The sequence below is a fragment of the Gymnodraco acuticeps genome, unplaced genomic scaffold (genome assembly GCF_902827175.1).
Source record: "Gymnodraco acuticeps unplaced genomic scaffold, fGymAcu1.1, whole genome shotgun sequence".
NCBI lineage: Eukaryota > Metazoa > Chordata > Actinopteri > Perciformes > Bathydraconidae > Gymnodraco > Gymnodraco acuticeps.
In genome coordinates, this window is record NW_022990720.1 from 191643 (window position 1) to 262978 (window position 71336).

General features: G+C 41.3%; 4 protein-coding genes and 1 long non-coding RNA gene across 17 annotated transcripts; 4 read left to right on the forward strand and 1 right to left on the reverse strand.

Annotated features, from left to right (window-relative positions):
• Positions 1-22657: 22657 nt before the first annotated feature.
• On the forward strand, positions 22658-30049 carry pck1 (phosphoenolpyruvate carboxykinase 1 (soluble)). 2 transcript variants are annotated; one of them, XM_034231667.1, is made up of 10 exons: positions 22658-22809; positions 23408-23689; positions 24750-24934; positions 25228-25431; positions 25759-25946; positions 26031-26193; positions 26555-26779; positions 27134-27265; positions 27385-27480; positions 28776-30049. In XM_034231667.1, exons 2-10 carry the CDS (start codon positions 23466-23468, stop codon positions 29231-29233), a joined length of 1875 nt encoding a protein of 624 aa, XP_034087558.1. In that variant the 5' UTR covers positions 22658-22809; positions 23408-23465; the 3' UTR covers positions 29234-30049. The 2 variants fall into 2 exon arrangements, with proteins under 2 accessions (XP_034087558.1, XP_034087559.1); XM_034231668.1 differs by having other exon boundaries at positions 22734-22882.
• Positions 30050-39802: 9753 nt separating this feature from the next.
• On the forward strand, positions 39803-41413 carry LOC117556370 (putative nuclease HARBI1). Of its 2 annotated transcripts, none has more exons than XR_004570551.1 (2): positions 39803-39942; positions 41070-41413. XR_004570551.1 is itself a non-coding variant. In XM_034231670.1 (2 exons), exons 1-2 carry the CDS (start codon positions 39805-39807, stop codon positions 41321-41323), a joined length of 1194 nt encoding a protein of 397 aa, XP_034087561.1. In that variant the 5' UTR covers positions 39803-39804; the 3' UTR covers positions 41324-41413. The 2 variants fall into 2 exon arrangements, 1 of the variants encoding a protein (XP_034087561.1); XM_034231670.1 differs by having other exon boundaries at positions 40268-41413.
• Positions 41414-43566: 2153 nt separating this feature from the next.
• Positions 43567-45554, forward strand: LOC117556367. The gene is made up of 3 exons (XR_004570550.1): positions 43567-43633; positions 44299-44404; positions 44742-45554. It is a non-coding gene; the product is annotated as an uncharacterized LOC117556367 (long non-coding RNA).
• LOC117556366 (G2/M phase-specific E3 ubiquitin-protein ligase-like) lies at positions 44195-46320 on the reverse strand. Of its 4 annotated transcripts, none has more exons than XR_004570548.1 (6): positions 46215-46320; positions 45850-45910; positions 45717-45750; positions 45565-45605; positions 45093-45164; positions 44195-44988 (listed from the first exon to the last, which is right to left on the reverse strand). XR_004570548.1 is itself a non-coding variant. In XM_034231664.1 (6 exons), the coding sequence occupies exons 2-6, from the start codon at positions 45914-45916 to the stop codon at positions 44975-44977; spliced, it is 228 nt and encodes a 75-aa protein (XP_034087555.1). In that variant the 5' UTR covers positions 45917-45932; positions 46215-46312; the 3' UTR covers positions 44195-44974. The 4 variants fall into 4 exon arrangements, 2 of the variants coding, with proteins under 2 accessions (XP_034087555.1, XP_034087556.1); XR_004570549.1 differs by having other exon boundaries at positions 45850-45928; positions 46215-46292; XM_034231664.1 differs by having other exon boundaries at positions 45850-45932; positions 46215-46312.
• A 43-nt stretch (positions 46321-46363) lies between these two features.
• On the forward strand, positions 46364-53036 carry LOC117556364. 8 transcript variants are annotated; one of them, XM_034231663.1, is made up of 13 exons: positions 46483-47840; positions 47964-48050; positions 48266-48655; positions 48879-48991; positions 49150-49382; positions 49505-49683; positions 49805-50344; positions 50447-50565; positions 50778-50869; positions 50981-51095; positions 51274-51543; positions 51681-51839; positions 51934-53036. In XM_034231663.1, the coding sequence occupies exons 8-13, from the start codon at positions 50553-50555 to the stop codon at positions 52188-52190; spliced, it is 906 nt and encodes a 301-aa protein (XP_034087554.1). In that variant the 5' UTR covers positions 46483-47840; positions 47964-48050; positions 48266-48655; positions 48879-48991; positions 49150-49382; positions 49505-49683; positions 49805-50344; positions 50447-50552; the 3' UTR covers positions 52191-53036. The 8 variants fall into 8 exon arrangements, 2 of the variants coding, with proteins under 2 accessions (XP_034087554.1, XP_034087553.1); XM_034231662.1 differs by having other exon boundaries at positions 48879-49382; XR_004570546.1 differs by lacking the exons at positions 48879-48991; positions 50447-50565; positions 50778-50869; ... (2 more) ...; positions 51681-51839; positions 51934-53036 and having other exon boundaries at positions 46476-46821; positions 47403-47418; positions 47571-47840; positions 49805-50339.
• The last annotated feature ends 18300 nt before the right edge of the window (positions 53037-71336 follow it).

Consider the following 71336-nt stretch of genomic DNA (forward strand, 5'->3'; position numbering starts at 1 on the left):
TGTACAATGATACCGGGTAACTCATCTGGTTACATTATTACATTGACCACCACACCCCCGACCCAAAAGAAAGGAGGTATTATTGGCTTCCCCTAATTTTTTCCCCACGCCACGCTACTGATTTTAGCCATGGCTCATTTCGCTCTATTGGCTCTTTCCAGCACTGTTTTTGCAGGGGGCTGATTCTGTGAGCTGCAACTGACCACACCCCCCTGCAGGAAAGGGGAGTTGGCAGTTACATTGGCATTAGGGCAGGGATATCTAGATACTTTCCAAGGTTTGACATAATGAATTGTGCTACTTTTAAAGCAAGCAATGATGTTTTCAAATCTGCAATCAAAAAGCTCCTCAAAAACACTATCGAAGCAGTTCCTGCCGTTGCTACGTTAGTTCAAACAGTAACAACGGACTACTTTTCTTAGCGGATGCATGTCAATTTAAATCAATACAACTATTTTTTAAATCAATAAAATCATTTTCTAAATCCATAAAAGCATTTCAATTAATATTGGGAGTCATATCGTTACTTTGTTGAGAATGTGGCCATGTTGCAGCCCCTTTTTTTAGAGATTTGGGTATGGAGGAAAATAGAGAGGGTTGTATTTTCTGACACTTGGTGAGTTCCCTGGAACACCGGGGACACATATTCATGGATAAAAGACGTACAAAAGTGCATTTTGCATGATAGGTCCCCTTTAAGTTGTTTAATTCACAGTCTAACTTTCATTTAATTTGGTTCAGTAATTGATATTGAATCTAATCAAAATGTCTGTGTCTCTACAGGGCTGAGCGCTGTCTCCTCACATGCTGAACGTCAGTACCATTTTGTTTATCAACCAAAGACCATGGCTGAAGCACAGAGATACTGCAGAGAGAAACACACAGACCTGGCCACTGTAGACAGTGATGAGGTTGTGAAGCTCCTGAACAACATGGCAGGCCAATACAACCAAGTGAGGTCACTTTTCTCTGTCTTTCGATTGATAGCTATTATGAATATTAGGTAGTTTTAATAGTATAGGCTATAGGTTCAAACGTTTTTAAAGCTTTGCCTACATAAAACACTTATAACTTAACTGTAGTGCAAAAATGTCCATCTTATATGTAGTTGAGTAGATGAAGTGTTTTTAGTATAAACCTCCCCCATTGTGTTTCACCAGACAGAGTTTTACTCTGATGAGTGAGGGTAACAAAAGGAGGACATGTTGTATTACAAAGACCTTAATACATCAGGATTAATTCTTTATTAACCCAATTCATGTTGCTTTCAGTCAGCCTGGATAGGGCTGCATGATGAGCGGTACACCTGGAAGTGGTCGATGTCAGACCCAAGTTACTACAAACCGAGGGAGATCGAGTTCAGACAATGGGGCATTGGACAGCCTGGCAAATATAATTCTGAACACTGCACATGTATCGGTTCTCCTGATGGACTATGGCATGATTATAATTGTATCAGCATTTTTAGGCCAGTCTGCTTTAATAGCACAGGTAAGAATATTAACTTAAGATGAATACTATACATTTACATTGTTTTAATTCTGAGTCAAAGACTGCTCCAGAATGTCTTTCCTAACAAGAAAAATATGTGTCTTATTGTCTTTTTGTGTGTAAAAATAATGGATATTTTTATTCAGAGAGGGAGACTGTAGAGAGATATGTTTTGAGATGATATTATTTACATATTTATTTATACATGTATTAATTAATTGATGTCATTCCTTATATCCCGGGGGATTTAAATTATATATAATAATAAAAATAATAATAATAATGATAATGGGAATACACTTTATTTATATAGCACCTTTCATGCAAGATCCAGCCCAAAGTGCTTTAGGAACATAATGAATAACAAGTTATAAACAAACAGAAAGAGCTATATCACAGAGCCATAAAACAATAAAACATGAACAGTGATACCCCAAATAAAAAAAAACATTAAAAAGATAGGCCTTTTTTATTTTTTATAATAAAGACGTAAATACCATGCCTGTATGTCGTGGTGCCTCTACTCAGCACTTCTCTGTGGTCCATTTTCAGGGCCGAATGCAACATTTGTCCTCATTGACAGCAAGATGAACTGGACTGAGGCCCAGAGCTACTGCAGAGAACACCACACAGACCTGGCCAGTGTGAGAAACCAGACGGAGAACCAGCACATTGTTGAGCTGTTACCTGCAGGGACATATTGGATCGGCCTTTACAGAGACTCCTGGAAGTGGTCCGATGGGAGCAACTCCTCCTTCAAGTACTGGGCAGAAAATGAACCTAACTACAGAGCTTTTAAGGTTTGTGTGGCTGCAGCTTTCAACAACTCTGGAAAATGGGAGGACTTGGACTGTGGAGTGAAGAAACCATTCATTTGCTACGGACGTGAGTCAAATTCACAGCTACGTCAAAGCAAGTGATGATGTTGAGTATGTTGAAAAAGAAGACACCATAAACGATGTGACTGATGAAGTTTGTTTGTGTTTTTAGCTGTGCCTGTTTCAATGCAAGTGATAAAGGTGAGGGTGGAGAAACCAAACGGTGTGGATCTGAACGACCCCGCTTTTCTGGATGCGATGTTGGTGGAGGTAAATCATGTTTTCTACTTTTATGCAAAAACATCAATCACCAGAAAGGAAATTCACATGACATGAGAACAAGAGACAAAAGAGGTAGGAAACAAATAAATATATATTAAAGAATAATGAATTCAACGAAAGAAAATGTAGTAAATTAATTTCAATATGAATGAAATGGACCAATGAACATGAATGAAATTCTATATCCAAGCAACCAGACGAAATTCTATATCCATTACTTATATATCCAATACTTTGGCCACAAATAACAGGACCCAAGCATTTATTGTAAATAGCAGAAACTTAGCCACATGCCACCAAATGCATTAGGAAAATGTACAAATACTATTTCATAACCTGAGGTAAGCCTTTACACTGGAATAAATAAGGGGAAAAACTACCATTTCAGATGAGTGAACTAAAGATAAATCATCCGTTTTTATTGGAACGATAATGATAATGAGTGTTTGTGTCTCAGGCGAAAAAGAACCTAAGGGCCCAGGGATTGGACGACAACGTCCAACTGGCCTGGAGGACCCAGCCGGATGGACAAGTCTTCCATAAGGAGGAGGAGGAGGAGGAGGAGGAGAAGAAGAAGAAGAAGAAGAAGAAGAGGGATGAGCTCTAAAGCTGAATTGCTGTGTCGGCTTTTATCAGAGAAAAGTGTATTTCTTTCCTCAAAGTCCTCGTGTTACAGAATTCAGCTGCAACAATGATCTGAATAATCAATTAGTTACGATCATTTTGATAGAAGATAGAGAATGTGATGCTTTTCCTTGTTATATATGGTTATGAATTTAATATGTTTAGGGTTTTTACTATTGAATGTATTTGTTTGGCCGGTGGGAGATAATAATAAAATGTTTGGCTTTTGTTGACTTTTTATCAAAATTAAATTACCAATAAAAAAAATGACCTTTAATGAGATTTCATACAAAAATGTGTTTATTTATTTGCATCCTAATTATTGTTTTTTTGTCTCAAAATATCTTCAAATGAGTTGTGTTGAAAACAGTAACAGGCCGTGCATTTCACACCTAGGCCTTCAGTAGTGTCTACCTGAATGAATCCACCTCCTAATACCATTATTATGACGTCACGGCTATAGAAACCATTAATATGATACATTAACGCAGTATAACAGGGCGCTGCATCACAGACAGGTTTCTAATGTAGCGAGAATGAATGCCATTACTAAAGCAAGAACACAATTCAACAAGCCTCCTTTCACTGCTGCGCCACACATCATCTCTAGCATATATGCAAGATCCTGGATGACAAGACGCTTTTTTTTTGAAAATATAGGTAATGCCTTTTAGACTATAAAGTGATTTTTGAAAAGTGAGGTTTTGAAATATAAAGCTTTTTTAATTGTAAAGCAGCTCTAAACATTCTGAATGTGTCTCAGTTCATTTAGTTTGCAGTAAATGCCATCAGAGGGTGAACATTAGTGCGCTATCGCGCACAGAGCTGGAAATTTGGAGGAGTACAGGAAATCTAAATATGATCTCCGGAGAGCAATTAGCAGCGCAAAGAGACAGTACAAAGACAAGGAAGAGTCTGTTTTTTGCACGTTTTGACAGCAGCCAGGCTGTGGAGGCACAGAAAGACCAGGAGCCCTGCCCTTTTGTTTTAGACAGGGCAGATGTGTGCAAATCCTTTAAAAGGGTTAACCCACACAAGGCTCCTGGACCTGATGGCATCCCTGGCCGTGTTCTCAGGGTGTGTGCAGTTCAGCTGGCAGAGGTGTTCACAGATATCTTCAACAGGTCCCTGCTGTAGTCTGTAGTCCCCACATGTTTGAAACACTCCACCATCGTTCCTGTCCCCAAAAAGACAAAAATCACCAGCCTCAACGACTATCGCCCAGTAGCACTCACCTTCATTATCATGAAGTGCTTTGAGCAGTTAGTCAAAACCTTCATCACCTCCTCCCTCCCTGACTCTCTGGACCCCCTGCAGTTTGCCTACAGAGCAAACAGGTCCACAGACGACGCCATAGCCCTCACCATCCACACTGCCCTCTCACACCTGGACCAGAGAAACACATTATGTGAGAATGCTGTTCATTGACTACAGTTCAGCCTTCAATACCATTGTGCCCTCCAAGCTGGTCATCAAGCTCAGAGACCTCGGGCTCAACAGCGCCCTCTGTGACTGGATCCTGAACTTCCTGACGGGCAGACCCCAGGCAGTGCGGGTTTGAACTGGGAAACATCACATCCTCCACCCTGATCCTCAACACCGGAGCCCCTCAAGGCTGCGTGCTCAGCCCTCTCCTCTACTCCCTGTTCACTCACGACTGCGTGGCCATACACAGCTCCAACACCATTGTGAAGTTTGTTGACGACACGACCGTCATCGGCCAGATCACAGACGGCGACGAGACAGCGTACAGAGAGGAGGTCGAACACCTGACATCTTGGTGCCAGGATAACAACCTCCATCTCAACGTCAGCAAAACCAAGGAGCTGATTGTGGATTACAGGAAGCAGCAGAGAGAGGGACACGCCCCCATCGCCACCAATGGGACTAGGTGGAGAGTCAGCAGCTTGAGGTTCCTTGGTGTCAGCATCACTGAGGACCTGACATGGACTCTTCACACTACCACCATCACCAAGAAAGCTCGACAGCGGCTCTTCTTCCTCCACAGGCTGAGGAGGTTCAACATGGACTCCAGGATACTCTGCAACTTCTACAGGTGCACCATAGAGAGTGTCCTGACTGGCTGCATCACGGCCTGGTACGGCAGCTGCACCGCCCTCAACCGTAAGGCTTTACAAAGGGTGGTGAAAACTGCACAGCACATCACCAGGACGGAGCTGCCATCCATGGAGGACCTTTACTCCCAGCGGCTCAGGAAGAAAGCCCTTAGGATTATAAAAGACCCCCATCACCCCAGCCACAAACTGTTCAGTCTGCTGCCGTCTGGCCAGGCGTTACCGCAGCATCCTGACTAAAACCATCAGATTCAGAGACAGCTTCATCCCACAGGCAATAAGACTGTTAAACACCTGAACTGCTGAAACAATTTCATAACATCTGCTACTTAGTAATTATTTATCTATTATCTAATATATCATTCCAATAACTTGTATATAGACTCGTATTGCACTATTCCACTTTTTTTTTTCTCACTTTTTTAAACTATTTTTCTTTTTGTATTACTTTTAATATAGTATATGTTAATGTTGTTTTAATATTGTCTGCTTATCTGTATTATTGTGTTGCATTGTTGGAGAAGCCTGTGACCTAAGATTTTCAACGACATAATTACTCTGTAGCTATGTTAGTTTGACAATAAAGAACCTTGAACCCTTGAACCTTGAACCTTGAACATGGACTTAAGCCTTTGCCATAAAAGTAAAATCCCTTTGAGCAGCTAAAACAAAGCGTTTGAAACAGGTATTCAGACACAAAGAAAAACTGTTTGAACTGCTATTACATTAACACAAAAACCATTAATCATCACCAAATTTCATTTAACACCCTTTAAAACTGTACATATTGTATCAGACTACTGGTATACATGAAGAACTGCAGTAAATATACAAAGAACAGACACTGAACATGTATTGCGTGTGCCAGGTGTGATCCATGTGGGGGGATGGGCACATAAGGGGGGAACACATCTAGAGTATTTGTTTGTGTGTGTGTGTGTGTGTGTGTGTGTGTGTGTGTGTGTGTGTGTGTGTGTGTGTGTGTGTGTGTGTGTGTGTGTGTGTGTGTGTGTGTGTGTGTGTGTGTGTGTGTGTGTGTGTGGGTGATTTATCTGATCTGGATGGTTACTAATTCCTTTTCTTTATGGCGGGAACACCATGGGTGTTACAAAGTTGACTAAATCATCCAAAATTCAATGACAGTGGTGATCAGCAATTGTACATGTTCAAATGTCTACTGTGAAGGATATCATAAAGCAGGGTTCCCCAATTATATATACAAGCTAAGGGCCAAAATGTTATGTGTCACTAAAAGTTGTTTTACACTATGTGCAGATGTTACCTCTATTATAATTGTTGTAGTAGTGGCAGTAGTAATTAAACAAACCCTGTGTTGAGAGTAAAGGAAAAATGCATCCTTGAAACAAAATTAGACAGAAATCAAACATTTATTATAATAATTAATAATTTAATAATAAATAAATGCTTTAACAAATACAAATGATTTTGCTGTGGTCTGATGGGGCATAACAATAAAACAAAAATAAAAAACAACAGAGTGAACTCTGATCAAATAGTCAGACAGGTCCACATCCAATTCAGCAAACACTGTAACACCCACACACTGGGAAAGACAGGAAGACAGAAAGAGTTTCAGTTAGTTACTTTTATAATGTCATACCAAAATACACCGCATTATTAGTTTTAACATTTTTAAATATGTGTACCAAATGATATCAGGCTGTAAATAACAAATAGTATTGGGAAATTTAGGAAATTAATGTATATATAAAATATAACTATAAAATGGTTATTTTTGTCTTAATAATTATTATACCACAATAGAATTGACAAATTGCAAACATAAATTGATGTTCACTCACCAATCAGTGAGAGAAGTGAGAGCGGCGGGATGAGGCAACCTGTGTGATGTTGGGCTTGTATTCTGTTGTGGCAATCCTGAGGCACTGTCCAAGATGTGCACTGGAGAGTCTGTTCCTGTCCTGGCTTTTGATAGCATTCATTGAAGAAAATCCTGATTCGCAGATGTATGTTATGGGGAACATTGTGAGTAGGAACATAGCAATAGCTCTGGTGTTTTTGAAACGAGCTTGGGGAACCACGCTGATCCAAAAGTCACACACTGGTGCATCCTTGTGTTGAGCTTTCAGCAACTCAGAGCTTCCCATCTCTAAGACCTCCATCTGAAGAGCTCCCTCTTCTATGGAAGGCACCAGCCTTTTGGCCTCTCCAGTCCACTGCCCATCTGCTGACACAGAGAACGGCTGTCTGAGGAAGAGGAGGATGTCACCTGAGATTTTAGGGGAGCTTTCAAATCGCTCCTTGAAGTTTTCTGCCAGGTTTGACACAAAATCCTTCATTACTGGATCTTTCGGCATTTCATTCTTCTCGCAGTGTTCACGCAGACGTGGAAAGTGCAGCTTCCTCCCATGAATGTCTCTCTCCAAAAGGTGCAGCTTTGACCGAAAAGCTTCAACCGCCTCGTACATCTCAGCAACAGTGTGGTTCTTGCCTTGCAGCTGCAGGTTAAGGTGATTTAGATGAGACATGACATCACACAGAAAATTAACATCTGCTATCACCTTGGTGTCAGTTAAAAAGCTAAAAAACTCATGGGCTTTTTGGCTCTGCAGGCTTGATAAGAACGACACCAGTTCATCACGCAGGTCGCACACCCTCTCCAACACACGGCCCTTGCTCAGCCAGCGAACATCGTTGTGTAGTAAGAGATCCTTGTGTTCAGATGACATTTCCTCTAGCAACGATCTAAAAAGGCGATGCTGCAGACTAGAGCTCTCACGCACAAAGTTAACCAGTCTCGTCACAGTATCCATCGTTTCTTTCATTTTTCCACACAGTTTTGCGCACAACACTGATTTGTGAATGATGCAGTGAAATGTCAGGAGCGCCGAGTTAACGGCGGAAAGCCTGCTTACCAAGCCTTTGTGCTTTCCAACCATCGACGGAACCCCGTCGGTTACAACAGAGACGATTTGACTCACATTCAAACCATTCTTTTCGAAGAACTGTGTAAGCTCGTGGAAGATTATTTCCTCGGTCGTGCGCCCGGGCAGAGTAAGCAAACACAGCAGCTCTTCCCGGAATATCTTCCCATCAAAAAATCGTACGAACACAGACAGCTGTTCCATGTCGGTTCGGTCACAAGACGAGTCTATGGCTAGGGATAGAGCCTCTGTTTTTTTCAAATCCGTGAGTAGACTGGAAAAACACTCGCTAAAACCTCTACTCTTCTGGTTGCCGTGTTAGCCGACAGCGGCACCTGCTTTAGTAGCTCTACAACCTTTTTTTGTTGTTTTTCATCAGGATTTAAAACTTCACGAGCCATGTCTATCGCACACCGTTTAATTAGGCTAACTCAGGATCAGCAAACGCCTTCTTGGCTCTAGCGAGCGTCCAAGAGACGTGCAATGAGGCAGCTGTTGCGCTCATTTGTGTCGATGTTGTTTTCGACATTGTGGAAACAGAGTGCTTGTATGATGCAAGCAATCTTTTGTGTGCGCTGGTCGGATTTCTCTGCATAGTTAGCATTAAAACTGGCAGCATGAATAGAGGTGAAGTGCCGCTTCAGGTTGTCTGATTTGATTACAGCTACACTCTGCATGCAAATCAAACAAGTCGGTTTAGCATTGGTGTGGTCCGGTAAAAAAAAACAATACTTCTCAGTCCAGTCAGTTTTGAACTGACGGTTCTCCTGGTCTACCTTCCTCTTCTTAGCGAATTCCATCCTGGGTTTGAGTTATCCACGGCCCGTTAGTGTCATGTTGGTCAATCGCTGGGCTGGGATGACAGGCGGCTAGCTGGCGAGCTATTGTTTATCTGTGTTTGCCGCTATTCCAGGTGGTGACGAGTAAGTCAAGCGCGCGAAGCACGTCTTGCATATGAACGCGATAAGGTCAAGGGTCAGGTTTACGAGTGTCGACGGAGGTCAAAATAAAGCGAAACCGCGGACATTTTATTTTATGTTTTTATGTTATAACAAGTGAATGCCAGTAGATCAGCGCGGGCCATGCATTTGCCTCTCGCGGGCCGGATCTGGCCCGCGGGCCGCTAATTGGGGTTGGCTGTCATAAAGCCTTAATGCAATCGAATGTAAAACTAAAAAGTTATGATTGATGAAAGTAGTAAATCGGTCAGATTTGACCCGAAGACAACAGGAGGGTTAATGCACTCATTGTATAGACATATTATGTTCAGGAAAACAATTTATAGCAGACAGAATGTGCTCATGCACACAGTATGTTTGTCTAATAAAAACATTTGAGTCATGGAAATAATTCTACGAACAGGTGCATACTGTCAAGTCAATGAAGAAGTCAATAATAACTCAATCTGTCCTTTAAGGTTCTTTTTGAGTTCCTTCATGAATGCAGTTCATTTACCAATGACTTCAATCATCTTACTGGCTGATGGTTCAATAATTCACTTGCTTTCCTGGAATACTGATATCATTTTTTTCTACATGGATGTGTACTGATTTGATTGTATTAACGCATGATAGGCTTTTTATGTAATATGTTAGTCTACTCATTGTTATTTTTAACTTTGAACTAATATGTTAATTTTCCCGCTTGTGGACAAATACTGGATTCCTGGTTCTGATAAAGCTTTTAAAGGTGCCTCTCCTGTTTCAGTCCACTAACTGTCACTGTTGTGCTTTCTATGTTTATTTAATATCATCCACAGCAGAATCACATGAGAGAAACTCTAGGTTCTCAGGCTCCTCATTAATAGACATTCATACATCTAAAGAAATATATTGCCCCAGCATCAAAATACTACAGTACAGAATAACTGTAATATTATTATTCATATAACATTAAGATTAATATAGTCATAAGTATATTGTGTGTACACATTTGTGTACATTGGCAAAAATGACATGATAAAGAGAGTTGAAGTTGTTTGTACGCTGCATTATTATGATTTCCTTCTACAATTTTTACTTAACTTATTTTCACTACCTTTTCGCATACAAAAAATGCCCAAAAATATTGTAGTCCTGTAAAATTAAATGATATATATCAAGAAAACACCTGACACGAGAACTTCGTATAAAGTCATAGAAATAACAATATTTTAAGTAATATTTACTATCAATCAATCAATGTTTATTTATATAGCTCAATATCACAAATGTTACATTTGTCTCAGTGGACTTCACAGTTTGTACAGAATATCAGTATGACAATACGACACCCTCTGTCCTTAGACCCTCACATCGTACAAGGAAAAACCTCCGGAGAAAACCCAGAGTTTAAAGGGGAACATGGGAGAAACCTCAGGGAGAGCAACAGAGGAGGGATCCCTCTCCCAGGACGGACAGACGTGCAATAGATGCCGTGTGTAAATTGAAAAGATAATACATTTACAACGTAGGTAGTCCAAATGTTTGGAAATGCATGTGTGTATAATAGGAAGATGAATCCACGAGGATATCCATCCAGGACCTATGATCCAGGACCACAGCCACGACTCAAGATCCAGGGCTCGCGATCCAGGACAGAGGAGCGCAGGATCATCCATGACTCCGGATCCCGGCGTATATAGACACCAAAAAGAAAGACATTTGGGGAAGCTGGGTTAATCGGAACATGAGAGTACACAGGTATAGACAGAGAGAAGGAAGAAGTAAGATGTCCCCTGACAAATTAAGCCTATATCAGCAAAACTAGGGGCTGAATCTAATCAGCCCTAACTATAAGCTTTATCAAAAAGGAAGGTCTTAAGCGCACTCTTAAAAACGGATAGGGTGTCTGCCACCCGAACACAAACTGGAAGCTGATTCCACAAATGTGGAGCTTGATAAGAAAAGGCTCTGGCTCCCATTGTACTTTTAGAGACTCTAGGAACAACCAACAACCCTGCATTCTTGGAACGCAATGCCCTAGTAGGACAGTAGGGTATAATGAGTTCTTTAAGGTAAGATGGCGCCTGCCCATTAAGGGCTTTGTAGGCGTGAAGAAGAATTTTAAATTATATCCTGTGTTCTATAGGGAGCCAGTGTAAGGCAGCCAGAACAGGAGTAATGTGGTCCCTTTTCCTAACTCTGGTTAGTACACGAGCTGCAGCATTTTGAATCAGCTGAAGCGACTTAACTAACTTCTTGGTACACCCTGATAATAAAGAGTTGATTGATTGATTGATTGAAAAGTGTATTAACAGCTTGTATATTGGGTACAGTACAGTACAGCTCAAAACATACAATTGTTAAGGGGATGCAGACCAGAGAAAGACTTTCGTCTTGTTTACATCAGGGTCCCCCATTTCCAATTCATCATGTCATTTAAGACATATAAGACATATTTTACATACAGATGGCTTATTTACAATTTACATACAGGTGGTTTTTTACATACAGATTGCTTATTTACAATTTTCATTTTAGAGTTACAATAATCCAGCCTTGAAGTAACAAATGCATGGACTAGTTTCTCTGCATCGTTTTGAGGCAAGATATGCCTGATTTTTGCAATGTTACGTAGATGGAAGTAGGCGGTCCTTGAAATTGATTTTATGTGGGCGTTAAAGGATAAATCCTGATCAAATATAACACCAAGATTCCTTACAGTCTCACTGGAGGCCAAATTAATGCCATCCATAGTTAGTATATCCTTAGATAATTTGTTTCGTAGATTCTTCGGGCCAAGTACAATAACGTTTTGGTCGTGTTTAACATCAAAAAGTTTAAGGTCATCCACGTTTTAAGTCCTTGAGGCAGTCTTGAATTTTATTTAGATGATTAATTTCATCAGGCTTGATTGATAAATATAGTTGAGTATCATCCGCATAACAATGAAAATGTACAGAATGATTCCTTATAATATTGCCTAACGGAGGCATATATAATGTGAACAAAATACAAAATAGTAACTTCTTCTTCTGTAATTCATGGGGGCCTGATCACTGTCACATAAAATACAAAAAATATATAGTGTTTTTTTCAAAAATGTAGAGATCATGTTCAGCGCTCTTGAAGATGAATTTTTTATATATAAAAAAAAAACCTTCAATATCTGCGTGATTTTCTACTTTTGATGTCCATGCTAAAGTCCAGCTTGTCATTATCACTGTTACGACAATTGTTATCAGGTTTTACGTCATTGCACTTGGAACTTTAACCTCTCTGTGGCGGCTGTTTACTTCAGGCTGTGAATCACACTTTGACCTGACGCCAAAGGTCAGACTTCACTCTGTTCTACTTGCTGCTCACGTCAATCCAGGAAACATTTCACAAGGAGAGTTCACTAAACCTGAAAGTGTCGCAAACACTGCATTACCATTTTCTCAGAGATTTCAATTTGTTATATTTCAATAATGGTGGATTCTAAATAGTTGTTTTTTTGTATCCTTATTTGCACTGACACATTTATTTGTATCCTTCACAAACTGTAGAAACACACATTGTTCAAGAAATATTTTATTTGTAAAAGAAATCTGCAAAACACTTTTCATAATCAATTAATCATGCAGGTAATTTCAGTAGGAATGCCCCAAAACCTGACGATTGCTGATGAGGATGTCGATATGCATACATTTCTTCCCCTTTAATTGCAGAGAACATCAAATCTAAAATAAAATGCCAGAAACGGGAACTTTATACGATTCACCAAAGTGACACGGCTAATATTATGCCAGTGGTGCAGGATCCTAAAACCTGGAAATGAGTCACCATTTTACAATTTCCAGTTCCCTTGTCTCTAAGTTATAATACCAAAGTGATTATTTAAATTCATTTTTAGTTAGATGACTGAAATAAGGTAGGCAATGTGGTTAACATGAGCTGAATACATGTGTACCTTTTGTTCTTCAACATAAAACACGTCAATAAAACATTTCTAAAGCTTCCATTATGAAACATGGTTTCTAAAAAATGACTAAATGAGACGACCAAACGTCATCACACTGAGCACCGTCCACCGATAGCTTAGCTGTGGTGAATCCAGCAGTGCGACGCGGATGTAGTTTGTTGGTAACCGATGATGATAGGATTTACTTCAAGCGATCTAAGGCCCCATTTACACGAGAACGAAATGGGTTGTATCCGCTACTTTTCCCTCGCGTACACGAGGCCGTAACGGAACCGCGGAAACGGACCCCGCAAGCGATAACGGGTCCCAAGGGCTAGATCTGCAACGCTCTGGAGGGCCAAACGGCTCCGTGTGTACGCCCTATACAATCATTTCCTGATAACGATGAAGCCATAGCCCCACCTCTTCTGCTCACTGCTGTAGCATGGTCAGTACTGTCAGTAGCTACTGCTATTACTCCTGACCATGCTACAGATGTTAGTGCAAAATCTACATCACCTCTACCACAACCATCAGCAACAACTGGACATGGAGAATTACATGAACTACATGTTGCTAAATCGCGGGGCATAAACAGAGGGGCAACCATGCTCGGGGGTCTTCTTCGCTGCTTTTGGTGTATTTTGTGACGAAAGTACAGTGCCACTTACAGGCTCGACATATGTACTACAGCGTCTCCAGTGGTATCGTGTGAACGGACACGTTAAATGAGCCGAATGCGTGTGAACCATAGACTGTATATATAAATGGAAGACTTTTTTGAAAACGAATTCGGTGCGAAAACGCAAACGTTCCCGTGTAAATGGGGTCTAACCTATTTAATGCAACAGCTTCCTTCTCTCGCCGTGAACTGTTGTTGCTCACGTAAATCTCCCCGACGGCTTGGTGCCAGATGAAAAACCGGTTCACAATTTACAAATTAAGGTTCGCAATCGAACACCAGCGCAGAACTGGCCTTGGAACCACCTCAGAGGAAAATGTTTGTATTATTTTATGGACTCACTGTGTTGTACTGAGAGGCTTCACTGCCTGTCTGTCAAAATCCGGGAATATTAGGACTCAAATGCAGTTAAAAAGAAAGCGGGTTTCAAAACAAAAAGCGAGCTTTATTTAAATAAAGCTGTTGGCATGAAAAAAAACAAGACAAAAAAGCGTGAATCATAAACAAGTAGCATGAGGTAAGTGACAAACATGGAGAGTGAGAAAATACAACGAACCGACATGGAGCACAGGGGAAGACAAGACTAAATACACAGAAGGGTAATCACAGGACAAGACACAGCTGGGAAGGGGAGGCAGAAACACAAGGGCAACAGGTGAACACAATGAGACAATCAGACACAGGAGGAAAAACACAGGAAGGAAGACAAGAGACAGGGAGAAAAAGAATAGCTAAATAAAACCCATTACCAGACAGACAAAACTAAAACCGTGACATAACACTAAGATCATGACACTGTCTGTAGGGAGACCAGGGACAGTAACAATAAGTAAAAAAAACATTTACACTTGGATAGCCATTTTGCTATATTATACATTCTCAATGTGTCAACTACTGAAACAATGTATTTAAGTGTTTTTATGAAATAAGTACAGGTTGGAAAATGCATTTAAATACAGTCACTCAACTGTTAAAACCATCCCAGTGTACAGGGACGGTTGTAACACATGCCAGGGACGGTTGTAACATGTTAATAACGGTTACCTTTTTTCACACTACATGACAAAAAAGAGGGAAAGCTGTCAAATTCTAAGGCAACAAGATTTGAATGGGGTTTCACACATCCTCCAACAAACAATGAACAATGAACAGAACTTAAAACAGAACATCAGATGGAATTTATCTGATTCACAGTTGGCAGGTGTAAAAGTCACTTCCATCTGTGCAGTCCTTGTGTGCCCAGGCTTTACAGGACCAACACTGCAGCCAGATCTCCTTGGACCTGGAGTAGCTTTCCAGGCACACAATGCAGTATTGAGCTTCATCAGATGAGTCCTGAATCTTCTGCTTCTTGTTGGGTTTGGGTTTTTTGCAGAAATTAATTTCTCTTCGCTTTAGACTTGTTTGCGTTAGACTTTTTCTCAGCCTCGAGTATTTGTTATAGGAGTGTCTGTGATGACAGCGGTTTCTCTTCTTTTCTCCCCTTTTTGGTCTGCTTCCTTAGTCCAGCTTTTGGATGTGGACAGATGTGAACTTCAAATCATGTATATTCTCCTTGGATATAAAAAACAATTTCACTATAAATATATACCTTTTTTTATTGTATTCAAAGTGCTAACCTGACCTCTACAAGTCTCTCTTGAATGTAAAGACAAACGCTAGAAAAACAGGAGAGTGTTTACAGTTTAGCGGCGGGGTTAAAGATCCTTGAGCTGTTTTATGACTGCTGACTGTTGAGCATTGTCTTTACAGTATATTGTTCATAAACACTTGAGCGGGGCGTTATGTAACTGGGTGCCACAACAGAACCATGCAGGCTGCTTTGTGTTGAGCAGCGTTGAGTCTGGATCCAGATCCTGATTGGCTGCTGTATCGGAGGTCGAGTTCAGGCGCAACGAGGAACTTAAACATCACCTGATCAGTGTTTCAAAGCATATAGAAAAGGGAAAACAAAAACGTCTTCTATTCAGGTGAAATGCATCATCTTTCAAGGCCATCATTATGATTCATATTTCCTAATTTTGGTTTTGACAAGATATTTTGACTTCTTTCCTTTCAGACAGAAAAAAAAAATCTTAATTGAAGTTTTCGTTAGAACACACATTATTTCTCTTGATATTAGCCACAGAAAACATACATTATTTTAAACTACAGTTAGCATTAGTCCTACTACTTTTAAAACTGAATTCAATAATACTGTACATTTTAGCACACACATACACACACACACACACACGTTCCCCTGCATGACCTTAGTCACAAGGCGAGCCCCCGTCTATCAGCCTATCAGAGCGAGGCGCTGCCCACGTCACACACCAACCCTGACCTTACATCAGAGAGTGATGAGGGTCAAAGTTCATAGAGAGAGAGACAGAGAGAGAGAGAATTCATAGAACTATTAATTCATATTTCATAATTGATGGTCAGAGATTATATAACATGAATTCATCAACTGTACAATACTCAGAATCAGATTCAGAATACTTCATTTGATTAGTAAATACTTAATGTATCCACGAGGGAAATTGGGTTTCATGATCATTTAAACTAAAACAAAAAAGATAAGATACATTTAAAAAAAAAAATTAGAGACCACTCCAAATTGTTCTTAAATCTCAATCTTTAGGTGTATGGCAGCCATTCCATTCCAGTGTCTGATGAATTCAAACAAAGACAAATGCTGTCAGTAGTTTATAGAATCAAATATATATGTTTTCATTTGACTCAAACACAAACCTATAAATAGTAAAACCAGAGAAACTGATAATACTGCAGTGGTCTCTTAAGACCAACTATCAGTTGTGTATTGATACTCAATAGGATTATTACTGTACATTTTAAGCAATGATCTAGTTTGCAGCATTGACAACACAATAAGGAGTTTTTGCTCTACCTGGTCTCATCACAAATTCAGTGTATAAATCAACAAGTCCTCCAACTCACACGACCAAACAGGTCGATTGTTCAGGCCCTTATTACGACCAAATAGGTTGTTTGTTCAAGCGCTTAATACGACCTATAATCACGTTTTAAAGTTTTCGACCTCTAGTGCTCCCGTTGATTGCAAACGTTACAGAGGGTCGTTTATTCACAAATAACCCTCTCTGGAAAATCCTAAATTGTAGGATAGTTTGACAATTAAAATGCTTTATGATTAGATTTATAGCGAGAAGTGTATATTGTACTTTTAGAATCCACTTCCAGTATCCACTGGACGTGTAGGATCTATAGTTTGATAGATATTACGAAGATGATTTGAGGTTTCGCCAGGAGAATGTGTATGCAGCTTCCATGTAAAGTTGGCCAACCCTCACGGGTTGAAAACAGTATTTCTGGTCTCGAAGTTTTCATAATAAAACCAATGATCAAATGATTTAACAGTGATATCTGCAGTACTCCTCCACTAAAAAACATCAGTTTATCCTAGTTAATTACACGACATTAATTGGTTTAAATTGTGTACACTGCTTTTGTGTTTTTCCCATAGGTTTTTCTCTTTCGATTCTGAGAGACACATTTCTTTTTTCAGAGGTTTTGATAGGCTAAAACATCGATTGTTTTAGCCGCAATGCATTTTGGGATATGGTGTTTATGCGATATGAAATCCGAAAACATTTAAAAAAAATAAAATAATACTTTATTCCCGAGTGTTCTTGCTTTTCTCTTTGAAAGTCATCACATAACGGCATTGTAATACATGGTTCGGCTGCATTAAATATTACATATCTGCCGTAGTTCTCTATTTATAGAGCCCTGATGAGAAGACTTCTGGACAAACTTGAAGAACTGCAGCCGAAACTGAATACGTGATGTGGATCATAAATATATCAACAATTAAACAATTTCTTTTCACACAATACGTCTCCTTGCAGTATCAACACTAATTCGGCTGACTTTTATATTTGATCCAATTAGTAGATAGGCTGTATTTACACCATAAAGGTGCACAGCTGATATAAAGGGATTTTTTTGTAGTTTTTAAAGATATTATTTACTACCTTTCCAACTCCTCATGCAGTTGACTGTTACAGGTCTATACACAGGGGTGCACATAACTTTTTTGCCCTGGTTCTCAAAGGAGCACCTGGAGATGTTGCTTGGTGCTCATCCTTAAAATGAAATAAACTGTAACTTTTGAGGGGGTCTTGACTTTATTTGCCAGACACACGGCACTGAACACACAGAGGTGAACACAGAACACACGTGCAGAGGTGAACACAGGACAACATTAGCACAACCAGTAATCCTACAAGCTGTCATCACTACCCTCCTGACTGTTCTCCTCACTGTCTTCCTCTCTGTCAGACATGGTAGCTGATGATGTAGGCCTACTTCTTTCTCTCTGGTTGAGTCTGTGATTAGCTGCTTGCATCCACAAGTCAACAGCTGGTTTTGGGTCGAAAGTCTCTGTTGTCATCTTAGACAAGTGGATGTAATCAAATAAGTATGTGAACATAACCAATAACCTACCATAGCCAATAACAAATGAATGTAACTTATTTTATTTGTGTTGTTCATTCATATCTTATTTTACCTTAACATTTATTTATGCATTTTTTTTTATATCTCCAGTTTTAAAGGATATTTTTGGTTACTGTCCTATAGTATACATTGGAATGATTTCAAACCTGTTTATCCCAATAATTATAAAGGAGTGCCTTGGAAATATGTGTTTACATCAATTGTGACCAAACTGTTTGAACTTAGACTAAAGTGAACTATCTAAACACTCAGAGTCCGTTACCTCACTGAGCTGTAGTTATCAGCCTCTCAGTCTGACTGGAGAGGACTCTCCCTCCACATTATTGTAGAAACATCTTCTTCTTATATCCGTTAGAGCAGCTAGCAACAGATTCTAATAACAACAGCACCGGTACCGGTGCGCCCTTCTCTCTCTCCCTCGCTCACTCGCATTTTGGCTGTGAGCTGCGGGTGCCAGATAAGCCAACATCCCCCACTTTCATCACTTACAGCGCCCATCGTACAGGGCAAATGAAAAGTGTAACCGGGGTGAAAAGGGTGTTACATTTACTTAATTATGAATATTGTTACATCAAGGCCGAAAATTAGGATGAGCCCCAACGGTCAAAATGTTTTTTTCCCTCCCAGAGCTGCCAGCGCAGCGCCTCCACAGATCTGGCGCCCTAGGCGAACATCTATTACGCCAGTGCTACGGGCCGACACTGAGTTCATATGTATCATAGGTTCATATGCAACTCAGTTTTGAATTTGCTATTCTTAAGAAGCATTGCCAGATGTGAACCATGCCTCGCACAAAAGAGCTCTCAGAAGACCTACGATTAAGAATTGTTGACTTGCATAAAGCTGGAAAGGGTTACAAAAGTATCTCTAAAAGCCTTGATGTTCATCAGTCCACGGTAAGACAAATGGTCTATAAATGGAGAAAGTTCAGCACTGTTGCTACTCTCCCTAGGAGTGGCCGTCCTGTAGAGATGACTGCAAGAGCACAGCGCAGAATGCTCAATGAGGTGAAGAAGAATCCTAGAGTGTCAGCTAGAGATTTAAAGAAATCTCTGGCACATGCTAACATCTCTGTTGAGGAATCTACCATACGTAAAACACTGAACAAGAATGGAGTTCATGGGAGGACACCACGGAGGAAGCCACTGCTGTCCAGAAAAAACATTGCTGCACGTTTGAAGTTTGCAAAAGAGCACCTGGATGTTCCACAGCACTACTGGCTAAATATTCTGTGGACAGATGAAACCAAAGTTGAGTTGTTTGGAAGGAACACACAACGCTATGTGTGGAGAATCCAAAGGGTTCACATACTTTTTCTTGCAACTGTATATGTTTTAAATTTGATAACACCACTGTGTTTCATATCCCCTAAACTTCCAGGGTGTACACAGTTTAATACTGGCAACTTCTAATTGTGGGAAATACGAAAACGTCTTTTAAAACTACAATTCCCAGTAGAGACGTGCCATAGAGGGGTTCCCAAACTAGACCCGTCCGAGTCCAGTTTTGGATAGTCTGCCGTGGTTCCATTCCATTTCAAAGAGCTGTTTGGCGCTCAGCGTAACCTTGTCGCACTGCCACTCCAACATCCAATCACAGAGCTTGAGGACTAATCACGGGGTTTGTAAAGCAAGGCGGTATCGTAGTCCCAAATGATAGCTGGGGATTCTGGGTAGTGTAGTGTCTTCGGAAACTGTAGTGTCTAAACTCCTAAAAAACGATTTGTTTCTCTGAATCGAAGGTTAAAAACACAAAAGCATTGTACACAATTGAAACCAATCAATATTGTGTAATTAACAAGGATAAACTGATGTTTTTTAGTGGATGAGTAATGGAGATATCACTGTGTAATCATTTGACAGTGAGGGGAATACTTCTGGTTTTATTATGAAAACTTCGAGACCGGAAATACTGTTTTCACCCACGCTAACTTTACATGGAAGCTGCCCCATATACACTTCTCCTGGCGAGACCTCAAATCATCTTCGTAATATCTATCAAACTATAGATCCTACACATCCACTGGACGTGGATTCTAAAAGTACAATATACACTTCTCGCTAGAAATCTAATCAAAGAGCATTTTAATGGCCAAACTATTATACAATTTAGGATTTTCCAGAGGGTTATTTGTGAATAAACGACCCTCCGGAGCGTTTGCGATCGACAGGAGCATGTTGTTTCTTACACGACCACTAGAGGTGCTACACTTTAAAACGTGACTGGGTCGTATTTAGCTGCTGAACAATCAACCTATTTGGTCGTCTTTTGTAGGAGGGCAGGCCAGACCCGGCGCCAGAACAAATCTAAAGGGAGGGTCTATGATTTTCATGGGAGGGCCCACAAAACCGTCACGTGCTGCGGGCCTGCGGCACAATATATATCAAACAGCAAGGCCAACGGCATTGCGCAAAGACGCACACTTATCGCAAACATACACAAATAAAGGGCAACGTAGAAACCACTTTGAAACATTGTGTGCGTGGCAGCACAGACACTGGTAAATCACGAGCAAGGCACACTGGTTAAGGATGGCAGCTTCCTCATCGCTGCACTCGGAGAGAAATAGTAGAGACTGAGTCGATGAGCTGTTTAGCCCGCCTTGGGCATGGTTTATGTTCCGATGCACTGCACTCGGACATGCTGTGGAGTGAATCGAGTCACCTCTGAGAGGGAGTTGGTTGACAGCTAAAAAAGCTATAATATCAACGACAGCTAACACGTAATAACGGCTCCGTGCCAGCTGATCTGCACCAAAGTTATAATTTCCTTATTTGTTTCCTCGCGTATCTGTCTCTCTCTCCACAAACTCTCACATGAAATGTGTTCTTTTGATGCGGCATGCCTTAGCAGTCCTTTATCAGTCTGTAATGCGTGTTTCCAGTCGCAAAAACCTTTGACAGTAAAAGCCGCATCAGATGAAGACACAAGGCTGCGTCTGCTTTTAACGAATCTTCAACAGACCGGCAAAAGTGCGGTTCTTTCCTGAAAACAATCTCCCTGGATAACGATCCAGCTTCACCTGCTTGGGTTTATTAACCCCAGATCATCGCTAACTCAGCCCGGGGTTTGCCGAGGTCAAGCTTGTGACATTAAGGCGTGCTGCTGCAACGGCAGGTGCAGGGTCGCCAGCAGCACCATCGGCTGCAGTTCTTTCATCGCTATTTCGTTTTAATAAATTCTTAGACCTTTTAAGCCAATTTTTTATGTCCATTTTGTAATTCAAACAGAAATGGGAGTCTACAGAATGTACAATAAACAAATCCAGAATAGGCGGCAGAGTGTGACGCTGTGATTGGTCTAAATGGGGACGAATCACAAATCACAACAGACACATGCATTTATTTGACGTAGCCTGGCGCCTGCGATTTTTTTTTAGTTCTGACATCACATACATCGTAGCATAAAAGTTCACAGTTTATTTATAATTAAAAAAATAAAATAAATATATTTTTTAATTTGTATAAATAATAAAAAAACGTGTTTATTCGGGGAGGGCAGGAATGTCAAATGGGAGGGCCTGGCCCTCCCTGGCCCTCCCACGGCGCCGGGCATGGGGCAGGCTGGTATAAATTCAACTTTTTACTGGCGTTTTAACTTCAATCGGGTTGCTTTCACATCAAAAAGGAAGCATGAGGATTTTGGTGAAAAACACACGCACACACACACACACACACACACACACACACACACACACACACACACACACACACACACACACACACACACACACACACCACACACACACACACACACGTTATCACTGGCTTTTCCTTCATGACTAAAAGTGTCTTATGGAGGAACGTAGTGGCATTAGTGCTGAGGTCAAATCTGTCTGTCTTGAACAAGTACTCGGATCTAAAGCAAAGTACAAATACCACAACATAGAAATACTCTGATATAAAAATGTGTCTTGATGGTATGCTGCTTATTAGGGATACAATAAGTAAGAACATAGTAATACAGTTCCAGAACAGGGATACAGTTCTGCAAATTAATATTTTTTATTTATATTAAGGTGTCCTCTATTTTATTTAATAAATATGTTACTTATGTTTATACAAATATTTGTATTTAATTTAATTATTCAAATATTGATTGAAAATGTCACTTACATTTTTATGTCAATATAATTATCTCTAATCAATTTTATTTTTACATTATGTTTTAATTGCACATCTTACTTTAACTTCTTATATAAATATTTTTTATTATCCTAATTTTAGTTTTAGTTTCTAAAGAGCAACTCTCCTAAAACTCCATTTCCCCAGGGACAGTAAAGTATTCTGATGGGCTGACTGACTGGTTTCTCTGTAGCCGGGCAGAGGGAACCGGTTCTGTGATGAAGACGTTACGTCACGCTGATAAATGATTAATTGCGACACTGTGTTTTTTAGATCAGCATGGAACAACAGGTTCATGCAAATAGCTCAGAGGACAAGCCTCCTCCCCCCCCTCTTGTGGGACATCCCGGGTATAAAGAGAGAAACTCTGTCAGCAGACACAACTCACTCAGGAGAAACAGTCCTCAGCTCTTCATCTGATGAGGCTCCGCTGAAGAGTCTCTGCTGCACACACTCCTGAAGGTAACCTGACGCTTCTGTTTCCACTGTGTAATGTGAGGAGGGTATCTGATGAGGACGGGGGTTCTGTTGGACAGTAAGGCTGCAGCAGTTTTTTACTTATTTAACATTTAATTCAACTTTTAGTGAAGCAGTCATTTCCAATGTTACGCTCAGATCTCAGGCTTCTTTTTATCTGTATTTTCTTTTTAATGATATTGTTGACCTGTAAATACAAATATTGAGTACATTGAAGTTTGCTCTATAGATAACATTTATTATTTATTTATTTTTGTATTTATTTTATTCCAACAATGATCATTATACAAAAATAATATATCACGTTATTGTTAACAGGACTGTAGTAAAGTGCACTATGTATACAAAGTGTATAATACTCAAAAAGCACTTTTTAATTGTATTTATGTGCTAAACTTTATTCCTCTTTTTCTCTTTTAAATCTTCTCTCTGTTCCTTTTATTTTTCTATATCCATATTTATTATTCCATCCTCCATCCTCCATCACCTCTCCTCTCTTTTCTTCTCCTTGTCCCATCTTGCTAACTTTTCTCTGACCCTTTCTATGTCTACTCTTCCTCTCCCCCCTGAATCTTCTCCCCAGACTCCACTCTTCCTCCCGTCTCTTCTCTCTACCCTCCAGCCTTCCAGCCCCCAGCAGCATGCCTCCTCAGCTCCCCTCTCAGAACCAGGGCAGCCCGAGGGTCCTGCAGGGCGACCTGAGCGCCCTCAGCCCGGCCCTGAAGGAGTTTGTGGATCTGAACGTGACTCTGTGCCAGCCCGAGGCCCTACACATCTGTGACGGCTCCGAGGAGGAGAACCGGGCCGTCCTGACTCAGCTGGAGGAGCAGGGCCTGATCAAGAAGCTCCGCAAATATGAGAACTGGTGGGTGGGATTCAATTCAGAGGATTCTAGAGATAGGGGCCACAAAGCAAATACTCTAAACATCAGCAGACTTGAACCCTTTCAGTTGTCTAAAATGTCATTTTTCTGTGGGATTTATTTTTCAAAATGATTTCACAAAACAACAAGTATTTACAACAGGAATAATACGTATACATGATAAATAAGTTAAACGAAGCTGCCACTACAACAATGTAACTCATATATTACGTTTTTTTATCCAGATCAATCAGGAATACTCATTTAAAAATTATAAATAATATTTCAAACAAATATCTACAGAAAAATAAGAACAACAGCTAGTATGTGGCTGTGGTGGCTTTTGTAACAAAGTCAGAGGAAACCCAAAGCAGTTGGCAGAGAGCACGGTCTTGTTGTTCCTAGAGACAGTGTGCAAGAGTAAGTCGTCATCAGCTGTTTAAATAAACAACACACGTGTGAAAGGTCGGCATTCTGAAGAACCAGAAAGTCCAGCTCCTTCAGGACGAGCAGCCGCTGTCGCACAAACATTCAGGTGAACAGGAGGCAGGTTACTGTAACTAGCAATTCTGCTTCATCCTACTGCAAAAAACTAAAAATCCCAAATCTGATAAATCTGAAATAGTAATCCTTTCGAGGAAGGAATAAAAAAACTCATGGTTTAAGTAGATGAAAGGCAAACTAAAATAATGAATAAAGAGGCAAGCACACGGTAATTAACATCAAATAACTACACCTTTTTTTTTTATTGTTCAAATAAATAAGTAGCAGCATAAAAAATCAAAGGTAAATAGACGTAAAGCTTTTCAAGTCTTTGCGACTACACAAAGTGCTTTTGAAGTTTCAAGTTAGCATTCACACACATTCAGCCAAGACTCTTCCACATGTTGACTGTTGGGGCTGGGGCTCCAACCTCCGAGCCACTGGTGGACGATAACTCCACCTCCTGAGCTACAACTTCTTGTTGCAAACACAGGGACAAAATTCAATGTGCCAATCTTGCGAACGTATGAAAGAAAGTTAAAAGACAAAAAGTCTCACCCTTCTCTTCCTCTTCCTGCAGCTGGTTGGCCAGGACCGACCCGAGGGACGTGGCTCGTGTGGAGAGTAAGACGGTGATTGTGACCCGGGAGCAGAGGGACACAGTGCCCACCCCTCTGGACGGAGGGGTCAGCCAGCTGGGACGCTGGATGTCCCCTGAAGAGTTCGACAAGGCCGTGGCCCAAAGGTTCCCCGGCTGCATGAAAGGTAACACAGAGAACAAAATTACACATCAGGATGAACAAGTGAATAGAGGCACAGATCTCTCCAAAAAGTCTAAAATGCTTAAGATTCCCCTTCCCAAGGTAGAACAAAGCAGAACCATGTTTCCTTAATACTTGAATCGGTGTGTAGATTTGGAAATGGATGGTTGTATAAGGGTATTTCACTGCAAAATGTGTTCATTTGGTTCCTGAAAGTCAATATTTTACATTTCCTCTGTAGTGAAGCACACAGCCTCATTGAAACTAAGGTATCATTTAAATGTTCTCTCTCCTCAGGTCGTACCATGTATGTGATCCCGTTCAGCATGGGTCCAGTGGGGTCCCCCCTCTCTAAGATTGGGGTGGAGCTGACCGACTCCCCCTACGTGGTCGCCAGTATGAGAGTGATGACCCGCATGGGGAAGTCTGTGCTGTCCGCTCTGGGGACGGGAGAGTTCGTCCGCTGTCTGCACTCCGTCGGCTGTCCTCTGCCGCTGAAGAGTACGTCCACAACATCAAAACAACATCCAGCTAACTACATGCATGCATCCGTACTAAGGCTCGAAAAAATAACTAGTAATTTTTGGGTTATTTTGATAAATTATAGATACTAGTAGCACTAGTACTACTTATAATATATTTGCTAACGGTAAAAGCATGACGTTACAACATATTTTGCCAATTTTGCATGAATTGACATTAACGATGAATCGATTGAATAGACAAATTTGTCTTATCGTTGAAGTTCTACCAGGACACAAAATTAAGTAAAACATTCCTCCTCCACTGATGCTATCCACTGATTAAAGTAAACCCTTTGTCTTGCAGAGCCCTTGGTGAACAGCTGGCCCTGTAACCCGGAGCAGACGCTGATCGCTCACGTCCCGGACCGCAGGCAGATCGTCTCGTTCGGCAGCGGATACGGAGGAAACTCCCTTCTGGGGAAGAAATGCTTCGCTCTGCGCATCGCATCATGCATCGCCAAGGAAGAAGGCTGGCTGGCCGAGCACATGCTGGTAAGATCTGAAGAAAACCTCACAATATATCATTATAAGTACTTCCCACAACAACTTGTTAAACCGAATGTTTCTCCTCCTCAGATCCTGGGTGTCACCAACCCTGCAGGGCAGAAAAAGTACATGGCAGCAGCCTTCCCCAGCGCCTGTGGGAAGACCAACCTGGCCATGCTCTGCCCCACGCTGCCCGGCTGGAAGGTGGAGTGTGTGGGAGACGACATTGCCTGGATGAAGTTTGACGACCAAGGTGAGGGACTCAAGACTTTGAGAAGCTCATTTAATCCCATTTGGGATGATAGGATTACAGTTAAAACTGAAAAGGTACTCTTGGAGCGCGGACCTCCTCTAAGGCCGATTATATAAGTGAATCCATGATGTATGTAGACATCCTGTCATTTGGATCCACTTCGCAATGTAATGGGTTCTTTGTTGGACAATGTTGTACCATTCGTTGGGACCAATGTTGGGCTAGTAGTTTTCTCCTAATCCTGCCTGAGATACAAACAAACCAACTAATTGAACCAGAAAGATAACCTCCTTGGCAAATATAATAATAATACAAACTATCAATTCTAACACTCATTATTTCCATTGTTCCCTGTCTCTAGGAAACCTACGTGCCATCAACCCTGAGAATGGCTTTTTCGGAGTTGCCCCCGGCACCTCAGTCAAAACCAACCCCAACGCCATGGAGACCATCATTAAGAACACAGTGTTCACCAATGTTGCGGAAACCAGCGATGGCGGCGTGTACTGGGAGGGAATGGACCAGGCACTTCCTGAAGGAGTCACCATCACTTCCTGGAAGAACAAGCCCTGGAGCTCAGAGGATGGTAAGAGTTTTTAACTTTATTATTATTTCTTCTGTGCTTGCAGAAAACAGAGGGCATTGCAAAGACTGTAGGTGGGATAAGGAAAGTCAACATAGGCTGGAAACACCAGGAAGTTCATTAGAAGGGCCAATTGTTTAGATGATCCAATCTGTAGAAGTGCCATCCTGTGGACCAAAGGTCTGAGATAGCTTTTGTGTTTTTCAAAGAAATCACTGAAGAGATACAGGAGTAGTTATCAAACTGGTGTTTCAAAGAGCAACAAGACAAGCTAGAGGACATCACACACATTAGGGGTAAGGAGATAAGAATGTTGGGAAATAAAGTTTACCCTCATGTCTCTCTTTCTCTTTCCAGGCGAACCTTGCGCTCATCCCAACTCTCGGTTCTGCACTCCGGCCGGGCAGTGTCCCATTATCGACCCAATGTGGGAATCCCCGGAGGGAGTCCCCATTGAGGCCATCATTTTCGGAGGACGAAGGCCAGAAGGTGAGCAAAGATAGAAACAGTATGCAGTGGGATCAATGAATTAACAAAAGGAAAGGACTGAAAGATGTGAGAAAATGATGACAAAATATTAATCTAATAAATGACCATTCTCCTCTCAGGTGTCCCTTTGGTATACGAGGCTTTCAGCTGGCAGCATGGTGTGTTTGTTGGAGCAGCCATGAGGTCAGAGTCCACCGCTGCAGCCGAACACAAAGGTCAGTATCTAATCATTCTCATGACAAGAGAGCTTTTTTTATTTATCTCACCTCCATTCAATGCATTTTAGGGAGTTTACTCACCATGAGGACATTAAAGGCTGCTTGATTGGACATTGACTAGCCTTCAAAGGCCGAGAAGTTGATTAAATCCATGCTTGAGCAACGTGCATAGAAACTGCATACTCTAGATGAATTGATGTGCCTGGTGATACGCAGAGGTGGGGAGTAGTGGAGTACAAATACTTTGTTACTTTATTTAAGTACATGTTTCTGGTATCAGTACTCTACTCCACTACTTATTTGTTCTGACGAGTTTTTACTTCTACTTCTTACATGTTGAACTCAAATACCTGTACTTTCTACTTCTTACATGTTGAATACAAACACCTGTACTTTCTACTTCTCACATGTTGAACACAAATACCTGTACTTTCTACTTCTCACATGTTGAACACAAATACCTGTACTTTCTACTTCTCACATGTTGAACACAAATACCTGTACTTTCTACTTCTTACATGTTGAACTCAAATACCTGTACTTTCTACTTCTCACATGTTGAACACAAATACCTGTACTTTCTACTTCTCACATGTTGAACACAAATACCTGTACTTTCTACTTCTTACATGTTGAACACAAATACCTGTACTTTCTACTTCTTACATGTTGAACACAAATACCTGTACTTTCTACTTCTCACATGTTGAACTCAAATACCTGTACTTTCTACTTCTTACATGTTGAACTCAAATACCTGTACTTTCTACTTCTTACATGTTGAACTCAAATACCTGTACTTTCTACTTCTCTCATTTTCCAAACAGCTGGTTCCTTTAGTCTGAATGTGTGTTTGATGCGTGATCATTATTCTTTAGAGTCATTGCGTGCCTATTGATTTGAACACGATCCGTGTATCCATCATTTCCTGGTCTTCTCTAAAGAAGAGGGACCAATGGAAACGTTGTCATGTTGCCGTTGTTCAGCATGGAAACATTCATTAGCTAACAATGACATTATTGTTCTATTAATATAAAGGGAGGTCAGGTACTCTTTAAAACAGATGGTAGTTATGGGTACTTTTTACTGAAGTACATTTCAAAGCCCATACTTCTTTACTTTTACTTGAGTAAAGAAGTTTAGTCAGTACTTCTACTTTTACCAGAGTATTTTTAAACATGAGTATCTGTACTTCTACTTGAGTAAAGGATGTGTGTACTTTTGCAATATCTGGTGATACATATTTAAGACATGTACCAATCTCTGCTCCTTGTCCCCCTTCCTTTCTGCAGGCAAGATGATTATGCACGACCCCTTCGCCATGCGCCCCTTCTTCGGCTACAACTTCGGCCAGTACCTCTCTCACTGGCTGAGCATGGCCGACCGCCCCGGTGCCAAGCTCCCCAAGATCTTTCACGTCAACTGGTTCCGTAAGAGTCCCACCGCTGGATTCCTCTGGCCCGGTTTCGGAGACAACATCCGCGTTCTGGACTGGATGTTCAGGCGTTTGAATGGAGAGGCCGGCGCCATGCCCTCCGTGGTGGGCTACCTGCCATGCTGCGACTCCTTGAACCTCCAGGGCCTGGAGGAGGAGGTGGACCTCAGCCAGCTGTTCTCCCTGGATCAGGAGTTCTGGCAGAGGGAGGTGGCCGATGTTAGGAAGTACTTCACCACGCAGGTGAACGACGACCTGCCCAACGAGGTGGCCCGGCAGCTGGAGCTCCTGGAGCAGAGAGTGAAGCAGATGTGATGATGAGGGGGAGCGAACAGCACTTCAGCAAATCTAAAGTAGCACGAAAAATTCGAAATTCTATAACGGATATTACCCATTCCAGAGCAGACTTTTAGTAATTCTATCAAACGTTCTTGAATAGACTTTGAGTTATTCTAGAACAAAATATAAGACACTTGAATAAAGACTTCTAGTGAATCTATAAGACTTACCAGATATTCTAAAGCAAACGTTGATTGATTCAAGAACTACATATCAGAAATTGTAATAGATTTCTAGTGACTGTGGCTGTTTTCAATGTTTTCGTTAGCTATAATCCTCCAACATTTCCCCAAGGACAATTATTTTAAAGACTTTTAAATTTGTTCTGGGGATGATAAGATAAAGGATATGAACTTGCAGAAATTGTAGTGTAGAAAGAAATGGTCAGAAACATTCCTCACTATGCTAACAGTATGAGAGAATGTGCCAAGTGAAATGTTTCCTTTCCATGATTGTTTCCTTTCATTGCTGTTGTAACAGCTCTTTGTTTTAAACTGTTGTTCTAATATATTGCCTATACTGTACTTCTGAATTCTACTATTTAATAGTAACTTATTATGAGCGCACATCACGCTGTCATTGCCATGTGGACTTGTAGAGCACAGAAAGAGTAAACAAGTCCATGTTAGCTCCAGTGTTGTTTAACCCCTAACATAGGGTACATGTCGTTTTCTGTTCCTGTTTGTATTCTTAATTTATTTTTATACACTGTTGGTTCTCTTGGTTCTGTTTTGGGGCCATCTTGAGACCCCAGAGAAGGGAGAAGACAATAAAAGTGTTGTCAATTATTAAGTCATGTTGCTGTTGTCATTGTTATTTCTGATATATTATGTGTCCCATAGACATTCAGTCAAGACTGGTTTGTAGACTTTGTTGCTGATTCTCCTGTTGCCTTCCTGAGCCTGTACCCTGCATACCTGCTCTACATCAACCTCGTTAGTCTTTTCCTGCTTAGAGTTCTTCCCAATCCTCTTCTCACCTGAGCTTAGTTTGAATTTAATAACCACATTAGAGCGGACCAGCTAATTAATCAGAGCAGACTGGGCTCTGGTTTCAGACAGAGGGTGAAAAGAGGTGCTGCAGCACAGGCAGTGTGAGAAAAATAAAGAGTTTTTTGAACATTAAAGCACGGAGACATGTCCCAGGAGAGGCACCAAATACAAATATGAACCTGAAAATGAGCAGAATAGGTCCTTTCCTGCTTCTGCAAAGTTCTGACTTAAAGGTCCCATGCTTTTCCGGTTATTACCCGTCCCCTTGTGTGTTATGTAGCTTTTTCTGCATGTAAACGGTCTGCAGAGTCACACACCCTCAAAGTACACCCTGTAGGGAGTAAAACTCTAACACAGAAAATACCTGTCTATGCTGCCCCAGAACGCCTCGTTGGGGATTTCTCGTTTTCCATTGTTTACTTCCTGGGTATAGTGACTTATTTCGGGTATAGTGACGTGCTGTTACGTTACGTCCGTGGAGCCGTTACGTTTGGACCAATCCGGACTTCCTCACACACACACACACTGTGTGGGACGTTGCGAGGCTCGCTGCTGCGAGGAGCGGACAGTGTGAGCTAGGGCTCACTGGTGTGGGGTCTGCGAGACAGCGAGACACAGAGGAACTCAGCCTGGGCACACACACAAACTCCCAGCCAGGCTGCGGGTGTGTGTGTGTGTTTCAGGCTGGGTTTCGCTGTGTCTCGCTGTCTCGCAGACGGCCACTGGGCTCACAGGGAGGGGGCAGGAGCTCCAACAAGCCGTGTAGGACAGAGAGTGAATACTCATACTATACAGAGATGCTGTATGAGACACCAATGTGAGTTGGAAAATGTCACATTATAAATTTGCTTTAGTAGACCTCAACAATGGAATTATGATCAGTAGAAATGGCCATGACATGGGACCTTTAAGATCATTTTTCTTTGATTCCCTCTACCTGCAGACTCCTGTATTTGGGTTTAATTGCTCTTTTCCTTATAACAATATTCAAAGGTCGAACAAGAAAACTGAAATTTTAAATCCAGGAGACAGCTGATTGTGTCCTGTATGAAACCAAAATCAACCATGACTTATTTATGAGACTACTTAACTTACGTGCATGACTTGATGTATGGATCATCATTATTTTGACCTTATATGATCTTAAACATCCCAAACATAACCAATAACCAGCATAACCCGTGTTTGAATTCAATACATTTCCCCCGTGTTTATAACTAAGAATGTTTGTCTTTTTGGACGATTTGGAAAAGAAAACAGGGTGTTAAACAACACGCTTAAAGCTTAAGATTTGCAACATGACACGCAACATTTGTGGTGTGCTTCTTCTACACTTCCAGATGAGATTAAGTTTTATCTCAAGGTTGAACCTCCCGGTGCTGCAGCGATTTTATGAAGTGAATGAGGTTTTCCTTCTATAAAACAGCTGTGGGCAGCAGATACCGTGAGAGTCCCGGACATGAATTCATAGATCAAGACAGACAGACTCTCCTGTCTCCTGTGTGCTCCACTTCCTACTTGGCGCACCGGTAACTTTCTCGTGCGAACAAGTATCTTTTTTTTTTTCATTGCCCTTTAGGGGCTCCGTACAATACAAAAACAATTGCAAATATTATATTTAAAAAAGTAAAGTCCTTTCGAGTCATCTGTCTCAAGTCAAGTCTCAAGTTATGAATACCAAGTCAAAGTCAAGTCGAGTCTTTTATCAATGTTAGTCAAGCAAGTCTCAAGTCCAAAAATATGCGACTCGAGTCCCCCACCTCTGTTTTCGGATTTATCGCGGATCCCCCGCAGCAGGGCAAATACGAGGGGATAAAAGCCCTTCTCCTTAAGACATTTAGCTTATCTGCTAAGGAGAGGGCTCGCCAGATTTTCGAGATTCAGGGCCTAGGGACAGCAAGCCGTCCCAGCTCATGGAAAATATGCTGAATCTGCTGGGGGGGGGGGGCAAGATCCCCGGATCTTATTTGTGGAGACGTTCCTGCGCCACTTGCCGCCCCGGGTTCAGACTGCGCTGGCAAACACGGCCATTACTGAGCCCGGCGCGCCCTGGCTGAGGAGGCGGACCGTTTTTTCCTGTTGACCCAGCAGCCCGGTGCAGATGTATTGGCTGTATTGCCCCCTCGCCGGTTAGGAGGGCATGGGGGGAGCAGACCGCTGCGGCTCCAGGCTGGCATGCACTCTAAAAACAAATGCCTTGGCTCAACAAAGAAAATCAACGCAACAGTTTGCATCAATGTTTATTGAGTTAAGACAACTTCTAATGAAATTGTCTTAAAGCAACAAAGTTATTTGAGTTAGGGGAGAAGGCTTTTCCTCTACAATCAGGTGTTTTTAATTACCACTTACTTAATAATTGGTAGCATAAACACAAGTTTTTAAGTTGAAAATTAAGTTGTTCCAACTTGTTTTACCGTATGATTTAAAAGGAATTTTAAGTTGTATGTACTTAATTACCCTCATTGTGAACACACGTTTTTAAGTTGACAACCATTTATAAATTAAGTTGCTCCAAATATATTGTATTCAATAGTTTTTTTTCTTAGCTTTTTCATGTTTTTGCCTTTAAAGAAAGAAATTAATTGATTCCACAACAAAAATATTAGGCAATTCACTTTTTATTTTGAACTGCAGTTGTTTATTTCAACACATGATGTTTCAATCAGGAGAGAATTCATTTGGTTTGAACATGTATTGACACATGCCATATGATAAGGTGCATGAACACCTGAAATCACAGCTGACTGCAGGAGAGAGGAGAACCATTTTATAGTTTGGCTGCAGCTCGCTGATTGGCTGCTGGAGAATGAGGTGAAATGTGATTGGTTAAAGAGAACGCCTGTGATGAGCTGATTATATGCAGCTGCAAAGTGAATGTATATAAACCCAGTCTTCCTGAAAGAACTTGCGCTGAGCTTCATTTCAATCTTGAGAAAAAAGATAAATAACACAAATTTAAATTGCCCCACAAATAATAAATAAACACATGAGCCATATTACCATGGGACATGGGGACACAGCAATTTGCCTATGCAGTGCAACTACAAGGCTATCTACTGTATTTGAATGACAAAAGATGACACTCACCTTAAAATGTCCTTTGTATATTTATATTTGTCTGAGCTGTGGGAACTTGTCCAGGCATCTTAAGTGGGAGTGGACTTGAAATCCTTAACTCAAGGTGTATAACAATTAAGTTATCAAGCCAATTGCATTACTTACTACAACTTGAATTTTGTTTGAAGTCAATTAACGCAGAAATCAGAGTTCAAATTACACACAATATTAAGTTGATGTAATTACCAACATTATTACGTCACACAACTTATAAATTAATGTTTGCAACTTTAAATGTTTATCTAAATCAATTAACTAACATTTTTATCTTGCAACCATGCATTTCATTAAGTGGAGGTGAAAGGTCGCCTGAATTCGTTTTTAGAGTGTGGGGACACGGGGGAGTGTTTTTACCACACGCGGTTCGGGCCAAGGCTACAAGCCTCCAGGAAACGAGAGGGGCGTCGCTCGTTAGTGGCCCTGAGCGTGGGCGGCACGAGCAGGCTTCTCTTCGTTAGCGACAGTGTTTTGGGTAGCTGGTTTCTCTGTGACACGGGCGCTCAACGGAGTGTGGTTCCTGCATCGAGGGAGGACGTCGCTCGAGGGGGGCACGGACTGCAGTTGACGACAGCCCCATCCGCACTTATGGCATGAGGCCTATGAGTTTATGTGTTGGGGGGCAGCGTTTCAACTGGGACTTCGTCACAGCAGACATTTATTTTCTCCTCCTCTGGGCAGATCTTTTGTGTGCTCACAGGCTCCTGGTGGACGTTAATAACAAACGATTGGTTGATGCCTTAACGTTTTCCTCCCTTGTGTGTACGCTTGGCAAGGTGGCGTACGGTGGTCTGTCGGGCTCATTGTCAGGTGCGGACAAGTACCTCATGTTGTTGGCCGAGTTCCCGGACCTGCCCACCTTCTCTGCGTCCACCACCAAGCATGGGGTGGAGCACCACGTCACCACTGAGGGACTCCCAGTCTACGCCAGGGCCCGACGGTTGAACCTTTCCAAACTTGCAGTAGCGAAGGCGACCTGGGGCCTATACGGTTCCGGTCCCACAACTCCCATCGACCACCCCTGCAGGGGTCGACTCCCCGGCTCCCGTTCTCCGAAGTCGTGGTGGTCGGCCTGTCGTTCCTCCCCGCCGCACGGATTTTGTGTATGGGTGAATTCTGGGGGTGCTTTTGTGGCGGAGCATTAAGGGACATCATTTCCAGTTGTATTGTTGTGGGCGGGGAACACGATGTAGTGTTGCTCCACGGACCGGTTAGTGGGTGGTACCTTGGTGTTCCGGTTTCCTGTTGTTGTGGTTCCAGCTTCGCAGTAGCATGCAGCTAGTACGTTCTTGTGTGTCTGAGTAAATGGAAAATAAAGTGTGGAGTTCCATATTAAACACACCGCCTCCGACTCCCATTCATCGGCTACAGTTGCAATTAAAGCGAGGTCTCAAAGTCTAATGACAAAAACACAATTGTAATCACTTGAAGACGTGCAGGGCCTTTATTTACAGAACTGATTTTTTTTAGATTGAAATTCAAAAAGAGCTCCTTCAAGCCACTTATACTTGGTGTTAGCTTGGATGTTGATGAAAGCGACTTGCAGGCAAAGCGTTTTGTCTCCTGCTGCTTGACTCGAATGCACCAGTAAGCCAGGTTTGAATTAGCTTAGCTTATAGCCTTTGGTTTTAATGCATAATATGAGCTGGTTCTTAGTTTTGCTGTCATCTAATTGAACTTTGTAAAAGTACGCTATTACTAAATTGTCACACTTATGAACACATACCCAGATCACACCCCTCAGCATGCAACAAAGCTATGTGGATATATTTGAAGGTATGTCAGTCAATCATTTAGATACATGTAAACTACACATTTACACCTATTTCTTCTTGTGGTTATGGATCGCATTAAAACATTTCCTCAAAATATGAACATTTGAATCCTCTGGTTCGGTAGTTTAACATGTCCAATCTGGCTACAATGCTACCTAAACACATGATACGTTTATACACCCAAAAGCACCACACATGTCAAACAAACATCACATTTACGTTGAATGCTGTGTTCACTATCTGTACTGTGTGTGTCTGAGGCCTCATGTTTGTGCACTGCTCACAGACTGTATGGCACTAGTCCACTGCAGCGGTTGTGTAAGACGTGCAGATAAAGAGGAAGTTAATCATCACTGATTTGTTTTTGACTCTATCTGGGATCTGGAAGCTCTGTGTTCCTATACCATGAACCATGTTACTGTTGTAATGTTTTTATTGAAGGCTTTAGAAAACACTGCTATGCGGACAAAACAAAGAAATCACTCAGTCAAGGAACTGTTACGTCAGAGGAGGATCTCAACTCCGCTTTACTGATTAATAATCACAGCGGCAGATTTTGAAGGGATTTGTTATGCATAACCTCCAAAAACAAATCTGTGCATGGAGACTTTGACTTAAAAACAGCGTACTGTGACTAACAAAAAACATTACAACTTGCAAGAATGGAAGTAGTCATCACACACAGGGCTGCGTGGGACAAATAGTTCCCAGAGTAGAGTCCTTGATATGCTTATAAGATAGTGTTACAGTCAACAAGATGGAAGAATACTGGTTCAAAGCAGTATTCTGACATTAGTTAAGATTAGCTAAGGCCTGCGTAAGCAAGAAACATGACAGTCATATGCCTATCTCTCTAGGGCAGGGGTCTCCAACCTTTTTCTAACCGGGAGCTACTTTTGAAAAAAGAAAGTGGCCAAGAGCTACTCATGTTATTTTATATAGATTTCAGTGCACATATCACATTCGTGACTCAAGAGCAGAAACATTAACATGAACATGAATAAACTTGACTTTCTCATGAAGAGAAAAAAAGACAAATAATCACCATGCAATACTGAGTTCTGCTTTAACATCAATAACTACAGTAAACAGTTTTACAGATAAGAGTGCAAAGTTCCTAATTGTAATAATAACATTTCTAGCTCTATAGTTTAAATTATTTCAAGCATTTCACAAATTAGTTTCACATGTAAAAGGGGAATATGGCTTGTGCTTTTCTCAACTTGCATCAAGCAAACATATGTCTTCAAACATTCAGTCATTCATTGTTGTCTTTCTCCTGACCTGATCTCTAGCTCCAACTCTGAAGCACTGAGACTGAAAAGGCTGGACAGTTGCTCAGACATGTCAGTAACATCCACGATGTTGAATGAGTTAGCAAGGAAACTTGCACAGGGCTCAAGCTGCTTAAGGTCAAGAAACCTGTCGTGAAACATAAACATATTTCATTCAACATGAACATACATATATTTAATCATGCTCCAGGTTTATTCAAATTGCACATAGTGAATGCAGATTGAGAAAAGGCCTCATACAGTACAATGCAAAATATCTTATCTTTATGAAGTTATTTTCCCCTGATATTGAGTCTTTAAAAGGTCTTTAAATAATCTTTCTAGAATATATTATTTTAAGAAAGAAATAATATTTCTACAATGTCTTTGCGTTGATCACATTCAAGTGCACTTGAGGGAATATTGTAGTTGCCGACAGGTGCAAACACACTTCCAGGGCCCAAAACACTTCCAATAAAAGAAATGCACTGTACTTTCAAAAATGAGGCCGATATAAAAATACAAATGTACCAAAACAAATGAATAAACATCTCCGATACCTTGACAAGACGTGCGCAGCATTTAGAAGACATTCGCCAACCTGAAGAAACACGCACAGGGTTTACCGAAAGTGTAGCATAATACAAAACACTGCAAGAAGCTCAAAACACAATGGACACGGGGACACAAAAAGTGACTCACACAGCTGGGACCGGAGACCTTTTTGACGTTTGGGATATCAAAATTAGCAAACTGTCACTGTTGTTTTATACTTACCTAAAATGTAAGTTATATTGGTCGTATGACGTTTGCACCTGTCTGCCACCGTACTATATGATAAATAAATAAAAACTAATATATGTATATAATAAATGCCCCCGCTGTAAAATCAAGAAAATATTCAACTTGACCAATTAAAACTCTAATAATTACATTTGAACTTTGATAAACTGTTTCCTATAGAAGTCCCATTTATGAATCATGGGAAGTGAAGTCCTTATCATTCAAATTCCTCTATAAACGTGTTGTTGGCAGGACGTCTTGTTCCCTGCATGTTTCTGCTTTTACCTCGTACACTGCATCTCTCCTCACCTCTCAATGTGTAACTTCACAGTGAAGAAACCCTCATATGTCACTTGCTTTTAGGACTGTTGTTAGAAATGATTTACTCCTGGTGTTTTCCACAGAGCTGCTGAATGTTCTTGTTTTTCAGAGGCATGGAAATGATTACCTCACATGCATGCAGAAATAGATGTTTACTTTGTGTCTCAAACTGCCTGTTTTTTTAACACATTTCTTATCTACCTCTGCTGGTTATTTGCTCATTCACTAAGAGATTACAGTCTTCAGTTTATCTGGCATATTTTCTTTGCAATTTTCAAGATTTTTATAACTTTGTTTTATTACATGTAAGCAGGGCTGGACTGGCCATCTGGCATACCGGGCATTTTCCCGGTGGGCCGACGTGCCTTTTGGGCCGACACGTCATTTTTTTTTTTTCTGAAGTCCCGGCCCATAAGACGGGTAGATTGGCCCTCTGTTTAAATGTTTTTAGTAATTGACACTGGGCCGGCCCAATCAAATCTTTAATCACCTCCCCCTTTGGGCCGCTCGGTGTGCATCATTAAATCACGCCCCCAGGAGGTGAGCCAACCGTTGAAGCCAAACTGCCTTTTTTTTCGAGAAAAAAAAAAGTTCGAGTTAGAAGTGGCGAAGGCCAAGGCCAAGGCCAAGCGAAAAGGGGGAGCAGAAAAATTGCGGGCAAGAAAAAAAGCAGGCCCTTCGTGCTGATGCTGCCGCTTGTGTCAAAATAACCGACATGTTTAGTACAGGTGCAGGTCCATCTTCTTCTAACCCGTGGCCGATATTGGTGGTGAGGAAGATGATTCATTTCATTTCAAACCTTGATGAGAGAGAGAGAGATCAGCGCGAGTGGGGAGAGGGAGGAGAACTTGCGGTAAGCACAAGCTAAGAAAATTAGGAAAATATTATTATTAAGGTTATGATACTCTGTAGTTCTGGAACCCATTAATATCCCCTTGATGAAGCACTAATAAGACACATATTATAAGAGAAACATTCGTTAGCCTACAAGCTAGTAAGCTGGCTTTTTTAGGTTTTCCCTGGCAAGTTAAAATATAGCTTAGTGGGACTCTGATACGTTGTCTCATTGAAAGTTAACCAACATTCATGAACAATTACTGTCAGCTGGCAGCTTGTTTTTTTTAGTTTATTTACTTATTTGGTTATACGGGCAACAGTGGTCTTCTGGGACCTGAACATTTTTTGTATAGTCAGCTTTTTGTGGTAGTTTTGATTGACAATATATAGAATGAATAATATAGAAATAGATAAAAAATGGAGGCACACATGTAGTTTTGACCATTAACTGTGTGGTATTGTTATGTCAATGCCTATTTGTATGGACCTCTATCAGGGAATCCATTCATTCTGTATCATTGTGTTGAGCCAGGTAGCATCCCCAGAGGAGGAGAGTGTCAGCGAGAGTGAGGAGAGCAAAGAGCAGGAGGACATAGATTACTTTGCCCGCCCCGAGCCATCTATGTTACAGATGTTTTTAGAACAGCACCCACAACAACACACTCTCACTCCCTAAGCGTCCAATAACGACGTTTGGTCAGTGTCCGTGGCGTCCAGTTGTGACGCTCCTAGGCTCCTTCAGCGTCATAAAGGGACGCAAATAGCTTTCAACTGATTGCAATGTATTCCCATCTGCGGCGATATTTGACGCTCAGGGAAGCACGGCATTCGTTTGTGTCGGCTGCCCTTAAAGGTAATGTGAGCGTCCATTGCCATTGGATAACGGAGAATTGTACCCGGAAGTAAGTATTCCCCTTACTGTCGATTGATTTTACAGTGATATCTGCACTACTCATCGACTAAAAATCACCAGATTATCCTTGTTAATTACACAACATTGATTGGTTTAAATTGTGTGCAATGCTTTTGTGTTTTTCCCCTTCAATTCTGAGAAACAACTTGTTTTCTCTGAAATGTGGAGCGCCAAAGAGACTACACTACCCACAATCCCCAGCTATTGTTGTGACGACCATATTGGAGAGCTTTGCGATTACATTACCCACAATCCTCAGGTACCGTCGTAAAGACGGCATACCTTTGCACTTTACGTGACCAAACCTGGAGTCGCGTTCTTCAGAATCAAGGTAAGCGCATGGGTAACACTTAGGCCCAATCCCAAACCACTCCCTCGACCCTCCCCCTCCGTGACGGAGTGAACTCCGTCTGTAGGCACACTCACAGCTGAATGAAGTTCCCTCCATTAAGGGTTAAGGGTATAAATACAGCGGCAAGCTTTGGGACGGCCTCCCCTCTCTCCGCAGGAAACGGAAACGGAAACGGACACGGACGTCATGGTGTCCAACTCACATCTCCATCTGTCGGCTGCATTGACCTGCGTTGCTATCCGTCGCCTGTTAGCGGGTGCAATGGCAAGATCCAACAGAAGGCGCAGAAGGTTGAGGCGCATTTTAGCGATGTGCCAGTGGCAGGTAAACATTTCAATATTGCTAATACAACAATTATCTTCACTTTATTTCTTATATAGTAGCCTATGAACTTTGTATGTGTAATACAAATAGATATTTAGATATATTGTGATATACATTCATTTATTCTTTCCTTATAAGCTATACGTGTATATCTGTATAGTGTCTGTAGAATTCCAACACAGAGAAATGTTGTCAGTAGTTTATAGAATAAAAAAGGAAAGGTTAATTTGACTTGGTCTCAGACTTGTTTACAGAGCTGTGTGTGTGTGTGTGTGTTGGAGTATAGTTATTGAACAATACTGTGTCCTGTGTTTGTCTTTTACAGGGGGGCAAAGGTCTTTACATGCAGCTCAATGCCACTGCCCCAATTCTCGCCGTGTATGCCAACCCTGAAGCCTGTCTAAAGAAGGACTTTAGAGTTAAGCGATCTAGTGTGGTGTATTTAGTGCAGATGCTTTCCTCCCCAAAGGACCACGGATGGGGACAAGACATCGAGGTGCTTGTTCTCCTCTACAGCTTGGCCCATGGACTATCACTCTCTGTGGTGGGTTCAGCATTCGGGATTCCCAAATCGACGGTCCACAGGATCATCAAACACGTCACCGGGAAGATAAAGGCCAACCTGAAGACCCTCATTTCCCTGCCAACCCCAGATGAGCTGCCAGAGATTGCAGATGGCTTCTGTCAGCTTGCAAAGAGTCCTGCATTTCACCGTGCTGCTGGTGCGATTGATGGATGCCATATTTGCATCAAACCTCCAGGAAACGAGTACCACAAGGAGTACATCAATTACAAGCTGTTTCCTTCCATCCAGATGCAGGCCATCTGTGACTCAACTGGGAGATTCCTGGATGGCTTCATCGGCTATCCAGGCTCCGTTCATGATGCCAGAGTACTGCGAAACAGCCCCATCTTCTGCCAGGCACTGTTTATCCCAGCTGGTTGGTTCCTCCTTGGGGACGGTGGTTATCCCTGCCTGGAAAAACCAGTGGGATTACTCACACCCTACAAGGTCCCTCTCGGCCAGGTGCAGGCCAGATTCAACAGGCATCATGCCAGGGCTCGGTCTGTGGTGGAAAGAGCATTTGGAAGGATGAAGGCTCGCTGGAGGGCCACCCTTTTCAAAGCGCTGGAGGTCAGTCCAAGCTTTGCCCCTGACATCATTGCATGTTGTGCATTTCTGCACAATCTGTGCATAGACATGAACAATGTCCTTGAGGACTTTGAAGCCTTCCCCCCTGAAGATGGGGACCAGAGTCCTCCCCCTGCCGCAGCATGTGGACAGGAAAGTCCTGGACACCACCTAAGGAACAGGATTGCTGCACAACTCTCTGCTCCTGTCCAAATGGCACCACACCTGAGAGAGCACGATTACATCTAATGAACTTTATTTTTTTTTGGAAAAACGTGGTTGTCTGTTAACTTGTGTTTTTGAAATGATGTGCACACATACCTGATTTAATTTTGTTTGTTTTAGTGAGCTCCACTTCTCACTTTAGAGAAAAGAGGTAAAATAAACCTGTGCACCGTTGATTTCAAACTTGGTTTTCCTGAATTGTCTTTCTCTATAATCCCAAATTGGAGACAAATGTCCTTACCTCTTGGATCATTCAATCACGAGCACAGAGCAAAGGTTCAGAAAATTAACACAGGTCTTCTAATACAATCACTTTAGTTTTTGAGTGAAACTCTGCAAATGGTTTGACATGAGCAATTAAGACCGTAAATGGCATGTATATTTGAATGCCTTATACCTATGAAGCGCACAGACATATCTTTATTTAAAATGCTGATATTCAGGGTTAATCTTCAGACTTTGGAAAAAACACTTTAGTTCCGTGCACAACATTACTTTGTGCAAAACTTTTCCTTCTACATTATGAAACCCACACAGAACGATGTAGCCATCTAACAATCAAGCAAACGCCATGTCACCTTCATCACCCGTCTACCTGTATTCACTATATCCCATACAATATTGAAGACATGAAGGACAGTACGTTAAATTAGGTTTATTGTCTTCCAAATAAATAATACAAGCGAACAAAAACGTATTTTAAGTAACATCAATAATCAAACATAGAAATGGCCAATGGTGGGGGGGAAAAAATAAATCACATTTTGTCGAGCATTTTTTTCGAACAGGGTTAGAAATGTATCTGAGTGCTGCATTATTTCTCTGTGGCGTTCGTCCTCTTTTTCTGCCTTGCGTTCTAGGCACTCCAGCACTCCCATAGCACCTTTTCTTTTTTTGGGGGGGGGGCTGCTGGGTGGTTCCAGCCTCAGACAGTGATGAGGGTGGTGAGGGGTCTGGATCATCAGCCACATTTGGGGGGGGGGGAAGGAAGAGGAGCAGGAAGCAGCCTCCGGATCAAAGAGGATTGTGGGGTTTGCCAAGGCTGAGGCAACAAGGACAGGAGGACTAATTGAAGGCATTGCACCTATGGCCTCATCCATGGCCATGAAGAAGGGCCATGTTGCAGGGGATTTATTCCTCCTGATTAGTCCCTGTTCCAGTCCTTTTAAGTTCCTATTGCAAACAAATGCATGTTAGAAATCTTTGTTCAGCTTTTTCAAAAACAAACATGTTTTACAATAACAATACACCATTTACCTTGTATTTCTTTTTTAGGTTCTCCCATTTCTTGGAGGCCTGTTTGTGAGACACATGTTGCCCAAGGTCCAGTTCCTTAATGATTGACCTGTTATCATAGAATATTTAAACAATATATATTGGTGTTAAGGCAATGACCCACAGTACACATTCATTACTTTCATTGCACAAAATATGAATTGAGTGCATAACTCACTCCCATGCTTCTTTAGCAGCATTGCGTTTTTTGCAGAACAGGTCGTCCTTGTCCATTCTTAAAGCAATAAGTGCCTTGGTTTTTACCACAGTCCCTGAAATTACAAATCACACTTAAGTTTAAACCGATTTCGTAAGTGAATGGATACATGAATTGACACATGTGTTGTTAGTTTGATTCCGATTTAGATTTGTACATCTTCAAAATAAAAATCTAATGTAATCTTGGCAAATCAAATTAACACGTGTAGATTTATAAATACATGTTCACAAAGGCATGTTTTAGTTAAGGCAACGTATTATTTATCAAAAAATAACCACATGGAACTCACATTTGTATGACGTTGTTTCCTCCATGCCCGAAAAACGGTTGCACACCTGTGGAGTGAGATTATCAAGCCTGCATCCGTGGAAACTCGCTGTCGGAGGCTTTTATAACCCACTACGCCTCCGCCCTGATTGCTTTGGACCAGCCCTCAATATGGCGGACCCTTCGCGTGAACGCGCAAACGGAGGGGTAGGGTGTAGGGGGCGGTTTGGGAATGGGCCATAGTACGGTGGCCGGCAGGCGCAAACGCGGAACAACGGCCCAAAACGCATACATAAGCAGGAAACACCTGCAAATAATGAAATGAAAATCAAACAAACCCTGAAAACAAATACAACAGAAAAACGCTGCATTTACAGAAATGATATGCAAAGTCCAAAGCACATACAAATCCCAAAACACTTACAAAAAAAACATTCCGGAAGTGCTCCAGGCCTCTAGGGGGCGCGCTACGTGGAACAGATTGATGTCTGACCAGACATAGAGGGAACGAACAAGAGTGATGGAAATCGAGAGGAAAGAAAGTTCATTTAAGTGGAGAAAGATATAAGAAGGTAAGTTTTGTTTTTATACATAGAGCGTCATATTTATATAGCTAGCGTGAGCGTGCCTAACTACTACACCAGCTGAGGAGAGCTTCACGTGAAGAGAAGATAAAGTGAGGGAAGAACATTGTTAAAAGAGATGACAAATCAAGTGCAGGCAAATAACACGGGCCGTAGTGAGTACCGCGGAAAAAGGACATTTGAATTCTTAGCAGTTTGTTTATATGTATATATTTGTGTATAGATGTTGCAACTATACAGAGCTTTAGCAATTACCTGTAACTATGGTCATGCTAATAAAGCTATTGAATTGAGAGAGAGAGAGAGAGAGAGAGAGAGAGAGAGAGAGAGAGAGAGAGAGAGAGAGAGAGAGAGAGAGAGAGAGAGAGAGAGAGAGAGAGAGAGAGAGAGAGAGAGAGAGAGAGAGAGAGAGAGAGAGAGAGAGAGAGAGAGAGATGTGACAACATGTGAAGAGGGACAAAGTAATGACAGGAGAGTAGTGTGCATTAGACATGCTCAAGAACAAATATAGAGACATTCAAGGAGAGAGAGAACACAGATTCAACGGTAAACATGATGTATCTTTCTATTTATTTAGCTAACCACTATTTAGACTATGTGTTTTTGATTAACTTGATTAAATGGATTTACTACATCAATGTATGTCTTTTCAGGCCGCCATGTTTTGTCCTTTCTGTGGCCAGCATCTGGGAACAGTTCAAGTGTTCTGTGGCTCCTGTGGCAAACATGTACAGTTTGTGGCAGAAGCTGAACACAACAGTAAGTTCATTCTTCAAATGCAAGAAATAAGGATTCAACACACTACTCTGTTTAGAATACTAATTGGCAGATGCATACACTAGTTATCAGCATGAAGGACACATTTTTTCATTGTCTGTTTATGTGAAATATGTAGAAGCCATCATTAAATTGTAGACCAATGCATGATTAAATACACAAAACAGCTTATATTATACATTCATAATTGTGTATTAGTTCTATCTTTATAAAGAACATTATACATTTAGAATCAGATTTTGAGACAGTGAGCGGCTGGGAAAGTCACACCGCCATGGGGCACAAACAGTTGCTGACGTGATGTTTTCTTCATTCTCAGGCGTTCCATAAGGAGGGTCAGGAACTCACGCTTGGGACCACCAGTGTCCCCTCCATCCTCAGTGTGTCCCTCATCATCAGTGAACTTAACTGACATCTCATGAGAGGGATCGAATGAGGCACCTTTGAAGCCGCGGATTGCTCCATCCCACACACTGGCTCTATTAATATTGAACCTGCTGCAAGATGTATTTGTTATTTCTGCAGAGAGTTCTGCAACAATGTGTGCCGCAGTCAGGTATTCTGTGCTGGGAAAGACAAAGTGATGTATTGTAATATTAAATGATGAAGCTAGTAATAAGATTTACAGTATAGAATAGAAAAATCAAGTGGTAATAGTAACAATTAATACCTTTGCTCCATGTTGTCTTCTGGCTCAGACTGGCTATCAATAATGATAAGTGCATACACAGTTGTGTAGTTGCTGCAGTGAGAAGACAGTTGAATAATTACTTTCAAATACATAATATATGGATGACAGTCATATTTACAAAAGGATGTCGATCCTCTTCCTGTTTTTTCAATACATTGGGTTCTAAACTGACAACAGCACTTTGTCATACTCCTGCACAATCCTTGTAAACATTTGAAATGGATGCAACAAAAAATATCTGATCTTTGAAAAATATTTGTGGGTGTTTTTTGTATCGTCTTCACTAAGATGTCAGATGTTGTGGGTGTCATTTGGAAATGTATAAAAGTACAATTGTTCTGCTCCCTGGCAATGTTACCCACTGTGATTGGAGGCTATACAAACAAACAAATGTAAAATAAAGATACACAGCAAACAACTGTGTCACGATGCAACTGTCAACATGGTTTACCTGTAGAAGTGGTTCTGACCCGGGGCAGACTGGACCTCTTCCTGGAATGGGGAATTTTTACCCAGGAAATAAGTGCACACAAAGGTATTTATTGATTTCATGTTCACAAATTCAAACCTACATGGTATAATTACATTTGTAATTAGTCTTACCCGATCAGACGCTGGTTGTGGGTGCCTGAGAGGTCTGATAAAGGATAACAACAAATATATTCAAACTACTGTACTGTTAAAACATTCTGCTTCTTGTGGCACAAAATAATATGTTGACAATGTTTTATTTTACCCTGCAAACTGTTGTCCATTCGTGGAGTGCTCACTTTTGGAACATTTGGAATGTCCCACACCTGCATACACACAAATGACTGACTGAAATAAAATAAATTCACTTTAATTAAGAATAAATGCCACGATAAATCCAAACTGACCAAGGTACATTATATTGTTGACCGTCCTTTAACTCTCACATTAGGATTTACATTGAAGCACAATACACCAACTCCTCTCTGCACCTATAATATATCTATATGATGTCAAGAGTTACATTTAGGTGCACAGACAGTGCTGTCTCTTGACCTGCAAGCTCTTTCACCAAACAAGCTAACGCTAGCTGGGTAAATATGACGCTCTTTGTATCAAAACAAAACGTACCTTTTTATATATCGTCTTTTTCCACTTCGATCAACTTCGTTTCCTCCGGCTTCAATTTGCAGCACTCTTGTTCGTTCCCTCTATGTCTGGTCAGACATCAATCTGTTCCACGTAGCGCGCCCCCTAGAGGCCTGGAACACTTCCGGAATGTTTTTTTTTGTATGTGTTTTGGGATTTGTACGTGCTTTGGACTTTGCTTGTCGTTTTGGTATTTGCATCGTTTTTTTGTTGCGTTTGTTTTCGGGGTTTGTGTGTTGTATTTAGTTTGCATCATTTCTGGAAATGCAGCGTTTTTTGGTTGTATTTGTTTTCAGGATTTGTTTGTTTTTCATTTGAGGATTTGCAGCTGTTTCCTGCTAATGTATTTGTTTTGGGCCGTTGTTCCGCGTTTGCACCTGCCGGCCACCGTACGATAGTTATATGAAATACGATCAATTTAGCCACGAATAATAATAATAATAATAATCTAATCGTTGCCAATGTTGTTTCTGGCACCTTTCTGAGGGGTATAGTAACTAAATAATATAGGGTATTATCCAAATATAACAAATGAGCTAGCTAGCTGTGAGCTAGCTAGCTAGCTAGCTCACGGCGAGTACTACTTTAAGTAAGTATTGCTTGCACAATTTAAAGTTCAAGTATATCTATTTGTATTAACAATTACTTATATTAACAAATACTGGTGGTTATACATTATGAATAAGTTTTAATAATACTTTGTATACATGTGTTTTTATTATTAATAATAATAATACTTTTATAATAGTTGTACACATTACTTATTTAAATGACTGGTGGCAGTGTTTTTGCTTTGCGATGGTGTGAAAATACCTTTAATGACAACAGAAGTAAGTAGGGATGCCAGCGATTTTTCGAATATTCGTTACAGTCTCCCCATAATCGAACTTTTCTTTTTTAATTCGATTTTATTTATATATTTTTTTTATTATTATTTATGTTTTTCTTTTTTTTCCTGGCTTAGTTTCAACCAAAATATAGACTAATGCTAATAATAGTAATAGTATTAATAATTGTAAATGGCCATTGGTCACACCACCAGTTTATTTTACTGTAAACTTGGAGGAAGCCAGCAGCGCAGACAAGTAGAAAAGTTGTAAACAACAACAATTACACTGGCATTGTTTGTTTAGTTTTGAGTTTCTAAATGATGTTGTTTTCTCTCAACAGATCCTGCAATTTGTTCTCCAAAAAACAACCCTTGATTTTTCCAAACTCCAAACAACCCAAAGGCACTTTTAAGAGCCACGTCTGTCTTGTTAAACTGTCCTTGCTGTGTTGTACTTCATAGCCTCTTCCTATCTCTCTTTTTCTTTCTCCGTCTAACTCTGTTGTCAGTCTTTCGTCTGTGTCTCTGTCTGTGTCTCTTCACTATAATGAGTGATCCTGTTCTCGAGGATCTCCTGAGAAGCGCAGATGAGCTGGTTGAGCAGAAAGAGTTCAGGGATGACCAACGGAGTGCTGATGATTTGCTTTGTAAACTGGAAGCAGCAGCAACAGCAGCAACAGCAGTGCTATCAGTGCGAAAGGTGTGCTGGAAGAAGAGAGACAGTGAGGGAGACTTGATCTTTGCAAGACCACGTTCAACCCGGAATGACTCCAATCAGGGTCAGTATAAGATATACATTTCTAGGCACTTGAATATATGAATTAATGAAAACATAACTCTTGGTAAGGGAAAAGTAGTACAATTTAATGGTATAAATGAAAAAACTATTTTTTCTGATACAGCTGGCTGCAGTCGTAAAACTGATCCCCCCGTTGATGCTCCTGACTGTGATCTGGTATTTGCTCCAGCTATCGCTCCAGAGACTGTTGGTATGTACTTCATTTGGTCTGGTTAGCCCGAAACACATATTCATACTTGTATCTTTATGTGATACGTACTTCATTTCTAAACTTCGTCATTTGCTAGAATTAAGAACACAGTAGTTACAGCTTTCAAGACTACTCCATCCAGTATGTTTTAAAGAAAAATAATCATGCTTTGGACTTTATTTTATATTTATTTATTTATTGTACCATTTTAACAGAGGGGTTTCTACGAGATCTCCAGCAGTCTCTGAGCGATACTACAGGAGATGAGGTGGTAGCACAAACCCCAAGTGCTTCTCTGCTGGCGTCGACCAACTGGAGCACTCGAAAAAGTTTTTTTTTAGAGAGCTGGAGGGCAGCGAGACCACATCTGGTTAACACCGTAGTGGCCCAAGCAAATGTGGGAACACACATTTGCCAACAGTGTTGGAGCAAAACGTCTGTTGTCCGGTGCCGAGATTGCCGACCACATCCCTTCTTCTGTGCTGACTGTGATGTCAGCATGCACACCAGACACCCCCTCCACAACAGAGATGCTACTACTGCAGGTTACTTCCAGCCATTGGCCCCAACAACACATGTAGTAAATATGGCCCTTTGCTCCTGCGGTAAGTTTTGGTTTGTGAATGTACATTTTCTTGCTGGACTTGTTGAGAACTTCATTTTGAAAATGTGAGCTTCCTGAAGATCTCTGTGATAATTCCCAGCAGTGTGCTTAAGTCTCTTTTTAATCTTCTGATGTAAAGTTAAATCCTAAATCTGTCACATAACAATAATGTATTTCTCAAAAAAGACAAATTATTTTTAATTTCCATTTGAATTTGTTTCCAGTGCGGTTTGTACCTGTGGAGATCCCGGACCACATCTGTGGTTCAGAGTCATTGAGCCTCAAGCCAGGAGAGACTGTGACTGTGATCACAATGAATGGGAAGAATGGGAAGAATGTTGGTCTTGTTTCTTAAGATAGATGTTATTGAAGTTTCTTCTTGATAATATCCAACCCTTCTCAAAGACATGTGGGATAGCTTGTTTATTAAAACTTAACATGGGTATTGAGTAAAGAATACCAAATGTATTAAAAACACTGTGTCTGTTTTTTAAGGACGCCATGAGCTAAGCATGCCAGAGTTGGCTTGTGAAGCATGCGCTGCGACATGGACGACTGGTGTTGACGACCTTCTTCGGAGTGACTACTGGCCAGCTACCCTTCACTTCGCCACCATTTATGCCACAGATGTTTTCTTCTCATTTGAAGAAATGAAAATGGCTGCACCTGGACTATCCTTTCTGGCATATTTAAGGATGCTAGATCAGTGAACGTTACGCTTCGGCCGTGTGAGTATTGAAGTTACTTGTCCTTTTTGATCTATTTGTATTGTACAAATTGTAAGCTGTGTCCTTATAATTTATAATTTATTTTTGACATATTGACTGTTGATGTCCTTATTTTGTTATAGACTGGAAAGATCTCAACTGACAGCTTCATCAAAAGTTTCTTTGAGTGGGAGGCTGTGCGTTATGAGGTGGACATCATGTGCAAGGAGGAGCCCTTCACCTGTCCTGCGTGCAGCCCTGATATGCTTGCAGTTTCCGTGGATGGAAACCGCAAGCATTACCGTTTCAAGAATGCAGCTAGGTACTATAGAAAATATATAATGTCACAGTATTTGAACAGATAACGAAACAAAAGTATCTTGATGTGAACTAATCAACCTTATAATCTGAGATGTCATACATTGCTCCTTTGATTTATTTAGATCTGAGGAACAGGCCATCTTTGACGGTGTCTTTATAGCCAGGGATGAAGACGTCTCAAGATTTGTGGACTATATACACACCACAACCAAACATTTAATATTGCAGACTCTAATTACGTATAATAGAATATAATATCCTAATGAAGGGTTTGGTTATGTAAGTCTTTGCACCATTTTCATCAATACATTTTTATATATTAGGTCTCCGGAAGAGGTGTTTGTGGAGGACAGTGGTCGGCAGCCAGAGAGACCTCCCAACAATCTGCCAACAAGCTGGATGAGGAGGGACTAGAGCTTGCCGTCTGTCGACATGGAGTGCTCCTCTGTGCCCTCAATATGTACAGGGGAGAAATCTTTGCTTATCCCTTGTACCTACAGACAAAGCTGGCCAGTAGTATGTTCTTTTGCATGGATGTGACCTGCAAATATTGGCCCTACCTCCAGAGAATCACAAAAAGCTGTCCAGAGCTCCAGCATCTTCTCGACATGAAGCCCTTTCTCTCAGTGTTTCATGCCAAAGCGCATGACTTCAAATGTGAAGTGAGGAATTGTTACCATGTGACACAATCACTTTATGTAAAAACCTCCATGTGAATAGTGACAAGTTGTAACGAGTCGTACTTTTGAATATATTTTAAACAGGTGAAATGGAGTGGGGGCATATCAAGAGGGGGCTGGACTAACCCTAGGGGAGGAGGTGGAACAGGTCAATGCTTTCCTCTCTCGGATAGCAGTGACCACAAAACACATGTCAAAAGCAGGTGAGTTACGATAGAACCTTTACTGTCAGTTTTCAAAAAAAAATCAGAAAGGCACAGATTACACTAGCAAATTACACCAACAACACAAACTCATAAAAGCTCATTGACGGTTATGACCATAGAGCACAATTTAGGATGGCAATATAGTATAAACCCCAGTTTCAGTATAAGAAGTAAGAGGAATAATAATAACGTGATATTCTCTTTTGCAGGACGTACAGACATGCTGACGCTGATGGCCATGCGCTGGAATCAGCAAAAAGTCAGCAACTTGGCCACCTCACTGTCCCGCAGATATCTGAAGGTAATAACATCGTTTTAGAAGAATGACATATTCTTAGTTAGAATTATTTGTGGCTGCAGCCTAAATGTAGATTTCTGTATTTACTTGTCTTTAATTGTTTGACGTTTGTAGACCACAAAAGCTCTGGAAAAGCAATTGCAGAACCTGGAGTCCATGAAGGCTGAGTTGGCAGTGACTGAAAAGCAGCTGGAAGACTGGATCAGAGATGTGAATGAGTGGGCAGAAAGTGAGGACAATCTTAATGAAGTTTTTCAACTTTTTTGGAGTCATGATTTATCAATTTATTTTTGATTTTCAGACTTATTTTTTCATGAAACATATGTAATAAAATAATCTTAAAACATTTGATCAAATGTCTGTTATTGTGAATTACTGTGCTTAATACGCCTATGTTGTCTAAAAAGCAACAACAAACAACCCAAGGGATGCTGCTGCCTTGGCCAGCAAGATCGAAATGCTGACAGTAAGTGTCAAGAGACGTTCGCAGCGTCTCTACAAAGACACAGACAGCAACAAAGGTCGTTCGCGGATCCGCCGCAAGATCAGGGATGAGAAAGGGGTCCTGACAGCCACAGTTGAGAAATACAACTCAATGGTTCCAAGCACAGAAGCTCTGTGCCTCCAAGCCATTCTGTCTGTGGAGAAAGCTTGGCCATGGCAGCTACCAAACAGTGGTAAGTCCACCAGTCTGCTGAATGCTCACAGCAAATGTGGAAAACCTGATATATAAAACTATGTAAGACTTCATAGATTCTTTGAATGTTGATCTTTCATACACATGAATTCATGTTTTGTCATAAATGCTTTCCAGAGTCTTTCGACCTCAGGACAAAGAGAAGAGCGTTCGACCTTGTCATGGCAGTGAAGAGATTACAGGAGGAGAAGAAGATTCTCGTCACAGAAATGAACCACCACTGGAAGGTCCTTTCAACCCGCAGTGATTCACTGAAAGAGCTGTCCTGCCTGCAAAGTACAGTATATATTACGTTTTTACTTTGCATGACTTTACACATCAGTGATAGGTGATGAAATAACTGATATTGTCTTTATCCTATACATTAAAGATTCACCATTGGGCCTGAGCGAAGACGTAATGAAAGGTCTCCAGAGCATGTTCAGGAAAAAGCAGCACGACATCGGAGAAATGAAGACTCATGCGAGACGATGCTACCAGCACGTTTTGACTGGAACAGAGACCATCAGCTTCTTGAAAGTGTTTCAGATGAGTCTTCTGACTGCGACTCTGACAGCTCTGATGACACACAGTGAAGCCCCCTCCAGACTACCTTCTATTTATCATCTACATGCTCCCCCTCTGTGAAATACTCTGCCAACATGGTCTCAACTTCCACTCCTATGCCGACGACACCCAACTCTACATCAGTAGAGGTACATCCCAGCTACCCCACTGTCACTAGTCAACTGCCTCTGCGACATCCAAACCTGGATGTCAACAAACCTACTGAAACTCAACAAAAACAAAACAGAGCTCATGGTTGTGGCCCCAAAAACACTGCTCCGGAAGGTTGGAGATCTGCTCCTCACCATCGATGGCTGCTCCATCCAGCGTGGGCGTCACTCTGAACTCTAGCCTCACCTTCAACTCCCACATCAGGTCTACTGTCAAAACTGCTTTTTTTCACTTTCGAAACATCTCCAGACTCCAGCCCTCTCTCCCCGACCCCGTTGCAGAAACATTAATACATACCATCATCTCCTCTCGTCTGGACTACTGCAATGGAGTTCTGTTCGGGGTCACCAGCAAAGCCCTGGACAGGCTCCAGTACGTCCAGAACTCTGCATTCAGGCTCCTCACCCGCACTAAGCCCTGGCAACACAACCCCACTCTCCTCCACCTTCACTGGCTCCCGGTCAAGTCACGCATCCAGTACAGACTCCTCCTGCTAACCTACACATTTCTCCACTCCCTAGCCCCTCCATACATCTCTGACCTCCTTCAGCCCTACACCCCCTCTCGTCACCTGCGGCCCTCCGACAAAAAAAAAAAGAGACATTTCCTAATGTCTTAATATGTATGTCCAGTAAGTTTTTCTTCAGGTTGTTGAAGGCATTTTCTATCATTTCATTTTATTCAGATGTTATTACATGTCTACTCTGAAACACTATGTAAACAATGTCCCATAACAATAAAGTTGATAACAATTTGTTTGACTGTTCACTCATGTTCTGTTTGTATCTCTGTTTAGCAAACACACATATTGATTAGCACCATGAGGGGGCGGATAAACCTTTTTGTGTGATGTTTTACAAATCAGATATTCATGTGTAGATAGAACTCAAATAAGTGCAATAATATAGCTATATCTTCTACAATTATGTGATAACAGGAATAAAACATATTCAGGTGTTATACATATCTGTCCTACACTAATAATAAAACAGATAAAATGGCATTGTATTCTGTGTACCTCATTTGTTTCATCCTCATAAATGACCTTTCACACACCATCAGTTGCCTGTTTTTGACTTAGCCTACACCTGGTACAATGCATAAGCCTCATATAGTCCATATTGTGCTTGATAATGATAGTTAGATATGTACATTAACATGTGTTTTTGATAGCATTGTATACCATGTGTACTTTATACGTCTGTATTATTCACCTAGTGGTTAAAGCAAGTTATTACATGTTTAGAGTCGTTGCAATGCAGGTAAGGTTGTGTTGCTAATCTCTGCTGCTTGTTTGGTTGAATGGATTACATTTGATGAAAATATGTAAATATTAAGAGTACATACAAAATAGGGGGAAAGTAGAAGGTCAATGATAGAAATATAGAATAGAAAATATCAAGAAGATAGGCTACTGTAAGATATCTCTACAATACAAGTTTAGTGCTGGATGTACACAGATATTAATATAGAGGATGTGCAAATCAGACAAACTAATCAGGCTTTATTAAAATATGAAATAATACTTTAAGTTAAGGTCTTCTTTTAAATACATGTAAGCAAAAAGCTTTGGTAAATCTACAGATAAATATTAAGCCTGACAAAGTACTTAAAGTCTAATATATTGCATAATTTGTTTTGGGACTTGACAATCAACTGTCCTTTAATGTTAACTATGTTTAAGCACTTATTTTAACTGATATTACATATTAATTATACTCTTATAAGATGTATGTAGATAAGAAATGTGCATAATATGACTGTTTATTGCTGGAGGTATACACACATATTGATAGATGTCTTGTTATGCAGTGTTGACGAACCTGCCAAGTTTTTCATTCATTGCATAACTACACCGTAGTTGTGTATATGATATGTCAATAAACCTTAGAAATTCTTGAAATCTTGAAAGGGATGTGCAAAATAGTCATTATATACAGTCTTTAATTAACAATTAGTAGAGAATAACGAGTAATGAATACTTTATAGGGATCCTATTAATATGAAATGTAATAACATGCTTTAACCACTAGGTGTCCCTTTATATCAGCTGTGCACCGTTATGGTGTAAATACAGCCTATCTACCAATTGGATCAAATACAAAAGTCAGCTGAATTAGTGTTGATACTGCAAGGAGACGTATTGTGTGAAAAGAAATGTAAGATGTTGTTTAATGGCTGATATATTTATGATCCACGTCACGTTTTCAGTTCCTCATGTTTGTCCAGAAGTCTTCTCAACAGGGGTTTATAAATATCGAACTAAGGCAGATATGTAATATTTAATGCAGCCGAACCGTGTATTACAATGCCGTTATGTGATGACCTCCAAAGAGAAAAGCAAGCACACTCGGAAATATGTCGAAAATAGCCATTTCATACAGTCTTTAATGAACGATTAGAGAATAAAGAGTAATGAATAGCTTTATAGGGATCTGCAGATAAATGTTTAGTCTTCTCAAGCACCCACTACCAAATATCTCTCCTGATTGTTTGCACTTGACAATCACCTTTCCCTGAATTGTACTCAGGTGTAACTAAAGTCTGATGTTGACGATGTTGTTTATGTTTCACATTAATCAGAATCTGCAAAGTAACTCAAATAAATGTAGTGGAGTAAAAATACCAGGTTAACCTCTGAATTGTAGTGGAGTAGAATTACAAAGTAACAATGAATTGCATGTTTTACATGTTGCTGTGTATTATAGCTGAGGATTATGGGTAGTGTAGTGTCTTCGGCCGTCTTAAACTCAGAAAAAACTATCTCCGAATCGAAGGGGGAAAAACACAAAATCATTGTACACAATTTAAACCAATCAATGTTGTGTAATCTTGTGTTTTGGAGTTGATGAGTAATGCAAATATCACTGTAAAATCAATCGACATTAGAGAGAATACTTATTCACCTTTTTTCCTATCTTCTAAATATGACAGAAATGTACTTGCTGACAGTTAATGTATCAACTTCCCCATTACTAGTTTCAAAAACTAAACCTTTCTTATTTACACTATTGTCTTTGATTTATTTACCAAATTATGTTTGTGGATTTAATGATTGTCAAATACAGTTAAACTGGGGAGTGAAACTGTTATAGCAAACCAGATAAGTCACATGTTGACCTGACAAATCCACATTTTCAGTTTTAATGCTACAAAACATAATGTTTCTCATATGGTCCGTTGCTGCAGGACTGTCACATATCGTCTTTTAGAGATGCTCCTGATGTTCCAGGCCCTGGCATTTAGAAAATCTGGTCTGCTCTCATTTCCACGTTTTTGGGCAAATTTAAATTGTACCAGTATTATTCATGACATAAACAGAAGACCATAACAAAAATGGATATCTATCTTGCAAATAATGATTGTCACATTTTCATTAACATACCAAACATTTTAAAAGGCTTTACCCTATTGAGAAATAATTTTTCAAAAAATACACAACAGAAACAACATTTTCATGAAACAATTTATTGAAACAACTTATTGTGTGTGTGTGTGTGTGTGTATGTGTATGTCTGTGTGATCATTTTGAGCTGCTATACTGTTGGGCAGGCTCCCATGTGTCCTCCCAGTCCTTGCCACTGCAAAACACACATAAAGAACAATTGAATAATTATTAATATGTCATGCTATATATATTTCTGATACTTAATCAGGCAAGTAAGTCAATTTAAAATAGGATTTGAAACACTAGGTTCATCTCAGTACCCCTCCTCGACTCCTCTCTCCCCCTCCTCCAGGACTTGACCCGGAAATCAATCAAGACACGCCATGTTGAAGGACATCACAATCGCTTCAATGCAAACGGAGGAGTCGAGGAGGGGTAAGGGAGGAGGCTTCCAGAGGAGACGAAAGGTAGGATACACGAGAGCACACTACTCGCGCATCAGAGCCCCGCCCCCAGCTGCACAGCCTCTGCTCACTGCAGCTGTTCTTACCGTTAAAGGAGGATCAGAGTCATTAAATGTTTAAAGTTCTTCATTAAGAGTCAAATATATTAAATCTCTTAAACGAATGAGAGATCGAAATCTATAAAAACATTAAAGTGGGTGAAATATACTAACAAATTCAATAATAATGTTTTGATTATAAAATAATAACGTACAGTTCTTACTTGTGGTTTGTGATGCATGTGTGGTAGACCCACAGAACGTCAAACATTTAGGATATATACAAATACGGGGAGCATAACTAATACATATTTTAGTGATTTGTGTCTCTCTTCTGTAGGACAAATTACATAACAACATCCAATACAAAAGTTGATCTGAAACAAGCTCAAATACTATAATGAAATGAATCCATCAATTATTATTATTGTTATGATTATATTTATAACTTAAATTAAATGATATAGCTGAAAAAAAAAAAATGCCGGAAGTAATGCAAAGAAAACTATAATAAAATAAATGAATGGAAAAGATGGACGAAATCATTTCAATGTGAAACTAAATCCCAGGTTTGAAGGGATTGATGTGGAGGGGAGTCCAGTGACAGGTGGTAAAACTGCACGCACCAGAAGTAAAGGGCGTTGTTTATGGTGCCGCTGGAGTGAATGAGGACATCCCAACTCATACCTGAGGACTCCTCTCTCCTCGTGTCTCTCGCTCGCGTCTTACGGAGGCGGAGCTAAGACGCAAAGAAGGGACGCAAGTGAGGGAAAGGTGAAATATTCAATTGAGATGAGCCTACATTAACGAAAAACTTACCACTCGGAGCATGGTGTCCAGCGAATTTTGACTTCTTCTCTTTGCTGAAAGGCATGACATGAAATGGACAGAAATATTAATGAGAGATACTTTCCAAAGTTAGGTGATACAACTTTACAGAACATTATTTGTACCATTTATAGACCATCAATAAGGTTAGATTTCTACACAAACAATACTAACAGACAACATCATCTGAAACCAGAGATACAGAAGAATCCACTGTCTTACCAGTGAGGAGCAGCTTCTTTAAGACTGGGAGTTTCCGACAACACAAGGTTATACGGTGATGCAAAACGTAGTCCTGTAATGCTTACAATGACAAAAAAAGGTGCAGTGTCGAGGATGGACTGAGGAACCTCACCGCTCCATACTGGTACGATAGTGGATACTTGTGTATCTCTGAATTCAGAGGCGTTTATATGTTAGTATCGTTTGGGCTCTGTGCAGATATCTCACTGATGGAGGCGTGTGGTGCAGTGAGTTGTGCGTTGGTGTAGGGATCAGATGGTCACAGGTTCAAACCCCACTGCAGTCAGCATGTCGTTGTGTCACTGAGACACTTCACCCCAAATTGCTCCTGTGGGGATTGCCCACAGTATACAGTGTAGACGGTACCAATAATGTTCTGTTAAGTTTTTATGTTATTTAACGAGAAAAACAAAAAGGAAGAAATTAGAACATACTTACATGTAAAATTCTTCTGTCCACAATGCTCTGACACAGGAACACCTTCTGGGTTCTGTGTTTCCTGCATTCTAAAAATAAAAAACACAATTGTAATAATTAGGTAATAAGTCTTCCAAACAATAATTTAAAAAGATGTATTTAGTATAGTGCAAATCGAACCTCTTCGACTCTTTTTGGATGGGGGAGGCTGGGACGAGAGGGAGGATGTAGGAGAAGAGAAGGGAGAGGGAGGAGGCTGGGAGAAGAGGGAGGAAGGAGGAGAAGAGAAGGGAGAGGGAGGAGGCTGGGAGGAGAGGGAGGAAGGAGGAGAAGAGAAGGGAGAGGGAGGAGGCTGGGAGGAGAGTGGAGGAAGGAGGAGAAGAGAAGGGAGAGGGAGGAGGCTGGGAGGAGAGGGAGGAAGGAGGAGAAGAGAAGGGGGAGGGAGGAGGCTGGGAGGAGAGGGAGGAAGGAGGAGAAGAGAAGGGGGAGGGAGGAGGCTGGGAGGAGAGGGAGGAAGGAGGAGAAGAGAAGGGGGAGGGAGGAGGCTGGGAGGAGAGGGAGGAAGGAGGAGAAGAGAAGGGGGAGGGAGGAGGCTGGGAGGAGAGTGGAGGAAGAGGCTGAGACGGGAAAGATGGTGTGAAGCAAGAGGAAAAAGTTCAAGAATAAATTCCGGCTCTGGAAGGGGGCCGGAGGGCTCTGGCTCTGGTTCTGGCTCTGGTTCTGATCCAGGGGGGGCTGGTGGAATGTTTTCCACCGGGGTTACAGGACCAGGTGGTGATCCAGGACCAGCAGAAGTTGTCCGAGCTTGTTGTTCATCAAACCACACTGCAAATGTTGAAAATAATACAAGGGAAAATTAACAGAACTAATTTTAAGGAAGACTTATTTTTGGCCTTACTTGCAAGAAATTAATAAAATGCATTGAATTTCCTTCTTATTATAAATCAACCAGATAGTGAATGAAATGCAGGTAGGTATCCCACCAGGAGCGTCTGCGTTGCGCTGCGGCTGCGTTGCGGCTGCGTTGCGGCTGCGTTGCGGCTGCGTTGCGGCTGCGGTGTTTTTAGCGATCGCGGCCTCTCTAGTCAATGGGTGCTATTCCACCAGACACGCTGCGCCGCGGCTCGAAGCGTCCCAGAAGCTCCTCGCCGCAAGGAATTTCTAAAATATTGGATGAATCCTATTTTTGACGCAGCGCGGCGCAGCGCAGGCAGGAAGTGGAACGTTCATCCAACAACTGCGAGGCTGCACACACGACGCTCTGCTTCCGCAACGTTTTGAAACGCGCCTGGTGGGTTATGACGCAGGAGGAGGTCGCAGGAGGAGGTCGCAGCGCGGTGCTTCCGCAGCGCAGACGCTTCCGGTGGGATCAGGGGGTTAGTGTTCACATTGATAACATGCTGGCCCTGACAAGCACATGTTGACAGCCTTTGTTCTATAATACAGTATAAGTTGTATTATATAAAAAAGGCTCAGGGGGGATGACATGTTAATGATATAACGGGATAGATGTAACAGAAGTGTGAATTTGATGAATGCATTGACACAAAGCCCATGGACAACTACACAATGAGATAATAAATTAAAAGAATGATCTTACTTTTCAGGAGGTACTCATAGAGTTTCCTCATTTTGAGTATTACCTCCCTAACGACCCCACCAGCATTTCCGAAATGGTGGACCAGATCCCCACGGATCTCCCCACTGCGGCCCAGACTGGCTAGGAAAAGGACCGGGCAGGAGCCAAGGGCGTTTAGTTTGAGAACCTGCAATAATTGGAGTGAAAAAGATTGCATATAGTTCCGCTTCTGGGACGCGTCTGAGCCATAACGCGGCGCGTGTGGTGTAATAGCACCCATTGACTAGAGTGGCCGCGATCCTTACGACCGCCGCGGCGCGGCCGTAACGCGACGCAGACGCTCCTGGTGTGTTTTGGGGTTGAGAAGGGTCTATCTGCGGCCGCGGACAGTGGAGGTTGAACCAAGCCCCCAGGAGTGCGCCGGAGTCTTGTGGCCAAACGGCGATACTACACTTCCTTTGTGGTCTCTAACTCGTTGGATAATTTTTTTTAAACTAAATAAACTACCCAGTATGAACATTCCCGGGTAGCAGTTATCTTCCCTCCCTTCAATCTAACCATTCCCTTCCCCCCATCCTAACCCTAACCACTCCCTACCTTTTTACCTAATCCTAATCTTCCTTCCTCCCTCCTAAACCTAAACCCCAAAACCTCTCCTACTGTAAGAAATTAAAATCAATGTTTATACTACATGGGCTGTATGATCTAAATCTCGTCAATTCGCTTTTAACGGTGGTGCCTCTCAGCCACCGTAGTGTCGTGTCAGGTGGGCGTGTCGTGTACCATCGTGTACCGCCGTGTACTGGCCGCGGCCGCAGCTAGACCATATTGGATATATCACATGAACTACGTGGTCACGACGAACGCTGGGGATTCTGGGTAGTGTAGTGTCTTTGGCCATCCAAAACTCATTTGTTTGTATGAATTGATGTTTCATCCAATCACAGAGCTTGTTGACTTATCACAAGGTCTGTCGCAAAGCGGACAGGCGTCAGCACAACAATAGCTGGGGATTGTGGGTAGTGTAGTCTCTTTGGCGCTCCACATTTCAGAAAAAACAAGTTGTTTCTCAGAATTGAAGGGGAAAAACACAAAAGCATTGCACACAATTTAAACCAATCAATGTTGTGTAATTAACAAGGATAATCTGGTGTTTTTTAGTCGATGAGTAGTGCAGATATCACTGTAAAATCAATCGACAGTAAGAGGAATACTTACTTCCGGGTACAATTCTCCGTTATCCAATGGCAATGGACGCTCACATTACCTTTAAGGGCAGCCGACACAAACGAATGCCGTGCTTCCATGAGCGTCAAATACCGCCGCAGATGGGAATACATTGCAATCAGTTGAAAGCTATTTGCGTCCCTTTATGACGCTGAAGGAGCCTAGGAGCGTCACAACTGGACGCCACGGACACTGACCAAACGTCGTTATTGGATGCTTAGGGAGTGAGAGTGTGTTGCCCACAACAACATACCAGAAATCCAGTTGTGCAGAAGGTATTCACCTGTAAAGATGGCAGCAGCAGAAAGTGGCTTACATATTGCAAGGGACGTCATATGTTGTTTTGTTTTGTATGTCTGGCATTTGGGAAGAGGACTGACACTGGCACATTTATAACTGGAATGTCAGATTGGAGGCACGCACACCAGCGTACAGAGGAGCACGAAAAGAGCATTACACATTCAACCTGTGCTGAAGCTTTTTTCTTACGGTGCTCTAAAGCAGACATCGAAAGCATGTTTGCTGGCAGTCAGATGTCTGCTCATAGGGAACAAGTCCGAAAGAGACGTCAGATTTTGGAGCGTGTGGTGGATGTGGTGAAAGTGCAGGCAGGTGGAGAATGAGGGAGCATATATGCTAGCTGACAACACCGTGGACCACGGTAACTTTTTGGAGCTCATCCTTTTATTAGGAAAGTATGATGTCTGCTTAAAAGAGCATCTGGATGATTGCGCAGAGAAGAGCAAGAAATTGCACCAATCCAGTGGAACAAAAGGTAGAGGGTCTCTCATCACCCTACTCTCCAAAACTACTGTTAACTCCATAATAGAAACTGTTGGTAGTCTAATCAAAGAAAGTATCTCCAGTGATGTCCAGAAGGCCGGAATGTTTTCTGTTCAGCTGGACACAACACAAGACATAACTTCTCAGGATCAGTGTTCAGTAATCTTAAAATATGTCAATGAGACTGTGCAAGAGAGGCTTGTGGCTTTAGTGAAGTGCCATGCATCCACCGGACAATACTTTGTGAACTTGCTCTCAGTGGTCTTAGAGCATCTGAAACTGGACATGGGCATGTGTATAGGTAATGCAACAGATGGAGCATCCAATATGCAAGGCCGGTACAAAGGATTTTCTGCACTGATGACCTCCCAGTCACCCACTCATGTCCATGTGTGGTGCTATGCTCATGTTCTTAATCTGGTCCTGGCTGAAACTACCCAAACTGTCATCGAATGTGGAACACTTTTCAACCTAATCAATGACATAGCAGTGTTTATCAGGGAGTCATATCAGAGGGTCAATCTGTGGGAGAAACAAGCCCAAGAAAAGATGCCGTCGACTCATCCTGTAGACTCATCTGGTCCTATCTCTATTGTGTTGTCATAGAAATTGGAGGCAGGGCACTATAGGGTCCCCCTCCCCTAAATTCACTAGAAGTCATCATTTAAGGGGTTATTTTTAAAACTTTTCTTCTGGGGGGGGCATACCCTCCCAGACATTACATTACATTACATTGCATTTAGCTGAGGCTTTTATCCATAGCGACTTACAATAAGTGCGTTCCACCAGGAAGACACAACCTTGAAGAAAACAGAATCATATAAGTACATCAGGTTTCATAGAGCCAAACATTTCAAGTGCTACTCAACTGGCTTTAGATAAGCCAGTCCTTTATTAGTATATAAGTGCTTTGTTAGTAATTCTATCGCTCGAAGTGGAGTCGAAATAGATGAGTTTTCAGTCTGGAAGATGTGTAGGCTTTCTGCTGTCCTGATGTCAATGGGGAGCTCATTCCACCATTTTGGAGCCAGGATAGCAAACCCACGTGTTTTTGCTGATGGGAACTTGAGTTGGCCTACCTGCCTGTCAGCCTTCCATCTGTGCACAAACTTATCTCGTGTCCTCATTGGTCATGTTCGTGTGTGTTGGAGGAGGGGCTCTGTAAGGAAGTCTGAAGTTGGTGCATCATGGAATGTGGCTCATTAAAAAATAAGTACAGCTATTATCTCCCTCTTGTATAACTGGTTGGCCCCACCTGCAGCAGGTAAACCAGGGTTGCCAACTCTCACGCATCTAGCGTGTGACCAGTGGCGTTTTTATATGTACAAACGTGGTGGGGCACAAAAAACTTAGATGTCTATATATAAGCTTCTGCAGTGAGGTTCATGGCTGGTGAGGCTCTGACTCTTCAGGTTTACAAATATTATATTTTGACCTAAATCAAAATATCATATTATTTTCAAAAGCTTTTTTTGTCTGATGCTTCAATTAATTTTAAACAGACAGTTCAACAAAAGGATACCCAAAAAATGTAATTGTATCACTTAAATATTGAATTGTTCTCTCTTAGTAAGATCCCATTTTCAATCAAATTGCAGTCTTACCTTGACATGAAGATGAAGTCCATTTGCCTATCCTTCTGGACAAAAATCTCTATTACTTTTTTGTAAAAGTCCTCCTTATGTTCTTGTAGTTTCAAAAGTCTATCATAAATCTGATCTAATCAATAGATTTATGATTCGAAAATTATAAAAGTAGGGTAGACATGTGGATATTATCCGGCTGAACAAAACGTGCATTTATCTAACAGGTTTGTTTCCCACAGATCTTATTTTGAGCTATTTTCTAAAATCCTATGGAGAAATATCATTGCTTTTTTGTGGAGGGAAGCCATGCGCAGTTTATTTCCGGGTTTTAGGACGCCTCACTGCAGCTCTCTCTCCTCCTCTTCACACACCACACTTTTCGCGGCACACGTACTTACAGCCAATCAGCTCTGAATTATGTGAGATGACGTATGGTGGGGATGGCAGCACTATGCCCCTATGGTCATTATTTTTTTGCCACACACATTAAATAGGACAATACTCTGAGCATGCGCAGTGTAGTTTTTACAGTCACCATTGACTTAAACAGGGAGAGGGAGGGGCAGGATCGGGTTTTGTCCCAGATGGCTCAAAACAGCTCAATAGGCACACACTGTAGACACTAATTAGAAGAACACAGACTAAAACAGCAATGTACAGACGAATCAGATGAATAAACATGATCTTAAAATATATTTTATATATTTTTTAATTTATTTTTTGCATTTTTTTGTAATCATTACTTTTAATACTTTCTGCTGACACTAGGTGGGGCTGTGCCCCACCTGCCCCTAATGACCAGTCGCCACTGCGTGTGACACACTCTTTCACTCTCAATCTCACGCTCTCACGCTGCCCAAACTATTCTCACGCCCAAAACAAGATGAACCGGTGATCGTTTTTGGTTGGTTATTTACAATGTTGAGTTGACAGCTGCTCAAGCTGTTGATCCGCTCCCTCCCCGCCTCCACCACCATCAGACCCCCCTATTACTGTTCGCTTTGTGAGAGGGTTTGAAGGTCTAATTTCTAATGATTGATAGTTACACATACTTGTGGTATGTATTAGTTTAGTTTGCCCCTGGTACGTAAAAAGGATAATAATAATAGCGTTTTTTTAAATTATACTGAGTTATTCTTCTTGTCAGGAACCGCTACTATTCGTTTGTTTTATGGATTTGGGCCGGTCTGGGTCTAAATGCCAGGGCCGATTTGCTGTCCCAGTCCAGCCCTGCATGTAAGGCATATTTATATATGCATTAGATACAATGAACATTTGGAAATCAGGTTGAGAGTACAACAACATGAGCTGCAAAAGGTTTTTAGCCCTCTCTAAAAAGCTTCAGAATATAGATAGGAATGGAACTGGATCATTTGGTGTATGTAGAGCTGCTGAAGTGGAGGTTTCCGCCTCAGCAAAAGAAAGAAACTACATTTGAGAAAAACTTCTTTAGTTTTGCTTACACTATGATGAATAGGTTAAACATTGAAACTCATCACCATGAAACCTCCCCAATTCACTACTGACTGTTTTTTAAGCTTTATGTTGGAATATGTCAATTAGCAAGGTTGGGAGAATTATTAAATAGTTTTATCAGTTACTAGTTTCATGTAAACAACTGATTATTCAGTAATGTCATCTCTCTGAGTATCAACATACACAAGTAATGTAACCTGATTCATTTCTAAAAGAGAAAAACACGATATTTAGTATCAAAAGCATGTTCTCTGCTCAGAAGTTTTATTAATAATCCTGCTAGTAATCCAGATTTTTTAGAAATTAAAAAGTAATCTGATTACATCTGGTTTGATGTAACTGTAAGGGAATACAGTCAACTTTTTTTTGTATCCTGATTATGTTATCCATTATGTTTTGGAGAAAAAGACACAACACAGACAACGTTATAACATATTCACATGAATGTGTATTTTGGTTTGTTTTCTTTCCAGACATGTTGTATGCACTAGAAATTAAATGAATTAAATTAAATAGTTAAAGTTCTAGCCAATGAAACCGCGTGCCTGTGTGTCCGGGGCGGGAGATTCATGTGATTGATTGTTGGTCGAGTTTCAGACACGCCCACCGACAAGCTTCAACGCACGCCGCCGTGTGGACGCTGTGCTACGGCTGCGCCGCAGCGTTCGCAAAGTTCGCGGCCACTCTAGTCAATGGGTGCTATTCCACCAGACGCGCCGCGTTACGGCTAGAAGCGTCCCAGAAGCGTCTCGGCGCTGGGCTCAAAATAGCATTCAAGTATATTTTTTGACGCGAGGCGTTGCAGAGGCGGCGGGCAGGAAGTGGACCGGTCAGAGCATCTGGCCCATCCCCAAAATAAACTAATTTGCAGACCCTATCCCTCCGTAGTCTTTCAAGTTGGAGGATAAATGTTCTCCTCCGGTTTACAGGCACTGTGTAAATTATATAGAATAATTATGATGATGAATGCATTTTTTTACCACTAAAATACAGCAACACATCTTTGATTCATGTCGTTTATAACTGGGATATTACAATTATTATTAACTTTGTCTGCACAAACGCCTGTTTGCGACTCCCCAGTGCACACAAAAACATAACTTGGAGAAATAAATAAATACGGATATGTTATTTAAAACCACCTCGAATATGTTGTGTTAATGTTATGAAATGTTTTCTCATAAATGATGCGATAAGCAGGAGGACAGAATTACGTCTAAACTGACGCCGTGTTGCATTTCTATAGGTTGTAGATACGAGCATGGTTTTATATACTATCACGTTTAATCGTGTTTTATGCCGTTTGCTAAGACTTGATAAATCGCTCGTAAAACACAGGAGGTATGGAAGCTAAGAACACCATATGTGGTAAATTGTACATCTAATATAGGCCTAACACAACACATTAGTTGTATTTCCTTTAACTGGTGGATATAGGGTTGCTGCGGGGGGGTTGAGACGCACAGGCTGCAGTGGAGAGGCTGAGCACAGCTGATCGACAGCTGGGACACAAACCACCAAATAGAAACAAATAATTCAGATCCAGTCGTCATGACTCCACACCGGGGGGATTCCCCGTTCACTTCTTACAGTTTCTCATCAAGGGGGGGGGTCTCCTGTCCCCGGGACAAACACACTGCCTGAGGAAGGATGTGTATTGTTTTTGTCATGAACCTTTTTCGGGCCATTTATTTATTTATTTTGGTGACGATCCGACCTCCATGCTGCTACTCTGTTCAAACTGCATCCACCAAACAATATGATTTATCTCGACCTCCCCAAAATAACCAGAATCTGACACGGTGTGAGATGTCTTTTTTAGCTGTTCTGTCGTCATTTCCTGCGATCTTCTTCATAAATTCAGTCAGAATCATAGGTCAGAATGAATGAATGAATGGGCGTTTCTTTGACTATTTATAGGCAAATATGGGCGTTACGTGAAGCCCGCAAAAGCTGCACCGCATTTCGAGTCCGTTGTGATTTATAAAGGGAAACCGGCGTAGGAAGTGCTGTACGCACTTTCCTCGCCGGTGTGCAATGTTTGGTGAATCGGGAAGTGGCGGAAAATGTATGGACCTATTTTTCGGATTTCTACTACGTAAGCAACGCTTAGCAGAGCAGAAATGCTTCTGAAACGCGCCCGGTAGGGTATGACGCCGGAGGAGGTCGGACCAAAACCGCGGTGCAGACGGACCCGGTGGAATCCCGGGGTAATGGTATTAGATTAGATCTACTTTGTTGATCCTTAACTGGGATTTCAATTCTGTAATCTTTCAATACCAAGTAATGATGATGAATAAAGTGGAGTTAAAAGTGAAATTAATATATAAATAAGTGGTAATTTGGATGAAAATAGAAAAAATATGCTACAAGTTTTTCTTTTTTTTAAGTGACCAATTATATATTCAAACATCTGTAAAAAAGAAATGTATTTACATCCACTGCTGTTTGTCAAAAGTCTGAACAAACACTGCTCTTTCGCCAACACACATTTTGTCCTGATAATACAATCACAATAATGAATGTAACCCTTAAGAGTCCCTGGGGCAATTTTTCAGCCATTCGGGTTTTCATGTCCATGCCATGGCTGTGTTGAATGAATATTGCTCAAACTTGCCAGAGGATATTCTTTTTTATTTGTATTTTGAATTGTCGTTTTTTAAATTAGCCTAAAATGGCTAAGCTACACAAAAACCGACACATTTGTTCCTAGCGGCAAAAAATGCCCCATTGAAAACCATTGAAAATGCTTTTCTTTATGTTAAGATATCATTTTGGACTTCTAGCTTTCAATTTTTTATTTGTACATGTGTCTACAAGATGGCGATAATTGTAACCCTTTGAAGCCTGCAGCAAAATGTCACACTTTGTACTGTTTTCTGCAAGGGTCACTTGCTACTGAAATGATGTGTGTGTCACTTTTGATGTTGGATAATGTTGTGTGTGTGTGTGTGTGTGTCCAACTTCAAAATACTTTTCTCTTAGAAGGCCACACTGCGTAATAATCTAATTCAATAATAAAAACAATGAGTTGTGAGAACCACAACAAAATTGGACTTTGTTTTGGTTCTCGCTCAGGTTGTTTATGCAGGTGAACTGCAGCCATGGTTATAAGTATTACTATTAGTGCAGGAGTAGTCTTTTTGGAGATGGCAAGGCATTACAGCACACAGGAGACTCTGGACATCATCATGCACTCTGATTGCGAGGATGGCTCCTCATCCTCCTCTGTGGACTCTGAGGCTGACACAGAAGAGGCCTCAGAGTCCATGGAGGACGCCTCAGAGGTGGGAACAGACCAGCTAGAGTCCAACTCAGACTCATCTGAAACTGAGAGCGGAGGGGAGTTGGAGAAAGCAGCTGCAGGATGGACTTAAAAAAATGGAAAAGTGTTTTGGTCTCCCACAAACACTGAGACGCTCTGCTACGTCCCAGCAGCCAGAAGTTTGATCCCGGGACCAACACACTATGCTGTCGCCCGAATCAGTGACCCAGCATCCAGCTTTGCACTGCTGATGACAGATGACATCCTGCAGCATATTGTGTCCATGACAAACTTGCATGGGAGACGGTCAATTGTAGAGTGGCGAGATATGCACACAGAGGAACTGCAGGCTTACGTGGGGCTGCTCATTATGGCCGGTGTTTACAGGTCAAAATGAATCGACCCTCAGCCTCTGGAGTGAGAAATCGGGACGGAGCATTTTCCGAGCCACGATGTCCCACAAGAGGTTTCACCAAATCAGCCAAACACTGCGGTTCGACGACAAGCTATCCCGACCACGGTGCCGTGATGACAACAGTGGCGCCAGCAGGGGGGGGGGGGGGGGGGGCAGGGGGGGCCATGGCCACCCTGATATATTTGATGGCCCCCCCACTTGCCCCCCCACCACACACACCGCCTCGCCAGTCACGTATGCGCAGTAGTTTATCTGATATTTAACAACAAATACACAGCCAGCGAGTCGCTTGATTTGAGCTTCCAACGCTCATACTGCAGCCCCTCCCTCTCCCTCTGCTACCATGGTAACACTCTGATACTCGCGCACACCACTCTGATACTCGCGCGTACCACTCTGAGATTTGCACGCACCACTCTGAGATTCGCACAGACAGCAGCAGGTTGCAGCAAAACGTTTCTTTCTACTGACTGGACTGGAGTTGACAAAAATCCACCAGACTTCTAGAAGGTAAGTCGTATACGTTCGTTGCCTGTTAAGCCCCACAACACTTTAGGCTTTAGTGTGTTAGCTTTAGGTAGCAAAAAACGGAGATATGCTTACCTTGAGCTGTTATTCTGATCAAAATGTGTGTTCAATGGCATTAAAACGAGAAAAAACGCTGGAAGACCTGGAAAACAGGCTCGGGGCTCAGTAAAGGCTGGCTTGACTTCAGGTATAATTCGTCTGTAAACACACTTTGGCGGCTATCCTAGTTAGCGTTAGTTTAGCTTGCTAAGCTAACGTTAGCTGATGTCGGTATGCTGGGCTGGTGTAATGCGTAGGCTACTATTAATCACTGCTGTGTGTAATGTCAATTTGCAGAAAATGAAGAGAAAGTCAACAGACATCTCTTCTTATTTTAAGAAGTAAAGGAGAGACAGAGCTGGCAGGGGAGCAGCAGCATAGGGCTAGTGAGGAGATGGCCATACATGCTAGAAAGTACACGTGGAACTCTATGTTATAAAAGTGAAACTAAAACCTAAATATAGTTTTATTAATGTGATTGTGACCTTTTTAATCATTTAAGTCTTATACACACTTTAGGTCTGCAGCTCCTTCAAAATGAAACGAGAATCTATGCAGTTGTTCCTCTTCTGTGTTCTGAGGTTATGAGCCGACCATTAGTCAAGTTTGTTTTCATAATGTTCTGTATGCTAATTTAAAAAAAGTTTGTTTATAAAGTATAAATATACATAGCCGCGGGAAGTAGGGGTGCTGGGGGTGCTGCAGCACCCCCTGTTGGCGAGTGGTATATATTTGAAAAACTGAGTGACCACCTAAATAAACATTATTAAACTACATAAAATAGTTATGATTTTACTTAAAATAAAATTAGCTGTATACAGTAGCATATAATAGTCATAGTATATATTTGTATATATCAGGTGGCTTGAATTTATTTTCCAAATAAATACAATCCGAGTCATCTAGGTCGTAGGTCCTGGGAGAGTGACGTAATTGACGCGACACACACACTGCAGAGTGACAACTTTATAGAATGGCGCAAAAAAGGATTTTGGATTTTTTTCTCCAACAAACAACCCAATAAAAAGAGTGGACCACCAGCTACTCCTCAGCCCACCACCTCTACAACTAGAGTAATATGACACAGAAGAGACTGACACATCTGACTTTAATGCATGTCCATAGTAATATTTTGGACAATGTGGATGTATCTGCTCTAATGAGGGTCTTCATTAGTGCCACCCCAGGCTACATTTGGAGTTTTGTGAAGCCCCAACACAAGGTAAGACGATATGTTTCCTTTAATGCTGCTGCCGCTGTGCAGTGTTTTGCCTTGTCAATCAGTTAAAATTGAATTCATAGTTTTATTAATATTGTAAATAATATTGTCTGACTATTTGTAATGTTATGTAGGTTTGTAAGACCCATAGTTAGCATGTGGGCATGTGCAGCTGTTGCTAAGTGATGTAGGTCTATAATGGTGTATTAAGCCTAGTTAAGGCGTGACACCCCAGGTGAATAGGGTAATTTATCCATTTAATTACCTACAATAAGGCAATTGTTTCTTATATTACAAGTTTTCTGAATATGCAAATGAGCCATTATCTCATTAAATTTGCGCATATTTTAACACATTTCAGGAACCGAAATCTGAACTTTGGATAAAGCCAGGTTCAAAATTCTCGTTTCATTTTGTAGTCATATTAGCATCAAAGGCTTTTACAGAAGGGATATTGGATATCTCTCTTTATCACTCCATAAATCAGAAAATACTGTCAACAGCCCTAAAATATCAATTTTCGCCATGTTTCTAGGTATAACATCTTATATAATTCAGGCTATGAATGATATATGAACAAACCCTTCTGTAAAAGCCTTCATAATATTGATAGGAATATAACTGGAAGGTTTGGTGTATGTACGTGCAACTGAAGTGGACATTTCTGACTCAGAGTAGGAGAAAAAGCTCATTTTGAGAAAATGACCTTTAAAGATTGCAGTGAGGCGCTAGCTAAACCCTCCTGTTCTTTGGATGACAGCTTGCGCATCGACGCACTCCGTGAAGGTATTTCATGTTCGGGGTGATTTGGTTTTTGTATAATCTTGCTTCGTGCAAGTGACAATTGTTGTCGTCTTCTCTGTGAACGTTTTTTCGCCGTTCTTTTGCCATTTTGAGATTTAAATTTCTAGCGGAAAGCTAACCAGGAAGTGTTTTAGCACATCACGTGACGCATCTGAACAAATCACGTTGTCAGAAGTTGACACCAGCCAATGAAATTTCGTTTCTTGGTTTAAGACCCTTTTGTACTTTCACGATTGGCTGCTGATACAAAGGAAATGACCATATTTGGATCCGATGAGATTGTGCAGGAGAGACGGAGCTTTTCCAACGATGACATGGTGCACACAGCGGTCGCGGTACTTTATGTTACGTTAGAATGCTAACTTTTGGTGAATTTACGAGAAATATACAGATGCAAATAGACAAACTATAGTAAAATGAACACTTAAATGTGTATTTTGTACGTTTTCCTTCCAAAAGCCTGAAAGAAAACATGTTATGGAATCAAAATAGCACAACATCTCAAAATTGACCAGTGCATGAAAAACGATGTTTTTGCCTGCCGTGTCTCGCCTTTAACAAACAATTGATGCGGCTTGTATCGCTTAAGCGGCTCCCTCCCCACTTTTGGCAGCACCCCCTGAGCTAAATGACTTCCCGCGGCTATGTAAATATACATTTTCAAAACAAATGGAATAGAAGCTATATGTATTACTCTCACCACAGTGGCCTCATCTAAAAAAAATACAAATATGTCTCGTCACCTATTTTCTGTCTA

Coding starts and splice junctions, on each gene's coding strand:
- pck1 (XM_034231667.1), top strand. CDS start 23,466: ATGCCTCCTCAGCTCCCCTCTCAGAACCAGGGCAGCCCGAGGGTCCTG. Junction 25,947..26,030: donor GGCTGGCCGAGCACATGCTG/GTAAGATCTGAA, acceptor TCTCCTCCTCAG/ATCCTGGGTGTCACCAACCC. Junction 27,481..28,775: donor CGCTGCAGCCGAACACAAAG/GTCAGTATCTAA, acceptor TCCTTTCTGCAG/GCAAGATGATTATGCACGAC.
- LOC117556366 (XM_034231665.1), bottom strand. CDS start 45,665: ATGAAATCAATAAATACCTTTGTGTGCACTTATTTCCTGGGTAAAAAT. Junction 45,165..45,564: donor GGTCAGAACCACTTCTACAG/GTAAACCATGTT, acceptor TTCTCACTGCAG/CAACTACACAACTGTGTATG. Junction 44,989..45,092: donor GAAGACAACATGGAGCAAAG/GTATTAATTGTT, acceptor TGTCTTTCCCAG/CACAGAATACCTGACTGCGG.
- LOC117556364 (XM_034231662.1), top strand. Junction 50,870..50,980: donor TGTCCCGCAGATATCTGAAG/GTAATAACATCG, acceptor TGACGTTTGTAG/ACCACAAAAGCTCTGGAAAA. Junction 51,840..51,933: donor AGAGCTGTCCTGCCTGCAAA/GTACAGTATATA, acceptor TATACATTAAAG/ATTCACCATTGGGCCTGAGC.
- LOC117556370 (XM_034231670.1), top strand. CDS start 39,805: ATGGTGTCCAACTCACATCTCCATCTGTCGGCTGCATTGACCTGCGTT. Junction 39,943..40,267: donor TAGCGATGTGCCAGTGGCAG/GTAAACATTTCA, acceptor TGTCTTTTACAG/GGGGGCAAAGGTCTTTACAT.